The 66,319-nt window shown below is 38.6% G+C and overlaps 1 protein-coding gene and 1 long non-coding RNA gene across 2 annotated transcripts; one reads left to right on the top strand and one right to left on the bottom strand.

The window, feature by feature from the left end:
• Window positions 1–30,230: 30,230 nt before the first annotated feature.
• On the top strand, window positions 30,231–46,157 carry LOC122757506. Its single transcript, XR_006357566.1, has 3 exons — window positions 30,231–30,518; window positions 32,308–32,309; window positions 46,146–46,157. It is a non-coding gene; the product is annotated as an uncharacterized LOC122757506 (long non-coding RNA).
• Window positions 46,158–61,118: 14,961 nt separating this feature from the next.
• On the bottom strand, window positions 61,119–61,610 carry LOC122757846. The gene has a single exon (XM_044011412.1). It carries the CDS (start codon window positions 61,608–61,610, stop codon window positions 61,119–61,121), a length of 492 nt encoding a protein of 163 aa, XP_043867347.1.
• Between the last annotated feature and the right edge of the window lie 4,709 nt (window positions 61,611–66,319).

The following is a 66,319-nucleotide window of genomic DNA, read 5'->3' as shown; positions in this document are numbered from 1 at the left end:
CCAAAAATATATTTGCTTTTTATACCCTGAACCCATTTTCAATGGGAAATCAGGGTATAATGGTTTTGTTGAAATGTATGTAACAGGCAGAAGGAGGCGTGGCAGACCCCACAAAGTATATATATTCTTGATCAGGGCGACGAGCTGAGTTGATTTGGCCCTGTCCGTCTGTCTGTCCGTCTGTCCGTCTGTCCGTCTGTCCGTCCGTCCGTCTGTCCGTCTGTCCGTCTGTCCGTATGTATGAACGCGTCGATTTCAGAAGATATAAGAGCTAGAGACTTAAAATTTTTTTTAAATGTCCGTAATTACAGCGCGCATATCAAGTTTATCATTAAAAATCGATAACTCATCTCGATATTTTTTTATCGATAAAAAACCTTATCGAAAACCAGTTATAAAATTATATCTTCTACACCTTTATTGCTAGAGTCTCCAAATTTTTAATGTATGCCTATATGCAATTTATACAATTTCGGTTTTTCTTAAAATTTACCCCCCACCCTTAAATTCACCCCCTCACCCTCACTTTTGTAAAAAGCGTATTTCAAATACTAGAGACTTGTGCTTTGGCAATTACATGCATATCCATGTCATAATCATAATCTGAAAGTTTCATGAAGATCGTACGTCCACAAAAAAGTTATTAAGCAATTAAGTTCTCATAGTAAGCGCTCACTGCCGCCCATGCGTGTTTATGCTTGTGTGTGTATATGTATGTAATTGTTTGTGTATGTGTGTGTGTGTGTGTGTATGTGTGTATGTATGTGTGTGTGTGTGTATGTATGCCTGTGTGTGCGTGCGTGCGTGTGTGTGTGTGTGTGTGTGTGTGTTTTTTGTGTAAGCTGAAAGACGCGAAAAATTATTGAAATAGCTATTACTCCAAGGGTTCAGGGGATCTCGTAGTCGAGTAGTCTCAACTAGAGCTTTCTTACTTGTTTGTTTTAATTTTAATATTAGTTTGATAACGCGCAGGCTATCGAGTATTTTTCAGTATATTTTTTTTTTTTTTCATATTATATGGGACCAGGAAATGTTATAGCTTTTAATCGCCTCTTTACATTACATTTTCTTATTGTATATATGATTAATATTAATGCAATCAAAATACTTATTAACATAGAAGCATGACCTGATATGTGATGAAAATGGAGCCCATTTAATTCTATATGGCTCTCCTTCATTTGCTGTATTGCTATTTGTAAATGCTCAATTTCTTTAGTATGATTTATTCTTGATAGTTCTAATGGGTTCCAAACTATTTTTGGAACGTCAACAATCTTTCCTACGTATGAGGGTGCGATTTTGTCGTATCTTTCAGTGTGAATATCATTATTATGAGCTATTATGGTCTTATCTCCTGATCGAGCTGTGCAATCTGATTTCATTTTCAACACACCCTGTTCTGGTAATTCTATTAGTTCTTGCTGTGCTCCTTTGCAGCGTACGCTTAGCTTTTCATTAATCGGTTCTTTAAATAACCACCTACTTTTACCTTCCAATTCAACCCAGTATGTTTTTGAATGAACTAATGTTTGATAGATACAGTTCGCCGGTGGGTTTGGCTTGAATGGTGATATTTCGCAGCTGTTATCGTTGGCATTATCCCAGGGCCAGTTACCTTCACATATGAGCTTGTTTGGTTGCCATTTTTTGCATTTATTTAATGTGGCTTCAGCCATTAAGTGGTAAGAATCGATTTCGAAGTTATACACTAAATATTCTGTTCTTTGGTGTACCATTATCATTTGGTCGTCATTGTAGACTGGTATTGGGATAACCTTATATAAATGAGATGGGTATCTGCTGAATAGCGGAATCTTGGCGTTAACTATTATTTTGTTGTCTATAAAGGTTCCTTTCGTTGTAAGTAATTGATATATTTCTTTTAGTTCCGTACCTGTCCGTTTCCCTGGTAAGACTAAATTCTCGGACAAACTTTCTTTTATCTTGGCTATTTCTTCCCCAAATTGGTAAGGCTTCAATATAACCGGACTTAATCTGCTATGATTTATATCAATTAGCATATTTATTACCCCTGTTTGAATCTTGTCACATTCTTCAATTAAAGCATTTAATTGATTTGTTATCATAAAGAAATTAATTGCTTCCTTATACACATAATACGATTCTTTTAGCAATTCTGTCATATTGTCTATACGTATATTCATGTCATTGAAATGAATATTGATTTCCTCAGTGGTTCTTTTGAGTATATTTGCTGTGGAATCTATTATTGATGTCTGTTTCTTACTCAATTTTTTAATGTTATGTTGGTTGTCTAATAAACTGACCATGTTTTCTTCCATTTGTTCTCGATCGTCTGCATCCATTATCCCAAATAGCAAGTGATATAATGAGCCCATGAATCCAAAGGTGCACGTTTAGTTCTTGGTTTATTTTGTAGTATAAATAGTTTGTTATTATCTTCTAATTCTGCTATTCGTCTTTTTGTATTATTTAGTATTATATTACATTGGTCCTCGAAACTCTGTAGTTTCGTAGTCAGACTACTATCTCTTAACACTGCCTGATGTGGTAAATAATATTTTCCTTCTTTATTTTGTAATGGTTGCGAATCTCTAAGATTGCAAATTGCAGCGCATATCGTTTGCGACAACATTGTCGCTTGCGCTGCAATGCAAGAGAGAGAGAGAGAGAGAGCGGAGCTTTAGCGATCGAGCTTTCGCTAAGCTTACGCTTTGCTTGCTCGTCGGAGACAGTGGGAGAAATACGCTCACTAGCATCCCGCTGTCCGAAGCTTCGCTGAGAGCGAAACGCCGAAACAAAGAACACTGGAATGTGGGCGTATAAAAAGCGGCCACATTGCCAGCTCCATCTTTTTCCGGCCCACATTTCCCATAAGACACCCTCAGCGTAGAGTTCTGCCCAACTCCAATTTTTGTTAATCTCTATATATATATATATATCTCCATATATATATAGTTAACAAAAAAAAAAAAAACAAAAAAAAAAAAAAAAAGATTATTTATTGGCATTCATAAAAGAATCTGGCCCACCGTAACCAGCTGAGCTGGTCAGTCAATGACTTTGGTGTGCGCAGCCGCACGCGTTTTATTCGTGGGAAAAAATAAGTGCGCGAGCAGACACAAAAAACCAGGTATTTAGAGAAAAATTAATTTAAATTAAAACTTAGTTGCAGGAGACTAAGTTCTGTTTTATTTGCAGTCTATATTATACCCCTAACCTCTCGGCCAGCAGAAGGCCACATGCACATATGCGCTGCGCAGAGGTTAGGGCTATATGAAAAATAGCCACCGAAGAAAAAAAAGTCCCAATAAAAAAAAAAAAATGTATAGCAGATCGCAGAACGGCGAGGGATTATCGACGACCTAATAGTGGGAAAATAAAATGAACTAAAAATTATTATCTGTGCGGTTTAAAAAGAAAAAAAAAATAGATATATATATATATATATATATATATATATATATATATATATATATATATATATATATATATATATATATTTGCATGTGTGCTCAAAAATGTGTATGTGAAAAAAAATTAAAAAGACAATTCGATAAAAGTGAACGTGCATTCATAACCTTGCAAGTCCACTGGAAAAAAAAAGCTCTAGCTGATTAGTGTCTAAATAAATACTTGTTTTTATAAGAGATAATTACACATATATAGAAGAATTATATATATATTATAAAAAAAAAAATTTTTTTAAGAAAAAAAAAACCTAAAAGCATGATAACTCACCACTTAAGATAATACACAATAATACACACATCCTCCATATGGCAGCAGCATCAGTCACCAAAAGAAAGGCCTTTCAGCGGTGGACACACAAAAAAAACTGTGAGTGCTTACATAACCCTTGCCTTCCCCTCCCTATCATAACGAAATAAACCTAATAAAATAAATAAAGAAAAAAAAAAAAAAAAAAAAAAAAAAAAAACAATAGAAAAATTGAAAAACAAATTTGAATAAAGAATGAAGTAAAAACTATGAATTAAAACTATATTGTAAATTTATAAATATTAATTAATATTCCCCAAATGTCTAAAATATGATATAAACATTTTTTATTATTTTATTATACTATTATATTATCATATTATTATATTATTGTTCCACCTTTTTATTTACTTATCTTATATTAGTTCTTTTCATATTATGTAGTTTATTTTTTTCTTTTTGATACATGCAACCTAAATACCAAACACATGCACATACATATATATAAATAAAAGTAAACACGTACAAAAAAAAAAAAAAAAAAAAACATGAAGCAACAGTAGTTAAGAACAAATAAAAATGTAAAATAATAACAACATTGTTAGTATAAGAAAAATAATAGGTTGTAATCTTAGTATCCCAATGTCTAGTTATTATTTAAATGAATGAAAATGAATATTATGAATAATAGGAATGAAACCAAGAACAATATGAGTCGTTAATCTGGAAGAAGGGTTGAAATAATGGGGTAGGCTAGTTAGTGTTGGAGCTTCTTTGGGGTTTTTCTGTTAAAATTGTTTGTGAAAAACCATGGTTGGGTGGGTAAAGAGCGCGTGTGCCGAATGCCATCTAGGGCCACGCTTAGTTGTGTCGGTGTTCTTGCTGTAAATTTGTGCCAGTTCTTCCCCTATTCCCCCAGTATAATTTGTTTTTTTTTTTTTTTTCGTGGAGTATAGCTCCACCTCGAGTTTAAGGGATCTTAAAAATTAAAATTTATGAACTCTGATCGCAAGGCAGAAAAGAACCCCCCCACACTCCCGACGAGCGACGGTACAAGAAGGTCCCGCTTATCTGCCTTGCGACCGAAAAACAAAGCCAAGTCAGTGCTTTGTAGAGAGAGTCTCTCTGCTGAATGAAGGTTTGTTTACATAAATTTTTGGCGCCCAACGTGGGGCCTGGAAGTATGTAGCTTTATAGGCATCACGCTTTCAGAGTCCCAATTTTTTATTGTTCAAATAGTCAATACTGTCCTTTCTCTATTCGCAGAAAAAGAGTTGGTTGTTTGAAACACCCATGTTGGTGATGGTTGAAAAACTCAATGTCCAGAGTGCTGAAATAGATTGGACTTGCTTGGTCGATCTATCGCAACTGTGACAGATGAGTCAAATCAATTCTTTATAGGGACAACGAAGCTGAAAGATTCGAGCTGAATCTCAGACCGAGAAACCCGAATAAGATAAATTCAACTTATAATAACATCTGTATCACCATGTTTGCTCCTTTGTCTTCGTATAGTTGTTATTTCATCTAGATATTATTAGACTCATTCACGAAAGTGAAATGAGTATATTGGTTTTGTGCAATGTCCGTCTTGCTGTCCGTCCGTCTGTCCGTCTGTCCGTATGAACGCAATCTATTTCGGCGCTATTGAAGCTAGAGACTTGAAATTTGGAACACATACTCGTGTATATCTCCGATTTATAAAGTGTTAAAATTTTCCCGATCCGCCCACTAGGGGCGTGGCAAATCGGAAAATGCATTTTCCGATATACCAGAAATCATGTTTGTTGAAGAGCTAGAAAGCTGAAATTTGGTATGTAGGTCCGCGCCGACCACCCAAGATCACAAGCTATGGCGGATATATCTCCGCCCATTAGGGGCGTGGCAAATCGGATAAAACTGTATCTCCTAAAGTTATAAACCTAGAATGCTGAAATTTTGCACGTAAGCTGATGTTTTAATTCTATGAAGATAGGTGAAAAAATTATATATCTACGCCCACTAGGGGCGTGGCAAATCGGACCTGAAGATATAGTGATTTTTCGAATTCTGCTATATTTTAGGCACTATTAATGCTAGAGACCTGAAATTTTGTATATATACGCAGGTTGACCACCCACGTCCAACGAGCTATGGTAGATATTTGTCCGCCTATAGGGGGCGTGGCAAACCGCAAAAGTTTATATCTCCTACAGTTTAAGAGCTAGAAGCTTCAAATTTGGATAGTTAAGTTACTGGTTGCCTCCTCTATCGATGCCCCAAAAATAATTTTTAAGCCTCTTTAGGGGCGTGGCATATCGAAAAATACCCTGTAATTTTCACATTTTTTTAGCGTAAGAATTCAAATTTTGCATTTAGGTAACCGGTTGCTCGTTCTAAGAACTGGCTAAAATTGAGGAGTCTACGGCCACTAGGGGCGTGGCAATCGGCATTTACAGTGCCCGAATAGCGACATTTATATGCGTCAGCCATCTATTTATGTATATGTACACATAAGTAGGCTTAATAGGCATTGATAGCACGGAAGGAAACATTTTTATAAAATTAATAAAATATAAAAAAGCTAAAATAACAAAAATTTGCAATTTACAAAAAAGTGTTTTCAGCGGGATTTGAACTCGCACCCAACCCAAACAGCATGTTTGTCAAAATAGCGCTTCAGCCAACAGCACCACTGCGTCGTTTCGATCACTAGTCGTTAAAACGAAATCATATTATTGTTATGACGCCACATAGCAAAGAAAAGCCAGTGTAGCGGCTGGAAATTCAAAAACAATGCAAAGACAAATCAATCGCAACGGGATTCTTAGAATATGATAGAGCACGCATTTACGTGTACATACATACACACATACAAATGAGCGCGTGTATAAGGCTGGAGTGCTTGATGCTATGCGTGCAGGCTTACATATATAATTATATATACATATGTATGTATTTGCGTATATGTATTTGAGGGCTATTTAAGAAGAAACAAATTTAAAGTTATAAAATTATTCGACTAAGAAAAAGAAAAGTATTAAGTGCCATTCAGTCAAGCTTGCACCTTCCCAATTAAATATCTATTTTATAAAAAACGAAATATGTATGAAAAAAAAAAACAAAAATAATAACATAGTAGTGGTTCGAACCTCCCCCTACTCTAACATTACTCGCGTCGCCCTTAGCACCCGCGCCACTGCTTTGCTCGAGAGGTCAGTTGCTAAAATAGAATAGCTTAATAAGAGCTCTGGTTGATAGCGTTTGGGCTGTGAATGAGTCTTCTGCAATCGGTATCGCCCGACTGCAACGTTCTTACTTGTTTTAATTGTGTTTTGTAAAATTATCAGATACGATTCCAGAATATTGTATATTGGGCCCAGCTCGGATATCAATACTGATTGTTCTCTGGTAGTTGTTGCAGGGCCAAATGAGATGAATCTGGGTGCAATATAAACTCATACCCGTCTGGCCAGTAGATGTTGTTATGACAGAAGTTGCTAAATGTTGAGAGTGTTGTCTGGAACTTGTGTATATGCTGCATTGGCGTATCCTTGCCGAACACTCACACTTTAGTTAGCTTTTGCATAGCAATACTCTATAACCAGCTTTAGTAGCAATAGCCCAAAATCCATTATTTCCCCTAATTGTATAATATAGCAAGAACAGCACACAACAGTACAAAACCTAGCTAGAGGCATTAGTACCCGCCGACGAGGCCGACCCAATCGAGCCGGCCATACTCGTCAAGAATCAGCAGGCGTTGATTATAATATAATTCAGCAAATGATCGAGCAGTCAGTCACTCGTGTGATGTCGGCGCTCCGTATTGATTCACGGCCCAGCTCAAGTGAGCAGCTGCCGTCTATTCCGACTCCTATGGCATACTCGCCAGGAGGCTCGTCTGTCCAAAGCAGAAGAACAGCTGACATTATGCAGAAATGGAATCTCCATTTTGATGGGTCATCTGAAGGACTAGGAGTAGAAGAATTTATTTATCGTGTGAGAGTCCTTACTGACGAAACTCTCGATAGTGATTTTATGGGGCTTTGCAAACATTTGCACATTCTTTTCTCTTTGAGAGCTAGAGATTGGTTCTGGAGGCACCATAAACAGGTAGATAGAATCGTATGGAATGATTTATGTGCAGCACTTCGACAGCAATATAAAGATTATCGCTCAGAATTTATGAGTAAAGAGTTAGTGAGAGCTAGAAAGCAAAAGGTCGGTGAATCTTTTGTCGCTTTTCCCGATTTATTTAACAAATGACCTTATAAGTCAATCAGACAATTTCTCTCGACCAAAAACTGTTGCGTTTCGTCGTCAAATTAATGAAATCGAGAATACTGGTCTCGGAATTGAGGTTGAAGAAGAGACAGATTCAGCAGAGTTAGAAATTGCAGCGATGCAAAAAGCCCATTCCAACTTGACATGCTGGAACTGTGAAGAAAAGGGACATGTCTGGGAAAATTGCCTGAGGGATCGTAGAGTCTTTTGTTATGGTTGTGGCACACCACAGGTATACAAGCCACAATGTAAAATTTGTATCCGTAGGTTAGCGGAAAACCAGCAGAAGGGGACATCCCCCAAAAATCGGATGCCCCCGAATTAATAGACCCAATCAGCAACAATCTCGCGTCATCATTACAATCTTCAAATGAAATTGATGCACGGGTGCTTGATCTCCGTTTTCTCCCATACAAGGACAAGCTATCTAAATATCTTGAAATACGAAGAAGAATTTTTAATGAACCAAATTCGGTTATGAGTAAGCGTAGTGCCAGGTTGAGAAAATACTATAGAGAAATAAAAAGTAGACGTAAATTAGTAATCTCAAACATATTTAGCAATCAAAAAGATATGCGCAGTTATGCGAAAGTATCTTTTTTGAATTTTCAAGAATCAGGCTTACTAGATACTGGCGCAAATATCAGTTGCATTGGCGCTACTCTAGCGGAAAATGACTTTTCAAAAAGTCCTTGTTTCAAGTCGCTCAAATCTTTTGTAAAAACTGCAGGTGGTGAAAATCAAGCAGTCATAGGAGTTTTGAGTGTTGTCATGCAATATAAAGCAATATCAAAGCCCATGAAACTGTATGTTATCCCAAACATTAAACAGAATTTAATTCTCGGCCATGACTTTTGGAAAACATTTGCCCTTGCTCCAGATATTATCAGTGCTGTAGAAGCAGACCTCGATGTTGTTGACGAAGATGTTGAAGGTAAATATCCACTAACAAGCCTTCAGTTACAACAGCTCAATGCAGTTAAGCAGTTGTTTCCCAATGCAGCAGAAAAGTTAGGTCGCACATCACTTATCAAACATCACATTGACGTGGGAGAAGCAATGCCAGTAAAGCAACGCTTTTATCCTGTTAGTCCTGCAGTCGAGCAGTTGCTATATAAAGAAATCGATCGGATGATTAGCCTAGGTGTGATAGAGCCCTCAACCAGTGCATGGAGTTCCCCTATGAGATTAGTTGTAAAACCAAACAAAGTTCGTCTTTGCTTAGATGCCCGAAAGCTTAACGCGGTGACCAAAAAGGACGCATATCCATTGCCTAGTATAGATGGAATCTTTTCGAGATTGCCAAAAGCTAACATTATCTCCAAACTTGATTTAAAAGACGCCTATTGGCAAATAGAACTGACGGACGACTCAAAGCCACTGACAGCTTTCACAGTACCAGGTAGACCACTATATCAATTCAAGGTTATGCCGTTTGGTCTGTGCAATGCGCCATCAACGATGTGTAGGCTAATAGATGAAATCATTCCCCCTGATTTACGGAATTGTGTCTTTGGATATTTAGATGATTTATGCATTGTATCTGAAGATTTCAATTCTCACATCTCCGTGCTAGTACGAATTGCAGAGCAATTCCGGAAAGCCAATGTCACCTTAAATATTGAGAAAAGTCATTTTGCAGTCACAAAAGTTAACTATCTTGGGTACGTAATCGACAAGACAGGCATATGCACAGACCCTGACAAAATCTCTTGTATACAAAACTGGCCACCTCCGAAAAACTTAAAGCAAGTGAGAGGATTTTTAGGTGTATGTGGGTGGTATCGCCGTTTTATAAAAAACTTTTCAGACCTAGCCTGTCCCATAACGGAAGTCTTATCTTCTAAAAAGAAGTTTAACTGGACTCCAGAAGCCCAAACTGCTATGGAAAAACTAAAAGCTGTGTTAACTACGTCTCCAGTTTTGCAAAATCCAAAGTTTGATCAGAAATTCTTTTTGCATTGTGACGCTAGTGATTTTGGAATTGGTGCAGTGTTAGTACAACTTTCTGAAGATAATGAAGAAAAACCAGTAGCATTCATGTCTAAAAAACTCAGTCGATCTCAGCGTAACTATAGTGTTACAGAGCGTGAATGTCTTGCAGTTATTCTAGCTATAGAAAAGTTTCGTTGCTATTTAGAGCTTCAAGAATTCGAAGTCATTACTGACCACTCCAGCCTCTTGTGGCTGATGAGACAACAGAACGTTTCTGGACGATTAGCTAGATGGATTTTTCGCTTGCAACAGTATAAGTTCACTATGACGCACCGTAAGGGCAAAGATCACATTGTGCCCGACGCTTTATCGCGATTGCACGATTGCAATGAAATAGCTTCGTTAGACATGAGTCCCATCATAAATTTAGAATCAGACGCATTTCAGTCTGACGATTACAGTCAATTGAAATCTAATCTAGAGCAAAATAGTTCACGTTTTCCAGATACCAAAATTGTGGATCATAAAATCTATATCCGAACTGAACACTCGACCGGAGATGAAGTTCAAGATCAGTTTTTGTGGAAACTATGGGTGCCAGAGCCACTTAAAGGCGATGTATTAAAGCAAGCACATGATAGTGTAACGTCAGCACATTCAGGTATACAAAAAACAATCGAGAAATTGCGAAGAAATCTTTTTTGGCCTGGGTTAGCAAAAGATGTTCGCGATTATATTAAAAATTGCTCAGTATGCAAACAATCCAAAGCTCCGAATTATACTCTCCGTCCTCCAATGGGAGCTCAAAGTCCGACTTATCGACCTTTTCAGAGGTTGTATATAGATTTATTAGGGCCATATCCCAGGAGCAAAAGTGGACATGTAGGACTTTTAATAGTATTAGATCATTTCAGTAAATTTCATTGGCTTTGGCCTTTAAAAAAATTGACGTCATCTGTTATTCAAGAGTTTCTATTAAAACATATATTCCACAGTTTTGGCGTTCCAGAGACAATAGTAAGCGATAATGGAAAACAGTTCAAATCTAATGAGTTTAATGCTTTTCTAACTGAACTGGGAATACGTCATATATATACAGCTTTATACTCCCCTCAGAGCAATGCTGCTGAGCGAGTTAATCGCTCTTTATTAGCTGCTATTCGGTCGTATCTCGAAAGTGACCAGACTTATTGGGATCAACATATTTCTAGTATCTCATGCGCCTTACGATCAGCTTTGCATCAATCCATAGGATGCTCCCCTTATAGAGCTTTATTTGGGTTAGATATGATCACTCATGGTTCAGACTACAAGTTGATAAAGCAATTAACATTGCTTGAAGAACCATTAGTACCACTATCTCGATCAGATAACTTATCCCTAATTCGTAAAGATATACAGGCCAACATAAAACAAGCTTATGAACGAAATGTTCATGCCTGTTACATTTAGGGAAAAGCAGGAAGTGTATCGCCGAAATTTTTCACTTAGCAAATTTGCTCACAATTATAATGCGAAATTGGCACCCCAATTTTTGAAATGTAGAGTAAAAAAGAAACTGGGAAATTGCTTTTATCTTTTAGAGAATTTGCAAGGTCAAGAGATAGGTACCTTTCATGCCAAAGACATCAAGCAATAGACATCCGAACATATTCCCGCTAATATTCCGTCTAACGGTGGTATATTATCGGGTGGTGTAATGGTTGCGAATCTCTAAGATTGCAAATTGCAGCGCATATCGTTTGCGACAACATTGTCGCCTGCGCTGCAATGCAAGAGAGAGAGAGAGAGAGAGAGCGGAGCTTTAGCGATCGAGCTTTCGCTAATCTTACGCTTTGCTTGCTCGTCGGAGACAGTGGGAGAAATACGCTCACTAGCATCCCGCTGTCCGAAGCTTCGCTGAGAGCGAAACGCCGAATCAAAGAACACTGGAATGTGGGCGTATAAAAAGCGGCCACATTGCCAGCTCCATCTTTTTCCGGCCCACATTTCCCATAAGACACCCTCAGCGTAGAGTTCTGCCCAACTCAAATTTTTGTTAATCTCTATATATATATATATCTTCATATATATATAGTTAACAAAAAAAAAAAAAAGCATACAAAAAAAAAAAAAAGATTATTTATTGGCATTCATAAAAGAATCTGGCCCACCGTAACCAGCTGAGCTGGTCAGTCAATGACTTTGGTGTGCGCAGCCGCACGCGTTTTATTCGTGGGAAAAAATAAGTGCGCGAGCAGACACAAAAAAACCAGGTATTTAGAGAAAAATTAATTTAAATTAAAACTTAGTTGCAGGAGACTAAGTTCTGTTTTATTTCCAGTCTATATTATACCCCTAACCTCTCGGCCAGCAGAAGGCCACATGTACATATGCGCTGCGCAGAGGTTATATGAAAAATTGCCACCGAAGAAAAAAAAAGTCCAAAAAAAAAAAAAAAAAAATGTATAGCAGATCGCAGAACGGCGAGGGATTATCGACGACCTAATAGTGGGAAAATAAAATGAACTAAAAATTATTATCTGTGCGGTTTAAAAAGAAAAAAAAAATAGAGAAAGATATATATATATATATATTTGCATGTGTGCTCAAAAATGTGAATGTGAAAAAAAATTAAAAAGACAATTCGATAAAAGTGAACGTGCATTCATAACCTTGCAAGTCCACTGGAAAAAAAACTCTAGCTGATTAGTGTCTTAAATAAATACTTGTTTTTATAAGAGATAATATATGATATATATATATATATATATATATATATATATATATATATAAAAATTTAAGAAAAAAAAAACCTAAGAGCATGATAATTCACCACTTAAGATAATACACAATAATACACACATCCTCCATATAGCAGCAGCAGCAGTCACCAAAAGAAAGGCCTTTCAGCGGTGGACACACAAAAAAAACTGTGAGTGCTTACATAACCCATGCCTTCCCCTCCCTATCATAACGAAATAAACCTAATGAAATAAATAAAGAAAAAAAAAAAAAAAAAAAAAAAAAAAAAATAGAAAAATTGAACAACAAATTTGAATAAAGAATGAAGTAAAAACTATGAATTAAAACTATATTGTAAATTTATAAATATATAATATATAAACATTCTTTATTATTTTATTATACTATTATATTATCATATTATTATATTATTGTTCCACCTTTTTATTTACTTATCTTATATTAGTTCTTTTCATATTATGTAGTTTATTTTTTTCTTTTTGATACATGCAACCTAAATACCAAACACATGCACATACATATATATGTCGTGTCAGTGCGATAGTACACTGTTGAAATAGCAATTAGATATCTTGATATCTTGTTAATCGATTGATTTAGTATTGTGGTGCAATTAAAGGATGCACTGCCACTAAGAGAGAGACAACAATAGCTGTTGCTGAACGTAGTCCCGGGTGTCGCTGGGTGAGAGCGAGACGGCTAGTCATGTCGTTCGCAGCAGGGTCGCTGTGCTTTCGATGAACAAGAATATGCGACCGTGATTAGAACTTTCGAGAGGAGAAGAGAAGTCACACTTGGTCAATGACTATTGAACGAGAAAGAGCATTAAGAAGAGTTTAGCGACACACCGGGAATTCGTTATTACGCGCAGCTATGATGAACAATATGAGTCGTTAATCTGGAAGAAGGGTTGAAATAATGGGGTAGGCTAGTTAGTGTTGGAGCTTCTTTGGGGTTTTTCTGTTAAAATTGTTTGTGAAAAACCATGGTTGGGTGGGTAAAGAGCGCGTGTGCCGAATGCCATCTAGGGCCACGCTTAGTTGTGTCGGTGTTCTTGCTGTAAATTTGTGCCAGTTCTTCCCCTATTCCCCCAGTATAATTTGTTTTTTTTTTTTTTTTCGTGGAGTATAGCTCCACCTAGAGTTTAAGGGATCTTAAAAATTAAAATTTATGAACTCTGATCGCAAGGAAGAAAAGAACCCCCCCACACTCCCGACGAGCGACGGTACAAGAAGGTCCCGCTTATCTGCCTTGCCACCGAAAAACAAAGCCAAGTCAGTGCTTTGTAGAGAGAGTCTCTCTGCTGAATGAAGGTTTGTTTACAATTTGTAGATATCATATGTCCTAACTGCAAGTATTCGTTCATGAAATTTGTGTAGTCTGTTCTTAATTTTTCATTCTTTTGCAGCTTTTTCTCTAAGCTAAGAAATCGAGCTATAGCTTGTGGCTTTGATTCTCCTAATTCATTTTCTTCTTTGAACGGAATTGTTACAACATATCGACCCCTTGAATCATTTCTTGTTGTATTCAGAAAATTTTTCTCACAAAATTCTATCTCTTTGACATCTTCTTCTTCTTCGTTTTCTAATTCCCAGAACCGATCTAGGTCTTCTATTGCAATACTTGTCGCTACTATCGTTGTTTTACCTTTCGATTTTGTACAACCTGATACAATCCAACCAAATTCTGTATTTTGCCCAAGTAATCCATCTATTTTTACTATCCCATCTTTTAGTACGTGTGGATATGAGTCTGCACCTATTATTATGTCTACACGACCTGGTTTATAAAATTGTGGATCAGCTAAAGTGAAATTGTGCCATTGAGCCATGTCTATATTTGCTTTACTAACTGGGAGAGCTTTCATTAACTTTGATAATATGATGGCTTCAACCCTAAACTGTTCTTTATTTGGCTCTCTAGGTTTTATTATTAGCTTAATTTTGTGTTTCGATCTACAAGTATTTTCTGATGAGACACCACTTATTTCTGTCTCATTTCTGGTTCTGGGTAAATTTAGCAACTGTGCGTGCGGCCTCCTCAGATATAATTGTTTTTTGAGATCCACTATCTATTAAGGCTCTTAAGTTAATATAATTCCCCTTTATTGTTTTAACTTTAATTATGGCTGTGGCTAATAAGGCCTCTTCATTTGTTACTACTGTATTAACTTTTTCTGTATTTATATATAACATTGTATGATGAGGCTTCTTACAAAAGTAACAATTTATGTTACTTGTACACCTATTAGTATTCGTGTGTCTTAAACACCTCAAACATAACTGTATCTTTCTTGCAGCATCCAATCTTTCTCTTGGGACCATTGCCTTAAATTTCGTGCATTGCGTGGTACTATGACCTACTACTTTGCATATAGGACAATTGTGACCAGAGTGAAGTACTTTCTTTTCCTCCTTATTTGAAGCGGATAATGAACAATGTCGCTGATCTAAGTAGTCCATTACGTCAGTCAGTAATTGTATTTCTTTTGTCTTTTTTATTTGGCTTTCGTATAATTGAAGTGCCTCTTTACTAAATTTCCTTAGTATTATGTGTGCAAAGATTTTATCAACTTCTTCTGAAAGTTGAGCCTTACTTTTAATTATATGTATTGACTCATTAAATGTATCAATAAAATAATTAATACTTTTGGATGAGTCAATATTTAAATTTGGAAGGTCCATTATTCGGTTCAATTGTTCCGAAAAAATTTTCCTTTTATTTTCATATCGCTTGGTAAGTAATTCCCAAGTGGTAGAATAATTATCTGCGGACCCCGTTAACAAATGAGCAACCATGCTCTTTGCTTCTCCTCGTAATGAGGATTTTAAGTAACTGAATTTGATAGAAGGAGTTAAATCTTCTCTTCTATCAATAAGGTCGCCAAATAATTCATTTTTGGCTTCTAACGCACTGATAGCATTTTGCACATCAAAATTTAACTCAATAACCTCTTCGTCAAACATTTTGTTTGACACATATTTATTTCTTAGCTCCTGAACTAGCTTTGAAACTTTATTCCATAAATATTTAATTTTATTCTTTCGAATCTCGAAGATTCCTAAGTTTCCTTTTGCAATGTCCTCATATACTTCTACCAAATATAGTTTTAACTGTTCGACTTTGCTTTCAAACTCTACTTCTTCTTCAGAGCATTTGTGAACTGTGACTGCTCTAACATGCCTCACATCTTCTTTTTCTTTCTCAGCCCTCATAATTTCTAATTTCAAATCTTTTATGCTTTTCATTGCTTTATCAAATTCCTTATTGTTAAAGTATGCATGGTCTATTACCCCCACTTTTAACAATAAGATATGATTATTTTCTAACTCTTCTTTTATTTTTTCTAACTCTCCTAAAATTTCGCTCGGTGGCCTAATTTCTTCAGATGAGTCTAATTTTTTCAATCTGGACACTAAGTCCGATTGCATTTTTAAAAGCTTTATAACTTTTTCTGACAGCATTTTTATACCCTGAACCCATTTTCAATGGGAAATCAGGGTATAATGGTTTTGTTGAAATGTATGTAACAGGCAGAAGGAGGCGTGGCAGACCCCACAAAGTATATATATTCTTGATCAGGGCGACGATCTGAGTTGATTTGGCCCTTTCCGTCTGTCTGTCCGTCCGTCCGTCTGTCCGTCTGTCCGTATGTATGAACGCGTCGATTTCAGAAGATATAAGAGCTAGAGACTTCAAAATTTTTTTTAAATGTTCGTAATTACAGCGCGCATATCAAGTTTATCATTAAAAATCGATAACTCATCCTGATCTTTTTTTTATCGATAAAAAACCTTATCGAAAACCAGTTATAAAATTATATCTTCTACACCTTTATTGCTAGAGTCTCCAAATTTTTAATGTATGCCTATATGCAATTTATACAATTTCGGTTTTTGTTAAAATTTACCCCCACCCTTAAATTCACCCCCTCACCATCACTTTTGTAAAAAGCGTATTTCAAATACTAGAGACTTGTGCTTTAGCAATTACATGCATATTCATGTTATAATCATAATCTAAAAGTTTCATGAAGATCGTAAGTCCACAAAAAAAGTTATTAAGCAATTAAGTTCTCATAGTAAGCGCTCACTGCCGCCCATGCGTGTTTATGCTTGTGTGTGTATATGTATGTAATTGCTTGTGTATGTGTGTGTGTGTGTGTGTGTGTGTGTGTGTGTGTGTGTGTGTGTATGTGTATGTATGTGTGTGTGTGTATGTATGCCTGTGTGTGCGTGCGTGCGTGCGTGTGTGTGTGTGTGTGTGTGCGTGTTTCTTGTGTAAGCTGAAAGACGCGAAAAATTATTGAAATAGCTATTACTCCAAGGGTTCAGGGGATCTCGTAGTCGAGTAGTCTCAACTAGAGCTTTCTTACTTGTTTTTTAAATTTTTTTTTTTTATTTATTTAAAACAAAAATTAAACTACGACTTATCTTTATCTTATCCGCGCTGTCCTCCTATTGATCCAGTCTTCTCTGAAGGGGGCGCCTGATGATCTTGGTGAGACTCGTCTTCCCGTTGGCCACTGACGGTTCTGATGAGTCGCTCTCTTTCGTCGTATTTTGCTGTTTATTGATGTAGTTTTACTCTGTCTCTCTTTTTAGATAGAGAACAGAAACCCTTTGGTAGTATTCTGCCTCTCCGCACTTTGCGCGAGAGAACAGAATTACTTCTATTTTTTGTTTTTTTTTTTTTTTGAACCGAACTTTTCAGATTTATATTTATTATTTTTTTCGTCTCTCCGCACTTCACGCGAGAGAACCGAATCACTTCAATTTTTGTTTTTGTTTTTTGTTTTTCTCTCTCCGCACTTCACGCGAAAGAACCGAACTTTTCGGATTTTTAATTTTTTATTTTTTCCGTCTCTCCGCACTTCACGCGAGAGAACAGAATCACTTCAACTTTTGTTTATTGTTTTTCTCTCTCCTCACTTCACGCGAGAGAACCGAACTTTTCGGATTTTTGGGAATGCAGACCCACCAGCACTACAAATTTTCTTTTTTTAAATTTGAGCACCACTTTTCAGTTTATATATGTATATACTCTGTCTCTTACCACTGGCGGGGGAAAACAGAGTAATATACTATATTTTTTTTAAACTATCAGCACAATAAAACAACTCCACATTTGCCGAATTCAAGATGGAAACTGAACTGTTTATTGCTTAAAATCCTAGTTCTTATATACCTAACAGAGACTCTTAAAACTACTTCCAGTCACTGGAAGGGTGCATTTTCTCACACAAACAAGTGCACAGATGCTTACTTAAGTGTCCCTTTTTTTGAATCGTTGGGCCCAGGCTCACGTTACATTTACATATATTAGACGCTGCATTGGTCGCTGCAACTAAGGGATGACATATTTATTACTTTGTGTCGGATAACGCGCAGATTATTCGAGTACTGTCTCTATTTTTATACTCATTCACGAAAGTGAATCAGTATATTGGTTTTGTGCAATGTCCGTCTTGCTGTCCGTCCGTCTGTCCGTCTGTCCGTCCGTCCGTCTGTCCGTCTGTCCGTCTGTCCGTATGAACGCAATCTATTTCGGCGCTATTGAAGCTAGAGACTTGAAATTTGGAGCACATACTCGTGTATATCTCCGATTTATAAAGTGTTAAAATTTTCCCGATCCGCCCACTAGGGGCGTGGCAAGTCGGAAAATGCATTTTCCGATATACCAGAAATCATATAAGTTGAAGAGCTAGAAAGCTGAAATTTGGTATGTAGGTCCGCGTCGACAACCCAAGATCACAAGCTATGGCGGATATATCTCCGCCCATTAGGGGCGTGGCAAATCGGATAAAACTGTATCTCCTAAAGTTGTAAACCTAGAATGCTGAAATTTTGCATGTCAGCTAATGTTATGATTCTATGAAGTCTAAAAATAAAATTATAAGTCTACACCCATTAGGGGCGTGGCAAATCGGACCTGAAGATATAGTGATTTTTCAAATTCTGCTATTTTTTGGACACTATTGATGCCAGAGATCTCAAATTTTGTATATATACTCGGGCTGATCACCCAAGACCAAAAAGTTTTGTCGGATATATGTCCGCCCACAGGGGGCGTGGAAAACCGCAAAAGTTTATATCTCCTAAAGTATAATAGCTAGAAGCTTCAAATTTGGATAGTTGAGTTACTGGTAGCCTCCTCTATCGATTCGCCAAAAAAAATTTTTAACCCCCCTTTTGGGGCGTGGCATATCGAAAAATACCCTGTAAATTTCACTTTTTTTGAGAATAAGCATTCAAGCTTTGCAGTTAGGGTACTGTTATCTCATTCTAGAAACTGACCAAAAATGAGGTGTCTACGCCCAGTAGGGGCGTGGCAAATCGGAAAAGCCTGTATATTCTACAGTATTAGAGCGAAACTTAACTACTAAATTGTTTATGGGATGTGAATGAGTATTCCGCAGTCGGTAACGCCCGACTGCAACGTTCTTACTTGTTATTATTATGCATGTTCATGTTTGAACATTCTGCCAGGGGCTCAAAAATGTTGTGGCTGTAAAAGCTGTGGAAGCTCCGTGGTTCGACCATGGTATACTTTTGTTTCGGTTGCCCCTTAATACTGATAGTGAAACACTTATCAGCATTAAGGGTTTGCCCCACGATTGATAGAAACACAACCGTAGTGTCCAAGAGCTCCTGAAGGCCCTTAGGGGTGGAAGCAAACAGCACCAAATCATCTGCGAAGGCTGCAGCATTAGTTTTGGCATTTCCGACACTGACACCGATGTCGTTGGATAGAGACCTGAGCAACCGGTCAATGACCAAATTGAACAGTACGGGGGCTTATGAAGATCCCTCAAGACTAAATCGACTTTGGTCGCGTTATCGGCACATCCGTCCGTGGGTAGAAAGCCTCGCTGTCTTGGGTCCTAGTTAACGGAGTCCGCTATCCTTGACGCCAATATAGCATTCAGTTGTCTAACCACGACCAAAGGCACCGATATCGGACGAAAGTCTTGCGGTCTTGTCACTCTAACTGTTTTCGGAATGAAAATAGTTCGAGCCATTCGGAAGTGGACGGGCAAATCTCCGCACCAAAGAATCAAGTTCATAATGCGAAGCATTATGCCGACGGGAACACTCCTGGCAGTTTTTGGAGTTATACCATCCGGCCCCGGAGACGAAGTCGACACTTTGTGTACTTGGAGGTCCCGTGACGTAATCGGGCCCCATACCCCCTCTCGTATGCACCCTATATGGGGTACGGTGTTACTGCAAGAGGCTAGGCTCGGCTGTGTCATGACTCGCTTCCAGTAAGGCTCCATGACCCTCTGACTTGGCATTGCCGACTCGTTGGTTCCTGCTAGCTAGGATTTTATGCATCGACCTCTGTGTTTGTCCCAGTTACGCTGAACCCTGGCGTACTGCTGCCTTCTACTAATATCGTTCGAATGAATCAGTGGCGAAGTGGCTGGAAATGAAGATGATATTGAGGGAGTTACATCAAGCTCACTTAAACTAGGGCGGCGCTGTATGGTCGGCGGTTCATTCGCTTGTGAGATATGAGCTGCTTGCCCTCTTAGCTGCTCTATTTTTGCCTTATAAATATATCTCTGTCGACACTTTTTAATGGCATCGACGCTGCGGCTTTAAAATATCTTTGCTAGCTTTTTATTAATGAGCCTCTCACTATTTGCTGTGAGCTCTAGTTCCTTCCTCGCCACCATCAACAATTCTTCATCACTCCACCTTGTATTGACATCGACACGGATGCGCACTGCATCTTGCAGATCTCTGTGACAATGTCTCATGTGAACACCCAAGCCGATCTTCGTTTTAAACGACCGTTCACATTCTGTAGATGGAAACATAGCTTCTACCAAAGCGTCTACGTTCCGCTCCTGATGGTCCCCTAGGCGACGAGCCGCAGAGGTAAAATTCACTGAGTTATGTCAGCTATCCGAGGCTCGTTGTAATTATTTGTACCATCAGTTGTCGATCCTTAGGGCTTAGGTCAGGACCCTTTCGTCGCTCAAATTAGCTTATTGCCCAGCTGTTACACTGGTCCAGTAGCCCGGAGGATACCACGAGGAGGCCACATTCAACTGGTGGGGCACTTTGTGCCTTTGAGTCGACTGAAAATTTACAAGTAAATTAACTGCCCATTTATCCTACTGTCCAGAACCGCCCCAACTACCAGGATATTTCTGATAGATGGAAGCGATTGAATGCGTCTGAACCAGTCGGTATTGCTTTGTATTTTTTTAAGATGTTATGCCAAGGTAGCAGGCTTATGATACGGAATCGTAAAATAGAGCTAAGTTATGCCACTATGGTACCCTGCCCAAAACATAAACGTTTTAAAACAGCATACTCCGTCAGACACCACCCTAGAGCTGATAACATTGCTGTCACCAGCATTGAGGACACCCAGAGCTCTTAACCGTTTTACGGATTGATGGCTGCAAATGCCCCGCCAGTTTAATGTAGCGGAGACGACCTCGATGTCACCTCTCGCCTGATAGATAGACCGCAAAATAATCCGTAAGTCCTGTCTGTCGTAGATCTCAACTTTGTCACAACCTGAGCGTCGAGCACAATGGTGCTATCGTGTCGGAATGCTAACAGATCGGGTTTATAAACCCTGTCTTAGCCGTGCAGGCTCTGTTCTGAATAGACGAAGTAACCTCTTTTCTCAAGCCCCGTCTTGAGATAGGAAGCCACTCCATTGTGCCTATACACACGAGCACCGTAAGTTCTATGACATTTCTGCAGAACGTGAATTAATGACTCAGGAGAATCACATCCTGCTCGGCACTGTCTATTCAGTTCGAGCCTTCCCCGCGTGGTCCGAGGCCTCGTGGGAAGAGCATTTATGCGCAATTTGATCCCAGACCGATAAGCTTTACCGCTCATAAGCCTTGTGGGTTGACATACCCATCCGGGTTGCGGAACATAACGTCCAGCTTCACGGAGACCATTGCCATCAACAGATATGTACAATCCAGTCGCCCAGTACGAATCGATCTTTGAACGTGATAACAGCTCATCAATTCCTGCCTTTACTCTATCTCGGGCCCTGCAGAGCTCGTCACTGAGAAAGCTACTGGCCGCCCCTGATTGTTCGAATTGAGGCCATTTGACATTGAGCAATCTCTTAGTGCGTAGCATAGGAGCTAACCAGCGTACCGAGGGAATTCCGAGACCCCCACAACTGGGGGGCAGGAACGCAACTGACACGTCCAACGGAAGATCGACTACCTTCCTGACGAAAGACCGTACCAGCTTGTCAGTGAAAAAGTCTCAGAACGCCCAATGCAACACTACCAAGTGTAAGCATATGATAAAGCTGAAGAATAAGGACAGTTCTGAGGGCGAACAACTTCTGTTGTGGTTTGAGGGGGGCTCGTATCAATCTCTCCATCTTTGGAATTAAGTCCTCCGAAGGATTGTATCGAGCCCTCCCACCGGCAGTAAATTTGATGCCAAGATACTTCCATTCCTCTGAACGCTTCAGGCTTGGGCACGAACTAGGACCTACACGGAAGCTCCGTGGTTCGACCACGGTATACTTTTGTTTCGGTTGCCCCTTAATACTGATAGTGAAACACTTATCAGCATTAAGGGTTAGCCCCACGATTGATAGAAACACAACCGTAGTGTCCAAGAGCTCCTGAAGGCCCTTAGGGGTGGAAGCAAACAGCACCAAATCATCTGCGAAGGCTGCAGCATTAGTTTTGGCATTTCCGACACTGACACCGATGTCGTTGGATAGAGACCTGAGCAACCGGTCAATGACCAAATTGAACAGTACGGGGGCTTATGAAGATCCCTCAAGACTAAATCGACTTTGGTCGCGTTATCGGCACATCCGTCCGTGGGTAGAAAGCCTCGATGCATATTTGTGTTATAATCATAATCTGAAAGTTTCATGAAGATCGTAAGTCCACAAAAAAAGTTATTAAGCAATTAAGTTCTCATAGTAAGCGCTCACTGCCGCCCATGCGTGTTTATGCTTGTGTGTGTATATGTATGTAATTGTTTGTGTATGTGTGTGTGTGTGTGTGTGTGTGTGTGTATATGTGTATGTATGTGTGTGTGTGTATGTATGCCTGTGTGTGCGTGCGTGCGTGTGTGTGTGTGTGTGCGTGTTTCTTGTGTAAGCTGAAAGACGCGAAAAATTATTGAAATAGCTATTACTCCAAGGGTTCAGGGGATCTCGTAGTCGAGTAGTCTCAACTAGAGCTTTCTTACTTGTTTTTTAAATTTTTTTTTTTTTTTTATTTATTTAAAACAAAAATTAAACTTCGACTTATCTTTATCTTATCCGCGCTGTCCTCCTATTGATCCAGTCTTCTCTGAAGGGGGCGCCTGATGATCTTGGTGAGACTCGTCTTCCCGTTGGCCACTGACGGTTCTGATGATGCTGTTTATTGATGTAGTTTTACTCTGTCTCTCTTTTTAGATAGAGAACAGAAACCCTTTGGTAGTATTCTGCCTCTCCGCACTTTGCGCGAGAGAACAGAATTACTTCGATTTTTTGTTTTTTTTTGAACCGAACTTTTCGGATTTATATTTATTATTTTTTTCGTCTCTCCGCACTTCACGCGAGAGAACCGAATCACTTCAATTTTTGTTTTTGTTTTTTGTTTTTCTCTCTCCGCACTTCACGCGAAAGAACCGAACTTTTCGGATTTTTAATTTTTTATTTTTTCCGTCTCTCCGCACTTCACGCGAGAGAACAGAATCACTTCAACTTTTGTTTATTGTTTTTCTCTCTCCTCACTTCACGCGAGAGAACCGAACTTTTCGGATTTTTGGGAATGCAGACCCACCAGCACTACAAATTTTCTTTTTTTAAATTTGAGCACCACTTTTCAGTTTATATATGTATGTACTCTGTCTCTTACCACTGGCGGGGGAAAACAGAGTAATATACTATATTTTTTTTAAACTATCAGCATTAAGACGCTGGTTCCTTTCTCTGTGTAATATACTATATTTTTTTTAAACTATCAGCATTAAGACGCTGGTTCCGTTCTCTGTGTCTCTTACCACGGGTGGGGGAAAACACAGAAAACGCCGAAGGAACAAAATGTTAGAGCGTTAAAACTGGAAACTGAACTGTTTATTGCTTAAAATCCTAGTTCTTATATACCTAACAGAGACTCTTAGAACTACTTCCAGTCACTGGAAGGGTGCATTTTCTCACACAAACAAGTGCACAGATGCTTACTTAAGTGTCCCTTTTTTTGAATCGTTGGGCCCAGGCTCACGTTACATTTACATATATTAGACGCTGCATTGGTCGCTGCAACTAAGGGATGACATATTTATTACTTTGTGTCGGATAACGCGCAGATTATTCGAGTACTGTCTCTATTTTTATTATTATGCATGTTCATGTTTGAACATTCTGCCAGGGGCTCAAAAATGTTGTGGCTGTAAAAATTTTTTTGACTCGCAGGTCATCCAGTATTGACATGTTTTCAAACAAGCCAATTTAACTAAAAATCTATTTTCATTTGTTATATAAATCTTGTGAGGCGGTGATTGGCGAGCCGCCTCACAACCTCGTGGGAAGAGCATTTATGCGCAATTTGATCCCAGACCGATAAGCTTTACCGCTCATCAGCCTTGTGGGTTGACATACCCATCCGTGTTGCGGAACATAACGTCCAGCTTCACGGAGACCATTGCCATCAACAGATATGTACAATCCAGTCGCCCAGTACGAATCGATCTTTGAACGTGATAACAGCTCATCAATTCCTGCCTTTACTCTATCTCGGGCCCTGCAGAGCTCGTCACTGAGAAAACTACTGGCCGCCCCTGATTGTTCGAGTTGAGGCCATTTGACATTGAGCAATCTCTTAGTGCGTAGCATAGGAGCTAACCAGCGTACCGAGGGAATTCCGAGACCCCCACAACTGGGGGGCAGGAACGCAACTGACACGTCCAACGGAAGATCGACTACCTTCCTGACGAAAGACCGTACCAGCTTGTCAGTGAAAAAGTCTCAGAACGCCCAATGCAACACTACCAAGTGTAAGCATATGATAAAGCTGAGGAATAAGGACAGTTCTGAGGGCGAACAACTTCTGTTGTGGTGGTTTGAGGGGGCTCGTATCAATCTCTCCATCTTTGGAATTAAGTCCTCCGAAGGATTGTATCGAGCCCTCCCACCGGCAGTAAATTTGATGCCAAGATACTTCCATTCCTCTGAACGCTTCAGGCTTGGGCACGAACTAGGACCTACACGGAAGCTCCGTGGTTCGACCACGGTATACTTTTGTTTCGGTTGCCCCTTAATACTGATAGTGAAACACTTATCAGCATTAAGGGTTAGCCCCACGATTGATAGAAACACAACCGTAGTGTCCAAGAGCTCCTGAAGGCCCTTAGGGGTGGAAGCAAACAGCACCAAATCATCTGCGAAGGCTGCAGCATTAGTTTTGGCATTTCCGACACTGACACCGATGTCGTTGGATAGAGACCTGAGCAACCGGTCAATGACCAAATTGAACAGTACGGGGGCTTATGAAGATCCCTCAAGACTAAATCGACTTTGGTCGCGTTATCGGCACATCCGTCCGTGAGTAGAAAGCCTCGCTGTCTTGGGTCCTAGTTAACGGAGTACTGCAGCTTTTGCAAATGCACAGTTACCGCCAAACTGTACGATATTCGGCAACATGCGGCAACAAAAAAGCACTTGTCCGCAATTGGAGGCATTGCCCAAAAAAATAAAATAGATTTAAAAAAAAAAAAAACACAAAAACTGAGGAGCAGGAGGCGGCATTATGCTTATATATTGCTGAGCACTCTGCCATTGCTCCAATAGACCATTTGTCCACTATGTGTGTGCAACAATTTAACGACTGTAAAGCTGCAGTTAACTTTATTAACTTTATTAAAGAGATCAAAATGCACACAAATCATTAACAATGTTCTAGCGCTTCACTTTCGTGAAGATCTTATCGCGGACATCGGTTCATCCAAATTTAGCCTAATGTTGGATGAATCCACGGATATAAGTGTAACAAAATTACTTGGTAAATATACATAACTAAAGTTATATGCATTAGTGAGGGCAGTAATTTATACTACAAATCTATAGGTGTCGCAATTATTTATTACAGCGTAAAAATGCAACCATGGTTACTACATTTTTATGTTTAATTCCTATCATCTCTGGAGACGCGATCACTATTGCAGAAGCGATCAAGCTTGAGTTGCTCAATTTAAATCTCAGTATTTCAAATATGATTGGAATTGGCACCGACAACGCAAGCGTCATGACAGGGGCCAATATGAGCGTGTACACTGAATTAAAAAATAGTGTACCTTCATTGATGTTAATAAAGTGTGTTTGCCATTCTATTCAATTGACAGTCAACCACTCCTGCAAAAAAAATTTTTTTTTTTTGAGGCAAATAACATATAGAAAATTATATGAATGTATAAATGATGGGCAGGTATACATATATATTTGTGTGTAGTTTGTGCAATTGTGTTCGTTAAAACAATGTATGTTATAATTCCCTGTTCGTCTCAAATTTTTGTAAGTCTACTTACCGTGTAATCCGTGTAATTTATATAATGTCCCTTGATTTCGCCATACTGATTTTATATATACATATGTATACATAGGCACCATTGAAAATTTCTAAAGTCTCGGATACGAGATGGTTATCTATAGAAACAGCAGTATGCAGAATCGAAGAGCAGTGGGATGAACTTAAATTGCACTTCGCATTAGCTGCAACCACTGAGAGATGCCACAAGGCAAAAATTTTGCATGAACTTTTTTCTGACGATACAAAAAAGCTTTACCTCTTATTTTTAAAACCGATACTTAAGAGTATGCAACAATTAAATAAGCTTTTTCAAAGTGAGCAAGTAGAGTCCCCAAAACTACTATCTGAGATAGTGACGAGTATCGATTTGCTCAAAACTAAAATAATACCACCTAATGCAAAAATAGATATCCTGAAAGATGATTTGGATGAATGTGCTGTGTCTTCATTATATATGGGATATGCATTTGAAACAGAAATTAAAGAGACAAAATATAATAATGAAGCCACCAAAATCAGAGAGAGGTGCAAAGATTTTATAAAGGAGTTGATTATCCAACTGAGAGAAAGGTAAGCCTTAAACAATTTCGATATAAAAAAAACAAAAAAAAAACTGCATAATAACCTGCTTTTTAATTTCAGACTTCCAGATAACATAGCTTGCAAAAAACTGTTAACACTTTTTCGTTGTCTGCAAAAAAGTGTCTTTCAGTGACACAGTCAAAAAAACTCAGACAGACAAAGTGTTTTTGTCGCGTCTGGCTTAGCTCTCTCGCGCTCTGAGGGAGATAGTTGTTTCTGTTTTCGTTTCCTCAAGTCAAACACTGATCGTTTGCTTGAGTTAAATGAAGTAACGGTAAGTTGCGTTTGTATGGGTAATCACGCGCGATTGCTGCGTTCTTTTTGTATGTATGTATGCGTGTATTTACATGCACACGAAGGCAAAAACATTTTCTGCTGAGTTTTTTAGTCAAAGTGTTTTTTGCTGAGAGGCTTTGTGTGAGGGAAAATCGTGTTAGTTTTACGCGACACTCATGTGAGAGCGTCACACGAATGAGTGATCGCATTGCGTCTGAGCGAAACAGATGCTAAAGAAAACAGAGAGTGACGCTCAGAGAGAGACGTGTCTACACAATTTTTTTTGGTTATGATGCGAGGAAGAGAATAAACGAAAAAACGCTCAACTCTCATTTGCAGGCTCTGCTTTAAATATAAGAATATCGATGATTCTTGCCCAATATGGTAAAATCCATATACAGTTTGACACGAAAGTGTTTTCACTTGGGAAAAATATAGCAATTTTGTTCTTTGACATTAAAAAAAAAACTACTAAATGTGATATTTCTAATTTTTTTTTAATTACATTTTGTTTTTATACTCATTCACGAAAGTGAATCAGTATATTGGTTTTGTGCAATGTCCGTCTTGCTGTCCGTCCGTCTGTCCGTCTGTCCGTCTGTCCGTCCGTCCGTCTGTCCGTCTGTCCGTATGAACGCAATCTATTTCGGCGCTATTGAAGCTAGAGACTTGAAATTTGGAACACATATTCGTGTATATCTCCGATTTATAAAGTGTTAAAATTTTCCCGATCCGCCCACTAGGGGCGTGGCAAATCGGAAAATTCATTTTCCGATATACCAGAAATCATGTTAGTTAAAGAGCTAGAAAGCTGAAATTTGGTATGTAGGTCCGCGTTGACCACCCAAGATCACGAGCTATGGCGGATATATCTACGCCCATTGGGGGCGTGGCAAATCGGATAAAACTGTATCTCCTAAAGTTGTAAACCTAGAATGCTGAAATTTTGCACGTCAGCTAATGGTATGACTCTATAAAGTCTAAAGATAAAATTATAAGTCTATGCCCATTGGGGGCGTGGCAAATCGGACCTGAAGATATAGTGATTTTTTAAATTCTCCTATATTTTGGACACTACTGATGGCAGAGACCTCAAATTTTGTATATATACTCGGACTGATCACCCAAGACCAAAAAGTTTTGTCGGATATATGTCCGCCCACAGGGGGGCGTGGCAAACCACAAAAGTTTATATCTCCTAAAGTATAATAGCTAGAAGCTTTAAATTTGGATAGTTGAGTTACTGGTAGCCTCCTCTATCGATTCGCCAAAAATAATTTTTACGCCTCTTTAGGGGCGTGGCATATCGAAAAATACCCTGTAATTTTCACATTTTTTGAGGTTAAGCATTCAAACTTTGCAGTTAGGGTACCGTTATCTCTTTCTAAAAACTGACCAAAAATGAGGTGTCTACGCCCAGTTGGGGCGTGGCAAATCGGAAAAACCTGTATAATCTACAGTATTAGAGCGAAACTTAACTACTAAATTGTTGATGGGATGTGAATGAGTATTCCGCAGTCGGTAACGCCCGACTGCAACGTTCTTACTTGTTCAATTTGTTGTCATTGTCCTTTTTTTTAGATCAGCCCACAGATTCTCTATGGGATTAAGGTCGGGACTTTGTGCAGGAGTATCCAACACCTTTGCACAATTGTAGAGAAGCCAGCACATGACTATGTTAGCTTTGTGTTTGGGGTCATTATCTTGGTAAAACCTAAATGTTGGTTTACCATCCCTAAAAAATCCAAACTTGCGGGCACTGGACACTAGATTCGTGCGTAAAATCTCCAAATACTGTTTCGCATCCATTGTACTCTCGATAAAGCACAATTCTCCAACTCCTTTACTAGAAATACACCCCCCAGACCATCACTGAAAGTTTTCCGAACTTAATAGTGGGAATTATATTTTTCCGTTCAAGGGCTTTCAACGGCTTTCGCCAAACACGGCTGGGTCCATCGTTGTAATACAACATCATCTTCGTCTCGTCACAAAATATGGTTTCATCCCAATATGAATCCACATGTCCCACATGCATCCTGGCGAATGTTAGACGTCTTTTCTCATGATTCGACGACAACAATGGTTTTTTCCGCGCAACTCGGGATGCAAACTCGTTCCTTTTTAGGGCTCTGCGGACACTTTCGCGGGATATGTCAATACGACATTCTTCCTGCAGCTCACTGGCAAGCGTTCTGGTCGAAATTGTTGGGTTATCATTAACTTTCCTGGCCAGAATACGCTCGGCCCTATCTGTTAACGCCCGAGGTCGTCCAGTTGAATGCCTTGGCTCCAGTGTTTCGTTGTTTTCTGCGCGGCTTAAAATATTGTAAATGTAATGTCAAAGAACAAAAATTCTTTTTTTTTTCCCCATGTGAAAACACTTTCGTGTCAAACTGTATGTATATTTATCTTAAAAGTTCCAGCGAGAAATACGCAAGTCCTTCAGAATGTGAACTAGATAATAAATTACACAATTAAACATTTAAAATGTATGTTTTGTTTAATTTTTTGCCTTTTTTTAAGCCAGTTTTTTTTTCGAATTTTTCGCCTATTCAAGCTAATATTTTTGTGAAATTTGGCCTATTTTGTCGTTCGAAATCTGGCATTACTGCTTCCGTATTCACGGTTGCAACAATTATTACAGTGCAACCTATTCGGTTCGAAGCCAGAATTACGTTGCGTCACTTATGTTGCCTTGTTCACCAAATTGGCTTCCCACGATTATACTTGACTGACAAACACGCTTGGTTTGACGTCGTGTGTATCTGGGTTGTGGTTTGCAGTGTTGCCGAAACTTTTTCAGCAAAAGTAGCAAAACCGAAGGTTGAAAGTAGCTAGAAGTAGCCAACTTTCTTCTAAAATAGCTGAAAAAGTAGCAAAAAAGAAAACAGTGCTGTTTTTTTCATAAAAAGTCAACTTTATTAATTTAATTCTGATAATATCTCATCTATGACCACCAGCTCGTCATTTTCACCATTGTCGCTTTTATAATTTGCCTTTTTAAGGTAGTTGGGTGGAACGCTATACTCATAGCAACATTTGCCATATCGGCGTAATCCATATGTTTTGTGGACATACAATCTTAATGAAACTTTCAAAACGTGATCATATGGCTAAAATGTGTGTACATTCCAAAGCACAAGTCTCTAGTACTTGAAATGCGTTTTTTACAAAATGATGGCGTCAATGGGTCAGGGTATAAAAATTGATAAGAAATGAATTTTGCATAGCATATTAGAAAGCTTACCTATTCTTCAGTTGTAGTATTAATTCTACACAAAGCTCAGTACATTTAAATCATTTACATTTAAAAAGTATCGAAGCGAATTTTGTTATAAGTTCGCTTGCATTTTAGCTAAATTTAATATTTGAAAATAGCCAGATTTGTAGCTAATAGCTGTTTGAAAATTTTTGTAGCAATCGGCCTTAAAAAGTAGCCAGATCTAGCTACAAAATAGCTGATTCGGCAACACTGGTGGTTTGCCCGACGTTGCCCATTGAACCTCCACTAGTCTCAGTGACCACTTCAACAATTCTATTTGAATTGTTGCGTCCAACATGTTTTGGTTCAAAGTCTGTTCGCCGCCGTACAAACGCATGAAAACCAGTGTTGCCAAATCAGCTTTTTTCCCGTCAAATCGGACTTTTTTGAAAATCTAATTGCGGGAAAAATTACAAAACAGCGGGCAGCGGGAATTCTGGATTTTTAAAAAACTAATTTGCTTTTTTTTCAGCTTTTTTCTTTACTAATCAATTTATCATCATTTATAGCGATTTATCGTATGTAGAAGTGTTTGTCATTGCAGTTTAATTAAAACTAAATAGTTAATTAGGTCAATTTTCTATGAATGAACCAACCGATAATAGAGTGGAACTAACTGAACTAAAATATGATTTATATTTTATTCAATATAACTTATTTAAGCAAGAATATCGAACTTGAAATTCTCTGATAGATCTTATAAAGCAATTAAAAAGAATGTATGCAACTCATTTGATATCATGTAGTAGTAGTAGTAGTTTGTGTTAACTAAATATGTTTTAATAAATAGGCTGCCGCCAAATTTTCAAATGGTGTAAAATTCTGTTTCTTGCATATGTATATATTTTGCGAGTAAATATAAATAGTATCGTTCCAATACTAGAGTTATTCTATTCAAAGAATTTTGAAAGTATTGAACACCAATATAAGAATATTCTCCCAGTTCAATGGGGAAATTCTTAAGACTCTACATAGCTTAGGGTAAGAGGTGTGCTTATAAGAATTCGGAATAAAAAATGTAGAGACTTGGCAACTTTTGCAATGACATTGCTTTCCTTGCCATGGTCGAACGCGCAAGTGGCGAAAAGTTTTAGTCAGGTCAATACTGTAAAAACATAACAACGCAATAAAATGAATATTGATATGCTTACTCAATTTTAAGCATCAGGTAAAACCTATATAGCGTAAAACTTTACAGATACGGCTTGTCACGGTTGAAGATATGCAGCCATGACTTCTAGTTACTAATCAGCTTTTTTGTCCGACTTTTTTCCACAAAATTTCAGCTTTTTTTTAAGTATCTTCTCACGAAAAACAGCTTTTTTTGCTGAACAAAAGTTGGCAACACTGATGAAAACACACATCAGTGACCAGTTCGATCATGTTCGATCGCGTCCAGTGTGTTAATGTTTGGCATGTCGCGACAACTTGTATTAGGCCGATATGTCAACCGTGGTGTGAACTACTGGTTGGACCCAACGTGTTGGCTCAGCCGTCTACGTCGCTGTCGCTAATACATGTCGTTTTGATATGCTCGTCTCTAGCTTGCGTGTGTGTTCAGAACTTTTCTTTCTTTTTCTCAATTTTATTATTTGTCTTTTTTTTTTTTTTACAAATACAACACTTAACAGCAGTTGAACTATCTTTCCTCACTCTCTTTTTTTTTTTTTTTTTATATCATAGTGGATTTACATATATGTATAAATTTTGTATTTGCTTTCTTTTTTTACTTTTTTTTATATCATTTTATATTTCTTTCATTTCACTTAACTTACAGTAAAACCAAGATTTTAGAATCTATAGGTTCGTCCGGAGTAAAAACTTTCCAGAAATCGGCTGCGCCAGTGGGTAGTCCTGTTATTATGGAGAAATGCCTGAAATCTTGTAGTAACTCCTCTTTAATAAATTGTCGGCTTATGTTTAATTGTGTATATCTTTATTAATAGCTTCCGCTCATTTGAGTTAGTGTTGGGTTGCTCATGAGTGAGTGAACGAAAAAGAGTTGTTCACTAAACTGAGCAACTGAACATGTTCCTCTCGAATTGTTCTTTATTACTCACTTGCTCTTTTTTGCTCACTTGTTCTTTATTGCTCAATTGTTCTTTTTTGCTCACTTGTTCTTTTTTGCTCACTTGCTCACTATTGTTAACTTGCTCTTTTTGTTCACATGCTCTTTTGCTCATCTGCACTCTTTTTGTTGGCTTTGCTCATTTTTACGTACTGTTAGCTCATTTTGCGTTCTTCCGTTTTTTATTGTCTTCAAACTCACATTTCCGTGTTAGCGCCAATTTTTGTTTCGCTTTTAAAAATTCATTATGTCGCTAATCCGGAAACACAGTGAGATTTGGAATCATTTTGAGGACATAGGGAGTCAACAGGCCAAATTCAAAGATTTAAAATGGAACATAACGTATTTCATTGTCTGTTGTGTGAAGAATTCAGTAGCTTTGAGCTGTTCATGAACAGTGAGCAACTGAGCAATGTGAATGAGCAACTGAGCAAAGTGAGCGAGTCGACTCACTTCGAAAAAAAGAACAAATTGAGCAACGTTTACCTAACACTAATTTGAGTGATCAGAATAGAACTGACTGCAAAGCTCTGCTTTGCCAAATCTTATAGCTAATGCTGTCTGCGTCGCTGCTGCCAGAATTCCGAGGATTGCTGCTGTGTTAATTCGCGGACGACGATCCATTGGTTTGTTGCAGCAACATTCTGTAACGCTGCCGACGCCTCGCCTTTGCGTCGTCGGCTTTTGTTGCTGATGTTTGGTATTGCAACATAGTTGCCAAGTTGCTTACAGAACAAAGCGTGGTGACTTAGCGGGGGCATGTCGGGGGTGCCGGGACGGTAACTCGCGCCCTCCTCATTTTCTGAAATAAAGGCACTGTTAATGAAACCAACCGCTTCAAAACACAAAACACACACAACCATACAACTTATAGACTGGAAAAGTACAGCAAATTTTGTCGATGGCCGAAAAACTGTCTCGAAGAGACTAACATACATACATATATATGTATGTATATGCTCGGCTCGGTCGCTCGAGGCTCGAGCAGCGAAATTATAGAACGACAAAGTCAGTGCGCTGCAAGTTCTCGGACGAAGTGGGCGCGTTCTTATATGAATAATTGCGCTATTTGCCTTACTCTCCACTGTTAAAAGACACACTATCACTCAATCGTGCTTACTCTCTCTCTCTCTGTGCTCTCATACACATGCACATAAATGTATATATGTATGCACACAAACGCTAGCAGCTCACAAAAATTGAGCAGTGCAGGACAGTACGTGGGATATATGTATTGTTAAATTACTTTGTAAAAATGGTCAACTTAAGATATTGGTTTTTATAGTGTACATTTTTCTTGAGTATCAAATACTCAGCAAAACAGTGCATTTTGTCCGATGATTTTAAATGATCTATAAGAGCTTCACGACAATTTTATGCAACAGTTTGTGCTGAAGATACCCAGCAATGCCTTTGTATTAAAATCACTTTGAATATTGGTAATGGTTGTATCTAATGACAATTCTACTTTCAAATCATCATCTAAAGATTCAATCCCTGTAGGAGTGTGACATCAATTATGATCAATTATGTTTATGAAAACTAGATAGTTGGGACCCGCTATCTTTTATGATATTGACGAACATCATATCTTCATCTGGAATACAATTTCACACAGATCTCAACATTTTCATGCTAGCACTTTTGATAATATTGTATTGGATTTCTTACTCCCCGATATCTAATCAAATAAAATAAATTTTCCAACGAGTCCTGATTTAATTTGGATGTGGCAACAAGGAAGACAACATATTTTCCGTTAATGAAATTACCGATGAGATTGTAATAATCATACCATCAATGCAATATATTTTTTACTGATAATGCAGACTAGGAAATAATCACGTACATATTTTCAGAAAGACCTCATGGACATTATTATTCATTCTAAGCGCACAGTAAAAGATTATTCATTTTGTGCGTTTCGCAGCAGCTACACTGTGGCTAAAGACTTGTGTGGAAAATTTAACTTTCATTTGTTCATAACAATTTGAACTGACATTTTTTAACGTCAACTTCTGACATAGGCGCGCTAAATTCTAGTTTCAATTCCATATAATTTTCTTATTATATTCCATGAAACTGTGCCCTGTGGTGTGGAAATATTATCATTTAAAAGAATATTTCTTAGCAATTTAACAAGATGTGGTGAATCGAATATCGCGAATATTTCTTCATCATTAACACATGCCTCATATGCCTGATCTACTAAAAAGGAACTACCATTGCACTATGGGTGAAAACTCCGATTTTTTTGAATTAATTAATAACTTCTGAAACAGTCAAACTAATTAAATTTGGTTTTTTCATTTGACTTTTGTTCGCAACACGTGTTTGTGATGAAAAAATGGGCGTGGTACCGCCCCTCTTTCATATTATTAGCTGTCATAACTTTTTTTGGTTTTTAAGTTATTTAGACACATATTTTATATTACTCACATAAAAAATGATCAACATCGGTTGACTGTATCATAAAATTTTAATAGTGGGAGTTGGTAAAAAACCTATTTCATGGAATAAAAGGCTATATTTTATGATTTTAAGCACCAATAACGTTTGAATATATCTCTTTTTTTTTTTTTTTGTTAACTATCCTTTTCCTCATTATCTGAAGCATTATTTCCTCTTCCTCATCTGAGTTCAGAATTTTGCATAGTAGAACTGGATATCTTCAGACATAAGCGTTTATGTTTTTGTATGCGACGATTTAAATAATTGACGATATTAATGGATCTGAGGTATGTGGGGTATTAATGGTATCCATAGCACGATGGAAAACTTCGGTAAAATTATTCATCTACTATTGTTTCTGGCATGATGCAGCCTATCCGATTTGTGAAATTTGTTGCGGTTTTCTGCAGCTTGAAAGCTTGAAATGACTTGGTTTTAGTTAATACGCTTAACGCCTTGCTTGTGGCAGACTAAACTTTACATATATTTTTTTACTATTTTATTTATTTATATTAATTTTACACGGGATAATTCGTCAACCTTATTTTGTACATCTTCGTTTTCCTTTAGTATTGCCTCAGCGGTCTCTCTTAAAAATTCCGGCTTTAGCGGGCGGCGAAACCTTATGGATTGTGGAGTGCTGTTGTTCCATAATATGTTGCCGGAAGAGTCAAGCATTCTTAGAGGGTTGACAAATAGAGACGAGTCCGTATTAGACGGCTGTGCTCCAAAATATGGTTAGCTACAATTTGACTGGCCAGTACTGCTATCGAATCCGTAGCTGAGAATAGGCTCTGTACTTCAAAATTTAGTTCTTCGCTCGTTCATTACATTTCGAGCTATTCGAGCTGCTGTATGGGAAACTTGGTTCTGCAGGCTGACTGGTCTACAATCCTCTTTACTATTACTTACATCTTTATAGTGCGGATAGACATTGCAGTTTCTTTTCCGGAAGCCGTAATTCTGATCCAATACTAAGGATTGTGCTTCATTTAAAGAGGAGCGCACAGGTTCAGTTTGGGGTCGCAGCAATCATTTTTGCAAAACTTTAGCTTTTTCTGGACTTATTGCTAACTTTTAAAAAGTTTAATGTTTCTTCTACAATTCGTCCCCCTTATGGACACATTATAGCAAAAATTACAGCAGCATGCTTCTAAATGTGCTTCAAACTCGCTAGATATATGCTGAACCACGCACTTTTAATATACATCCAAACAGCTACTTCCTTCTCTTGCTTAGTTTTGTGCATCCGCTAAACTTTAAAAAGGTTAGTTGCTGAAAAATGAAATTGCGCAAAAGTACACGTTGAATACACTATAAAATGTGTATAAATGCATTGCTACAAAATGCTACAAACACAAATTTTCTCTTATCAAAGACCATTTCTTTTTTAAATTATGTCACAGATAGCTTTTTGATTTACACAAAACTTCACATCACTTAAAGATCTTGGACAACACAAACACTTAAACACAAAGAAAAAACCCGATTCGATATATTCGACCAAAAATTTAAAGAAATTTTTAATTTTAATCTAACTGTAATTATTTTTACTTTAATTGGCGATTCAAATTCACATAAAGTTTGTTTACAAAATTTGTTATGTGCGCGCCATGCATAACAGCCCTGTTTAACAGCTGTGTTGTTAGCAGAGCGCGCCTCTACATAGCACTCTTAAATTAAGAACATCCTTAATATAATGCGATGTCCTAGCTGAATAAATGTGAATATTTGGGAAATTACCCATTCAGCGCTATTATAATATATTTTTGCTTTTCAAAAGCATTTTATATCAGACTCTTGATTGGCCTGAAACATGTGGAAAATTGTTAATTGTGCACTTTCCACGGATAAATTATTAATTTTACGCAATACTGTTACATTTTCTGGCAATCTGCAGACATAAAAAAAAAACAGTTAAGATAACTTAGATAAAAGACTTCCATATAAACCTTTTCCTTAGTTGATTTATCAACTCAATTATGAAGTTGGCACATACATTTCTTATTACACTTTTTTTTTACATACTCCTCAAAACCCTCTTCCAATACGTTTATATCAATATCGGGTAGAATTACTTTAGATTTAAGTGTCTCGGTTGCCAAAATGATGCTGTTTATAAGTTTTGTTGGATTGGCATCGTTGGCCTGAAAGCTTTTGTTTAATCGCCGCATTTCGCCAAATATGGGTGTGAAAAATACCAGATACAGCTAGTTAACGCCGTTACAATAAAACTCGTAAAGCAATCTTTCATTTGTGCACTTTTCTCAACAAACTTTACACCAAAATGAACTTTCAGTTCCATCCAGTGATCTAATATCCGTGACACAGCGGTTTCCCCAGATAGACATTCGCTATCGCATGCTCTCTGAGGGTGCAATAAATATTTAATTAAGTCAATAAAAATGTTAATTTGTCATTTAAGTCATGGAATAACATTCTTAGTACGTTGTTAGTTTGAAGAAAAAAAAAATCTTTTATATTCTTGTCAATATAAAACAATACTACATTGCACACATCTTTTTGAAATGACAAAATTATTGAATTTCTGCCAACCTGCATGCTCAATATAAAGCTGCTCATTTTTTGCAAAATATTATTTTGGGTTTCAAGTCCAAGGCCGTAAGCGTGCATTCGCTCCTTGCTATCTGCTTTTGGCACTCGAACCTTGAGAGCATCGAACCAGTCATGCGTCTAGAAAGAAAAGAGAATTTATTTTGATGCTTTTACAATAATAAGCATAATCTATATATGTGACGTCACGACATAGCTGTTATTTAACATTAAAAGTAACGAAACTGCTCTTTGCGCAACCTACTGTGTCTTTTAACAGTATAACCATGCAATACACAGACTGGACAAGTACAGCAAGTTTTTTGCACGGCCGAAAATCTGTCTCGAAGGGACAGAAAAAGCAGCGAGCAGCGAAAATATGGAGCGACAAAGTCAGTGCGATACAAGCGCTCGAACGACACTTCGACCCGTTCTTATATGCATATGTGCGGTATTCGCCTTACTCTCTCTCTCTCTCTTTTTATCGCTGTGCTCTCATACACATATGTACATATAAATGTATGTACGCACGCACAAGCTAGCAGGACACAAAAATTAAAATTCTCTTCTGAGTATGTGTGCACGTGCATCGAGAATAATCGAAAAATTGATTTTGTTTTTTAGCCTAATTTGAACACTTTTAGACCTGGAGTCTTCAAATTTGCGTTGTATATAAAGTTGATGGATACAAAGATTTTGTAATTTACAGATTTTGGATACCAGGCCCCCTTCTCCACCAATTTGTAAAAAACGCATTTCAAATACTAGAGAGTTGTGCGTATTAGACTTTGCATATTAACCATATGATTACGCTCTAAAAGTTTCATTAAGATTGTATGTCTACAAATGAAATTATTCAACAAATAAATTCTCATAATATTGCCCACACTGCAGCGCCGCCCAAGCGCAGTCGCTGCTTACTGCACAGTTAGCAGAGCGCAGGCTTATGCGTGCGTGTGGATGGATGAAGAGAAATATAAACATTATATCGCAAACAACAAAATATTCTGTTTTTTTTTCAGTCAAGCTTAAAATAAAAATTAAATTACAAATTATTATTTTTTAAAAAGAGTGTAAGAAGAGCAAATTGTCTACCGTTTTTGGACCTAATCTATTTCTTTTTTCTGTTATTATGTTGCCCGCTAAAGAAAATACTCTTTCAGCTGCTGCACTACTTGAAGGTATTGCAAGAAGTTGCAATGCTAACTTAGATAATAACGGATAGCAATTTTCTTTGGTTTTCCACCACTCAATGGGTTCGAAATCCTCAGTTAAAGTAACTCTTTCACCAGAATAACTTTCAAATTCTTCTGGGGGCGATTTTAAATTGTTATTGGCCTGAGCTACCAGTTGGGAGAAGAAAAAAGTTGTTTTTGGCACAAACATATCTCTTTTAGGAAGTACTTCAAGTGGACAATTTGGACTTGCTGGGTTTGATTCTAATGTACAAGAATTATTTTGCGAAGGTTGATTTGAAAAACGAACATAATTGTTCAATGCAAAAGTTTTTAATTTCTAATAAATCTTCATGTTCCATTTTTGCTGCTGGAGGATATAAAAAAAAAGCGCCTTGTGCCAAATACTTAAATTTTCTTTCCAAATCGTGTTCACATTTACTAATATTCTTGATTTAAGAACAGATATCGACGAAACATCTTCAGCATTTGGCTCACAAAGAAGCTTTATTTTGGCTATTGAGGGTAAAACATAGCACAATGAAGGAGAGCTACACGTTTGTAATTCCTTAAATATTCTCTCAAAATCTTCAAGAAGTAATAATATTATTTTTAAAGTGGATATATTTACGACTATAAGTTTTTGACCTCCCTCTGTCTCACTTAATATATTATTAATTGTTGACCAGTTATTTACTATTGAATTGACCATATTGTAATTGGAATTCCATCGAGTAGGGCATGGGCTTTTTAATGTTGTGCTTAACTTGTGCTGCAAACTTGCTTTTTTAAAATACTTAACTATTTTTTTGCAGGCGTGTAATATGTCTTTAAGCTCACATGCTTCGTCAAACGATTTTTCTAAAACATTTGAAAATAAATGACTACTACAATTTAATCTAATATTGTTTTCCAAAGCTTTTTTTACATTGGTGCCCCTATCTGTCACGAATTTAATGTTGTTTATGTTTTCGACATTAAATTGTGTAAAAATAGATTTCAATTTTTTTAAAATATTTTCCCCTGTCGACTTTTCAAAATCCATCGATTTTAGGCCCAAAATGATGTCATTCAGTTTAAAATCTTTTAAATAATGCAGAGTGACGCCTAAAAAATTTCTATTTACATATTGGTCAGTCCACATATCAATGGTAGCTCAATGTTGTAGCGTCGGGCAGTAGGTCGTCAATGTCGACGTTTGCTCCATAAGTAGCACCGATTTTTACAAAAAATTCCACCAGGCTGCGAAAACCAATCCCGTTCACTGCAGAAAAAGGCCGACAATCTTGAACTACCCATTCCAGACACTTCTTTGTTGCCGTGATTTTGTCCAAGTTTGAAACTTTTTTTGCTTCAGTTGGCTGTCGTAATGACAGACAACATTTGTGCCGCGACAAATTTGATGTTTGGTTGGCAACAAATTTTAAGACTTTTCCGCATTTGTTGCAAAAAACCCAACCTTCGAGGACGCTTTCATCTTCTTTATATATATCATACAAAATTGACCAGATTATGCTTTTGCCTTTATGTTTTGCGGCTATTTTATAAACACCACGATTTATTTTAATTTTAATTTCCTCAGATGTCATTTCGATGCCAAAATCAAACACGAAGTAAACTAGGAAGCTAAGAAAGGAGCTAAAGCAAAATCAAAACAACCGTTACTTTGACACTTACACCATGGTGCCTGTAAAACACTTGGGTGTCATACATGTGTTTTGTCTACTTGTGTTTGTTACTCATTGCTCTTTTCACACTCTCGCTTTTTTTCTACGTTCGCTGTAAGTGTAAGTGGGACCGGCAAGTGTTGACGAAAAATACTTGGGTGACAAGCTAAAAGAAAACGGTACATTGTTGTGTGTTACAGCAAGATATTGCCTGCATGAGCAGCACAATTTTTTACAAGTATGTGTTTATGATTTGCTGAACCAGTATTTAGTAAGGTGGCAAAAATTGACACACTTGCAGTTCTCTGATACACACAGTAAATCTGAAGTCTCCAGGTCTACAAGTGTTCAAAATAGGCTGAAACAGCAATTTCGATTTTTCGATTGTTATCGATAAAAAACTATCGGCTGAGTTATCAAAAAATAAGATAAACTTTTACTGTGTATGGTATATACGAGCATGCCAAATTTCAGCTCTCTAGCTCTTCTGAGATCTAGGCGTTTATACGGACGGACGGACGGGGCTATATCGACTCAGCTCGCCGTCCTGATCAAGAATATATATACTTTATGGGGTCTGCCACGCCTCCTTCAGCCTGTTATATACTTTTCACAAAACCATTATACCCTGATTTCCCGTTTTCAAAGGGTTCAGGTATATTCAGTAGCGTACTTCTCACTTCCTGTAATTTGAGTTGTTTTAGTAATATGGCCGGGAATAAGGAAAGAGGGGAAATTAATAAGAAACCACCACTCACGTGCACCTTTACGCAATCGAATCCTCCGCTCGCTGTCGTCCGCCCGCCGTCAGATCCTGTATCAATCTTCCGTATCTGCCTCCGCCGCTTTCCTCAATAGATCAACTTCTTCTATTTCTGTTGCCAAATTGTCTTTATTTTCACAAGTCACTTAATCTAGCTACTCTTTTAAGAAACTGCTCGCGCAATTTCATTTCACCACTCTTCGGCGTCCGACGGCCTTTGCTGCTCAACGCCGACTAACTCTTGCCTTTTCTCTCGCTCGCCCAAAGCGCTCGGCGTCGGCGACGCAACTCTCCGCTCAAAACTCTCCACGCAGGGTTGTGCCGCCGATCGCCGATAAATCATCAGCGCTTTGGGCGGCCCTTTCAAATACAAGTTTAAACAAACACTAGTGCTGCTTAATTGATTAACTTAAACTCTAATTACTACACTTAAATCTTAGCCTTAACCTTAACGAACTAAACTTAAAAAATCTATAAATCCAATTCAACATTTAATGAATTCAACACAAATTCCAAATCTATTTTCGCTTATTGACTAACTTCATATAAATCCAACTTATACTTCATATTTCGTGTTCATTAATTCAACTTAAAAAACCTATTTCTACTTATCGACTAATCTTGTGAGGCGGTGATCGGCGAGCCGCCTCACAACTTCTCTCAAATTTCTCCAATATTACAAAAGATTGAGATTGTCCTTGCTCTTGGAAGGTCTCAACAGATTTACATGTTGCATTATTTCACTGTTTTTCAATTTCAATGGTTTGCAATCCAGAAATAAAGAAGTAAGATAAATCTAGCCACGAGTGCTGCTCCTGAACCAAAAATTAAAAAATACATTTATACTTCTATATATCAAAAAAAAAAAAAAATTATATTCATTCAATAAATAATATTAATTACAATAAATAAAAAACTAATTTACATATTTCAAAATATTTAAACTAATCTTATAATAAATGTCCCTATCCCGAATACTTACTGAAATACCATTGTGGTAACTATGTACTGCTTCAAAATTCCTAGCTCTAATATATTCATTAGATAGATTTGAAAACTCAAAATCAATGAGCAAATCACAATTGCTTGTAGGCGTTTTCAAATCCAATAACCTAAAGCTTCTGCTAACTAACTCTTCATACAAAGTCCTAGCCGTTTCAAATGTGCTCAAACACAAATTAAAATCTCCCAATGAGAGATATAATGAGAGGATAATGCTTGAAAACTGGAGATGATTAGTAAGTCTTCTGTTTTAAATTTAAAGATCTGACAATGTCTTTGATCCTATCGGACGAAAACAAAGTTGGAGCATTGGTATTTTCCAAGTCCTGATTCTTATCCTTTCCATTGATGTTTCAGACATTCAATCTTGGATCTATTTCTGGTAAACCTAACACTGTAAAGCTATCATCTGTTACCTTTCTATTTTTATGCTGCCCTCATTCTCTTCATGCACTGCTTCGTTTGGAACATTTTGAAGCTCACTATCATTTAAGCTATTATATTTCCTACGGTTTGATTCGACTAACTCCTGATTATGGCTACAAAACGATTCGCAGTCTCTCTTAACCAGTTCTGTCTCTTCGTCTGTCTATTTTAGATACAACGTAACTAATTCTCTAAAGTATTGATTGCTCTCAGTATTAATATTAAATCTCCCATACCTAAAACTACTCGGAGCTAAAACAGCCAGACATAAACTATCTAAAGCGTCTGGGCGCTGAACATATGGCTCTAAGAGCCCTAATAAAAATATATCTATAGAGCCATCGAGTAAATTTTCTAACTGTAGTCTAGACTTAAGCATTATAACTCGATGCTCTGGCAATGAAGTATTAATATATACTCCAGAGTTATTGCTTTCGGATTATTGCATACCTAAACAGCAGTAAACGGCTTCCTGGGCAAATGTTTCAGTGCCCGAAATGCATTTGTGGCTTATATGTTGTAACTTTTGTTTGATTGTTACGTTACCCCTATTAATCTTTCTAATTTTGAACTTCCTCTCTGGGACTCTTAATATAATTAACAACGTAACTGCAGCAAGCATAGGGACCTAATATGACTGTATATGTGTGTTGGTTTACTGCAGTTGGAGTAGATGTTAATTGTAAGCGTTAAGCTTAATTTCAGCGAATGAACTCTTTAAATATATCTTCGGCTTCTCATAACTAACGTTAAGTTGATCGTTGGACAAAAAACTATTGAAATTATGCAGGGACCCTGAATTTTTGTATTTAAATTTCGAGCATCCTCTTCAAAGGGAAACAGAATTTTAGTTTGGTGCATATGAGGGTATGGAATACCGAATCTAAAAATTTGTTGTGCCCTATTTTCTCGCCTACATGAGTGGCCGTGATTGTGGTATTTGTGTATTTGGTACTCCTAGAATAAAATATCTAAAATATCTAGCACAAGTTACAGGATCGGCTCTAATAAGACAGGCTTCCTGAAAACTTAAGATATTGCTGTTTCTTCGGAAATTTTTGCTTTGTCTACATTACTAGAAAGAATTACTCATACCTTCGTCCATCGAGTTTCCGAAAATGTGATAAAAAAAGTTTGGAAGACCAAATAGTCATAGCCATCATCTTCTTTTTGTCTGCTTCCCAGTGAGCAGGGAAGTCCTAATTCCTTTTAAAATTCTATAGCCACCATCAGGGCGAACTAATTGATCTATTTGCACTTTATTTAGACCGCTTGGGCAGTGATAACGTGAGTGGTGCTGTGCTTACGTAAGCAATAGAGGTATGTTCCTAATATCAATCATTTCTAACTTCTTGTAGTAATGTAAGCTCTATTTTAACTATGGTTGTAAATTCTCCTTAAACTTTAATTTTATAGTTAGCTAGTTGGGAAGGCCAGCTCCTCTGAATCGCAAACTTCCATCATATCTTATGGTCGCTGATCTTCCCCAGCGGATATAACTATTCTTTGCATCGCAATATTTTCTACAAGGACATTTTTTTAAATTTGCATCAGTCATGAAATCATGACTATATTCTATCCTGTGCTTCAAATGAGTCTGAATTACCTCAGCTTCGCTAAATGCCCTTGGAAGGGACGCTGCAACATTAGCCACAGGAATAGGTACATTGACAATAGCTCCCTTAATGGCATTTTGACGGCATTTTTCGCAGAAGTTATATTTGTCATTTTCGGATGGAAACCTAGATATAAGATATCTGAAGCAGCTTCTACACTACACCTGCTTTCAATAGCCTCTCGTGACATTATGTCTACTTGGTGGGGGAACCACAAACCTTTGCAATAAATGCAGACCCTGTTGCCTATCGGGAGAATTGGTTCGTCTTGTCGCATGATGCTCAGAGTTTTGTCACTGTTCGTTCGCCTCATAAACAGGATTTTTCCAGCGTCTCGACTGACACGAAGTGTCTTAGGCTCGCTCTACCTGTCCACTCTGAGAGGTAGTGCGTAAAGTAGCTCGAAGAAAGGTATTTGATCTGAAAGTCTTTTTAAGGTTTTGTTTCTACGAACTTGGTTTCACTGTCTATTTCTACGTCTTTCAGTCTGACTAAGCTCTTCATTTTCTCTATGCTCTCTTATAAATTCCAAATCATTCAATCGATTTTGCTCAGAATTTTCAACATTTGACCTATTTAACATATTCCTATTTTGTTGTCTTTGAGACATATTAGACGCTGAAATTATTTAGTTCTAGGCATTATAATATTTTGATGATATTTATAAAATGAATATAAATATAAGTTAAATTTATAAATCTCCTATATATAATAAATATTCAGTTAGTATTAAAACGCATATATTAATTAATATATGTATTTTATTATTTATTATATTAGATTAAAATTTTTTTATGAAAATATACATACATAGGTATCTATAGATATATGCACAAATAAATTCAAATATTTTTTTCAGTCTTGAAAAACACATATTTATGAATAATTAATTAAACAACTTGCAGTTTGTGGTCCAGATGCACACAAGCACGTACCCTTCACGATCAGCGCAAAAGCTTCGTCTCTAAAGCAGCAGCTAAACGAAATTACACTAACACAACGTACCATTGTATATATGTACATACATATGAATATGTATATACATATGCCGTTACACATACACTACGTTCGGCTGTTACACTACGCGCTAAGCAGACGGCATTCCCAGAAACGATACCAACGATTTTCTCGCTTGCCACGAAATTTTTCTTTTTATACTCATTCACGAAAGTGAATCAGTATATTGGTTTTGTGCAATGTCCGTCTTGCTGTCCGTCCGTCTGTCCGTCCGTCCGTCTGTCCGTCTGTCCGTATGAACGCAATCTATTTCGGCGCTATTGAAGCTAGAGACTTGAAATTTGGAACACATACTCGTGTATATCTCCGATTTATAAAGTGTTAAAATTTTCCCGATCCGCCCACTAGGGGCGTGGCAAATCGGAAAGTGCATTTTCCGATATACCAGAAATCATGTTAGTTAAAGAGCTAGAAAGCTGAAATTTGGAATATAGATCCGCATCGACCACTAAGGATCACGAGCTATGATATATCTATGATATATAGCTATGATATATCTCCGCCTATTGGGGGCGTGGCAAATCGGATAAAACTGTATCTCCAGGGGGCGTGGCAAACCGCAAAAGTTTATATCTCCTAAAGTATAATAGCTAGAAGCTTTAAATTTGGATAGTTGAGTTACTGGTAGCCTCCTCTATCGATTCTCCAAAAATAATTTTTACGCCTCTTTAGGGGCGTGGCATATCGAAAAATACCCTGTAATTTTCACATTTTTTGAGCGTAAGAATTCAAAATTTGCATTTAGGTTACCGGTTTCTCGTTCTTAGAACTGGGTAAAAATGAGGAGCCTACGCCTAGTAGGGGCGTGGCAAATCGGAAAAACCTGTATATTCTATAGTATTAGAGCGAAACTTAACTACTAAATTGTTGATGGGATGTGAATGAGTATTCCGCAGTCGGTAACGCCCGACTGCAACGTTCTTACTTGTTTAATTTAATTTTATTTTTTTGTATATATCTTTATTTACAATCTGTTCTTTGTTGAACATTCAATAAATGGGATAGTACACATTCAGGGCGCTACTTAATTAGTTATGTGGTGGGGGTGTAGGGAGGGTTGAATTGGTTAAATAGCATGATCTGTTCTAAAAGGTAAATCAAGTGGATGTAGTCTCCTCAAGCGACGCAAGTGTTGACTGTTGTCGAGGAGGTTAATGGCGAGTGGATTGGCGTGGTCATCCAACCTTGTTGTGTATTTTCCTGAGGTTTCACGAATGGCTTGATGGATTGTCTGGATGTTGAGGTCGCGATGCAGGTACCTGTTCCTCATGTAGAATGGAGCCTTGGTGATTATTCTTAGTGCTCTGTTCTGGAATCTTTGTATTATTCGCACGTTGGAATTGCTGGCCGTTCCCCACATTTGTAGACAATATGTCCATATTGGTTTCAGCATAACCTTGTATATTAGAATTTTGTTTTTAAGGGAGAGCTTGGACTTATTGCCTATAAGCCAGTACAGCCGTCCAAGTCTGTGGTTCAGCTGCTGGCGTTTATTTTTGATATGCTGGCGCCATGTAAGCCTTCTATCCAGCGTAAGACCCAAATATTTCACGCATTTACTAGTAGGTATGAGTTCTCCACCTAGCGAGACTTGTGGGCATGCACCTCTTCTCATAGTGAATGTTGTGTGTGCTGATTTGCTGGTGTTAATTGTTATGCACCATCTTTTCAGCCAAGGGCACAGTAAGTCCAGTTGATGTTGCAAGATCCTAGATGCAGTCACAGGTGACTTCGATGTGGCCAAGAAAGCGGTATCGTCAACATAGGTCGCGATCATCAGTGAGGGACTCCGAACCACTGGAATATCTGAGGTGTATAGTGTGTATAGCACCGGTCCAAGCACGCTGCCCTGAGGTACTCCTGCGCAAACCTGAATAATGTTAGACTCCTCTTGGCCAACTCTAACAAAGAATCTACGGTCTGTGAGATAGCTCTTCAGGAAGAGTTAGTACGGCGCAGGCAATTGGTTTTTTAATTTAAAAAGCAGGCCTCGGTGACAGACTCTGTAAAAGGCTTGTTTCACATCCAGAAACGCGGCAGAACAGTACCTTTTCCTTTCCAACACCTCTAGGATACGGTCAACCACTCTATGGCACTGCTCAGGAGTTACATGTTTCACCCTGAATCCAAATTGATGATCCGGTATGAGTTCCTTTTCAGCCAGTATAGGGAGCACTCTACGTAAAACTACTCTTTCAAGTAGCTTAGAGAGTATCGGCAACAGGCTAATTGGCCTATAGGAACTCAATTGTTGTTCTGGCTTACCGGGCTTTGGGATAAGCACAACTACAGCACGTTTTCATTAGGTAGGAAAGTGGCCTAGTTGTAAACACCAAAGCTACGAAATTATTCAACTATTTTGTTTAGCGCCATGAACGAAGTCGAGCTATTTAACAAAATATATAAATTAATTTGGACACGTGAAATTAGAGTTATTTACTAAAATTCACATACACAATAGCAAAAGTCCACGAATAAATTTGTATGTTTATAGAAACACGATTTTTGTAATATAATTGTATCTCTAAGATCAATAAAGTTAATTTACTAGAATCAATATATTAAATTAGTAAAAAATTATTGACTTCACTTAAGCTGAAATTGAAAATCGAGACCAAGCTAAAATCTGCAGTGTGATAACAGTCAGGCAATTTGACTTTTAACAAATTGTATCTTTAGATTGTCCACATATATTTAGCCTATGTATAACCATTTACATTTTTCTTTAAATGCGCGCTTACTAAATGTGTTTAGTGTTAAAAAAGTTAACTTGAATAGTGATGATTCTTTGCATATTGTTCATACATATTGATAAATAAGAACATGTATATGTAAAGATTTACATTTGTGGGCAACGCTCGAAATTACGTTATGAGGTCTGTCACGCCTCCTTCTGCCTGTTACTTAAATTTAAACAAAACCATTATACCCTGATTTCCCATTTTCAATAGGTTTAGGGTAGACCCAACATAGTATATATATTCTTGATCAGGGCAACGAGCTGAGTCGATTTGGCCCTGTCCGTGTGTCTGTCCCTCCGTCCGTCCTTCTGTCCGTATTTTTGAACGCGTCGATTTCAGCAGATATAGGAGCTAGAGACTTTAAATGTATTTTAAATGTCCGTATATACAGCGCGGATATCGAGTTTATCACCAAAAATCGAAAACTCATCCCGGTTTTTTTTTTTATCAATAAAAACCTAATCGAAAAACAGTTATAAATTGATACCTCCTACATCTTTAAAGCTAGAGTCTCTAAATTTTTTACGTATACCTATATGCATTTTATACAATTTCGGTTTTTGTCGAAATTTACCCCCCACCTCTAATTCACCCCCTCACCTTCACATTTGTAAAAGACGTATTTCAAATACTAAAGACTTGTGCTTTGTCAAATACATGCATATTCATGTTATAATCATTATCTAAAAGTTTCATGAAGAAAGTACATCCACAAGAAAAGTTATTGTTCATGCACATGCATGAACATAGAAATATGATAAGTATGGGAACATACCCTCTACGCACTTAACAGCTAGCATACAAAAAATAGACAATATATGTGGCAAGTGTGAACTGTCAGACTAGAATAAATATGACTCTGACCCTTAGCGACAATAATATGTAAGAGACGAACGCTGAGCCTTACAGCCTCAGCGATAGGATAAGAATAGCTAATAGACCCACGCGGAGCCTTACAAACTCAGCGATAAGATAAGAATATGTAATAGACCAATGCTGAGCCTTACACACTCAGCAATAGACGCACTAGATTTAAGGTTTGAAATTATGCTTGAGTTTGGGTATATAACGTGACGTGTACCCCGATGGGGGTTTACAACCACGGTACTCGCATGTGCCACATATGTGACACATAGTACAGCGGGTGAAAACAATGCGTCCACCAACGCCCCTAAAAGAACGCTTTTAGCTACCAACTCGAATTGTGTTGTCGGACACAATTCCCTCTTGGGTCGAGGCGAGGCCTATCATAACCTCTGCTGACTACGGGTACAGCTTCCGGCTGTGGTCCAAATACACATTGGACCCAGCAGCTGTGCTCCAACTATAGTGGAGACACAGCGGGTAACACCACAGCCACCACGATACTCCCACTAAAGGGGGCCAACCTCACTGGGCTAGCCTCGGACACTAGCCCATCCCGTGGTTCAAATTTCAAATCTGTTACAATTTGCAGCTTTGATCGGCTGAATGCAGTCCGCGACTACTGCCCATTTTGGTTTCCGACAACCTGGAACTGGGTAAACACCGGCGGCACCTCCGAAGAGATAACCTCCAGATTAAGGCTCTGGTCCGCCCTTCGACGCCTCCAGAATTGGATTTGTCTTCCAGATTGAGGCTCTGGTCAGCCCTTCGACGCCTCCAAGTTGGATTTGTCTTCCAGATTAAGGCTCTGGTCAGCCCTTCGACTCTCTCCGAGAAGAGAGTCTGCCAGATTGAGGCTCTGGTCGGCCTTTCGACTGATCCCGAAGGACTTCGTCTCCCAAATTTGGTCCGACCCTCGCAGATAATTCTACTACCAGTTTTGACTAACGTCAGTCCGGCACTGGCCTGCCAGGTCCCACGCCATCGATCAGCATGCGTCGCCTGCTGAAGACTGTGCGAGCATAGTCTTCAAGCAGTTGCATGCTCTCCGCCTCCATTAAGGTCCTCTCCATGGTCCAGTCACCGGATGCCGACTGCTGGATCCTAAGTCCTTGCAGATCCCGCACATCCGCATAGAGGGGGCAGGCACACAATACGTGTAGCCAGTCCTCCAGGGGATGGCCACATAGGCATCCAGCAGTCTCGCTAAGACCGCGCGCATGCAGAAAAGCATTCAGCGAGCCGTGACCAGTTATGAGGAAACTGGTCGGCATCGTGAAACTGAAGTCGGGGCGGCTGTATACGAAGCTAACATCCGGGATGAACCTATGCGTAACACGGCCGTGTTCGCTGTCATCCCACCGGATCTGCCATTCACGCAACAAGCGTTCGTCCAGCAAGGCTCTCCTCATAGTACGATCAAGGGTCAAAACATCTTGATCGTAGAGCCAATCGCCCTCTACCATCGGGTAGCTCCTCTTAAGCTTGAACTGCATAGCGTTGCGCGTCGCAACAAGGTCCAGCGGCGGGGCTCCAGCCAGCACTTCAAGGGCATCAGTAGATACCGTTCGACACGTAGGCAAACATCCAATCAGGATGATGCGATGGCAGGACTTGAGCGACCTCCTGGCGCCGACTAGTCTCATCACCACCGTGTACCACACCGAAGCACCAAATAATGCACAAGGCACCATGAGTCCGGCATATATCCTTCGCCGTGCGCGCGGACTGAGTCCCCAGTCAACGCGTAGCACACGGGTCAAGGCTCCGACGACTCCGGCCAGCCGATCGCGTAAAGATGCGATATGCGGGAGGAAACTCAACCGCTCGCCAGCCGTGATGCCAAGGTAACGATATTGCGTCACATACCGTAGATTTGCTCCTGCAAATCTAACGGCGGGATTTCTGCCAGCTGACAGCTTTCCCTTAAGGAGCATCGTCACAGTCTTCGTTGCCGAGACTGAGACGCCTACCTCTATGCCCCATCCTCCAACTATCTCCATTAGCTGGGCGCCTGTGAGCTCCAGTTGGGATCTGGAATTCCCTTCGACGAGCAGCAGCAAATCGTCAGCGTATGCACTGAAAGTGCAATGCGCTTCAAGGCGGCGCAGGAGCACATCCATAAAGATGTTCCATATGAATGGACCACTGATGGACCCCTGCGGGCAGCCACGTGAAACATTCACATTAGCTTCGCCAAAGCTGCTGACGATGCTAGCTTTTCGGTCCGAAAAGAAGCTGCGCCAGATCCCAATTTCCCTGCATCCTAGATCCGATAGTCGGCGTAACGCTGCATCCCATTCGACATGGTCGAATGCTCCTTTGAAGTCGATGAAGACTCCGAGCACATATCGGGCCGAGCTGGCCTCGACACTGCTCAGAACATGCCTCCAGGCGTCCTCCACGCAGCGTCCGGGGCGAAAGCCGAATTGCCATCGGCTCTCGTCCGTGAGCACCTCCTTCACACGGTTCACCATGTGTGTCTTGAGTAAGCAGAAAGACGCGAAAAATGATGGAAACAGCTATTGCTTGAAGGGTTCAGGGGATCTTGTAGTCGGGCAGTCTCGACTAGATCTTTCTTACTTGTTGAAAATGTTCTTTGGCAGTATACATGTGCCTGGTGACACTTTTTCGCAGTACATGCTAATTGAAAATGGAGCTTTAGCTCTGACCACTGCTTCACTATACGAGAAAGCGCGCTCTCTATCGACAACAATCCAATGTTACTTACTCTCGGAATTTTTAACGGATTCTAAATGAAATTATTTAAAAAATTGATCAGTTTAAATTTAGACACAAATGGACAAATAACAGTTATACACTCAAAATAAAAAAACTATACAAATTTTTAATTCATTATAGCCAATCACATTTCGGATTCTTTTTCGTTTATGCACATATTTGTATGTATACCTGCTCATCATTTATACATTGATACATTATTCTATAATTCAATTGAAGATTACAACACTTTGAAAATCACGAGTATGTTTCATGCTCGATAAATTCCAAGTCGTGCGATAACATTTTTGTGCAATTTGGTATCTGAACTCAACTCGGTGTAAGCACTCTTTTTTGATCCAGTCATAACTGTAGCGTTGTCGAATTTATTTAATATCTTCTTTTATAACAAATTTTTAACAGCATCTACTATGGGAATAGCATCTCAAGCAATGAGTTGCTCAAGGCCTAAGAAAGTTGGCACTGTTTCCCTTTAGATTTACCAAAGTATTTAATAGCAATCCATAAAGAGTAAGGAATTCTTGCAATCACAGACTTATTGTCATGTTAAAAAAAAATGTCTTTCGTTTATTTACTTAATTATAATCTGTCGACTTGACGATAAATCATTTTTATAACATAAAAAAGATTTGCAATGCAAAAAAAAAAAAACAAGAAAGAAGCTCTAGTCGAGACTGCCCGACTACGAGATCCCTTGAACCCTTCGAGCAACTGATATTTCAATAATTAATCGCATATGCACACACACACAGACATGCGCACGCACGAGTTACCAGTTCCAACGTTCCGGTGTACAGGAAAAGGGGGGTGTATCTGGATGCCCAGGAAGTCGCTGGTTAAAGATGGGTAGTAATAATACACAGAGTTGGTGTTCGTTTTATGTTTGGTTTACTTAAATATACTTCTTGGTTCTGCGGCACGGCTAGCAAGCCATAGTTTGTTCGCTAGCTCGCTGTGTCGCACACACACGTCCGTTTCGTTGAGAAGTCACGTACCGACTAACTGACAAAGTGCCGACACATCGTTATTTGACGTTGCAATGGAGATCATTGTTTATGTCAAGTCTTTTCATTGTAAACACCAAGTAGAGTTATTGATATCCAAGTGGATCGGAAATGCTGGCCGACATCGCCCACACGATAGGCAAGTGCCGACTCGGCTTCTGGGGTGACATCTCGAGGGGAGATGAGATGGTAGCTCACGCATAAACACGCATTGGCTGCAGTGTTGGCTTACTAAGGGAACTTAATTGTTTAATAACTTTTCTTTTGGATGGACTATCATCATGAAATATGATATAGAATCATAGATATGCATGTATTTGCCAAAGCACAATTCCCTAGTATTTGAAAAACGCCTTTTACAAATGTGATGGTGAGGGGGTGAGTTAGGGGTGGGGGTAAATTTTGATAAAAACCGAAGTTGTATAAAATACATATAAGTATACATGGATTTATTTATTTTTACTTCATAAATTCTCTATTTTATCTTCACTTCACAAATGTTCTACTCTTGTCTTTGCTTCGCTGATTTTCTATTTATCTCTATTTCATTAATTTTCCCCTTCTCGCTATCGTAACCGACTCTCTGTCTAAAAACTAAGCGTCCGATCGGCACGGCACTCTCCAATCGACTGATTCAATCCGCCATTCGCGCTTACGTTTTTATACCGTGAACCCATTTTCAATGGGAAATCAGGGTATAATGGTTTTGTTGAAATGTATGTAACAGGCAGAAGGAGGCGTGGCAGACACCACAAAGTGTATATAGTCTTGATCAGGGTGACGAGCTGAGTCGATTTGGCCCTGTCCGTCTGTCTGTCCGTCCGTCTGTCCGTATGTATGAACGCGTCGATTTCAGAAGATATAAGAGCTAGAGACTTCAAATTTTTTTTCAAATGTCCGTAATTACAGCGCGGATATCAAGTTTATCATTAAAAATCGATAACTCATCCCGATCTTTTTTTTATCGACTAAAGACCTTATCGAAAACCAGTTATACAATTATGTCTTCTACACCTTTATTGCTAGAGTCTCCAAATTTTTAATGTATGCTTATATGCAATTTATACAATTTCGGTTTTTGTTAAAATTTACCCCCCACCCTTAAATTCACCCCCTCACCATCACTTTTGTAAAAGGTGTATTTCAAATACTAGAGACTTGTGCTTTGGCAAATACATGCATATCCATGTTATAATCATAATCTGAAAGTTTCATGTATGTTTCGTACGCTCACAAAAAAAGTTATTAAACAATTAAGTTCTCATAGTAAGCGCACACTGCAGCCCATGCGCGTTTATGCGTGGGTGCTTGTGAGTGTATGTGTTAGTGTATTTGTGTGTATGTGTTTGTGTGTATGCGTGTGTGTGTGTATGTGTGTATGTGTGTGTGTGTGTGTGTGTGTGTGTGTGTGTGTGTGTGTGTTTCTTGTGTAAGCTCAAAGACGTGAAAAATTATTGAAATAGCTATTGCTCCAAGGGTTCAGGGGATCTCATAGTCGAGCAGTCTCGACTATAGCTTTCTTACTTGTTGAATTCTATTCATTATGAGATTTTTAGAACAAATTCGAGAAAGCGGACTGAGTAATGGACTGATTCCAAAATGAAGGGCGTGTGATTTAGGTATGAAAAGCTCTAAGTTCATATCTTTGATGTCCCGCAATTGTTTTAGCTTCGCTTCAAAGATTGACATTAGTTAGTTCCTGACAGTACATTTAGAACTTTTCCATCTATCAGTGTCATGTGTCCAGTATACTGCACATATATACATTTTTCTTTAGATTTATACAAAAACAACTAAGAAAGCTCTAGTTGAGACTGCTCGACTACGAAATCCCCTGAACCTTTCGAAGAATTGATATATCACAAAAATTCTTCGAGTCTTTCTTTCTTTCGACTCAGCTTGTCGCCCTGATCAAAAATATATATACTTTATGGGGTCTGCCACGCCTCCTTCTGCCTGTTACATAACATTAACTGATTTCCCATTTTCAATGGGCTCAGGGTATAATAATTGCATGTTGAGAATCTGGGCATCTAAATTGTCTTTTTCTGGTTCCTTGGTGAATTCAATTTTTAAGGGTCGACAAAATCTAACCGATTGCGGAGCCCTATTAAGTCAAATTATTTGCTACATGTCATTTATTATTTTTAATGGAACAATTGTGGTAATAAACAGAGAACTGTCAATCGATTCACTATCGCGGTTTTGAAAATGCTGTTTGTATACACTCTCGGACGAACCATCAAATCCATAGCTGAAAATTACTGTGCAAAGTACCAAGTTAGGAGGTGTTTCCAGGACTTCATGTTGCATTTCCAGAATGCGAGAATGCGATGTAAAAGTCCAAAAGATTTTGCAATGAAACATACGCTTTGTTCTCATAATAGTGAATTCCTTTTAGCCGGAGTTTTAATTTCGAATTAAGTACCGCCGGATATGTTGGGTACATATCACAACCCTGCCTTTTTGCATTTCATTATATATTTATTTACTGACTTTTTGTGAATCCATTTTCCAATTAAAAGGCAAGTGCACTGTCAGCTGACATGTGCTTTGGCTCGTCTCTAAAAAGTTTACTTTTTATCTCATTTAGATTCTTAGAACTCCCAGCAGCTTTCAAAACAGCTAAATCTTTTTCTTTTGATTTTTAGCAGAAACTGTAGCAGCATGTATAAGTAAAGGAGATGAGTTGTTATTCTCATCGAAAAGCTCAGCAGCTAATTTTCTTATTAAGCGAGGACCAGCGATCTCGTAAACACTCTTTGGACGACCCATTTTTTTTTTTTCTGTTGTACAGTGACTGGAGATTTCAATGGACATGTTTTTTTTTTTTTTCCAAGCCATTTTGCATGCTTTCCTTTCTTGCCAAAGTTGAGTTACACTTTGGCGAGTGTTTATTAATATAATTAACGAAAGCTTTCACGCTTTCATTTATTGGTCTATGTTTTGCATTATGTAATGTTGTATTGCGTCACGTGAACGATTGTCGTTGTTCTAAACGTCAACCAGCTCCGCCCGCTTAAACACATGTTGTACTACAAAATGTTGATTTTATTAAAATTGTGTGGATTCGGACAAAAATGGTTATTTTCTTATTAATCTGCACACTTCTGTTAATACCTTCGCATATTAAATTTGCTGCAAAGCTTTGCCATGCATAAGTACTGATCCACGAAACACAAATACACTTGTTAAGCTCAATCTAAAACAGGTAACAAAGCTCTAGTCGAGACTGCTCGACTACGAGATCCCCTGAACCCTTCGAGCAATAGCTACACTTGCTTGCAGAACTCTGCGTACGCTTGCAAACAAACCTCTACTTTTAAGTTTACATGTATATTGTATTTAATATAGAAGACTTAAGTCAATACTTTTTTTTGTATAACAATTTTCATTTATTCATTAACATAATTATGTTTTAATTTTATTATTAAAACTAACCCTAATATTAAATAAGTAAGAAGGCTCCAGTCGAGACTGCTCGACTAGGAGATACCCTGAACCCTCCAAACTGATATTCTAATCATTCTGGACTTCTTTTATGCACACATACATACACATGTACGTATAAGCACGCGCTCTGCAAACTGCGCAGCTAGTAGCGGCTGCGCTTGGGCTGCACTGCAGTGTGGGCAATATTATAAGAATTTATTTGTTGAATAATTTCTTTTGTAGACATACGATCCTAATGAAACTTTTAGAGCGTAATCATATGGCTAAAATGTGTGTACATTCCAAAGCACAAGTCTCTAGTACTTGAAATGCGTTTTTTACAAATTGGGAGCGAAGGGGGCGTGGTATCCAAAATCTGTAAATTACAAAATCTTTGAATCTATTAACTTTATATACAACGCAAATTTGAAGACAACAGTTCTAAAAATGTTCAAATTAGGCTAAAAAAAAAAAAAAAAAAAACAAAATCAAATTTCCGATTATTCTCGAAAAAAAAGTTATCGGACGATTTATCGAAAAAATAAAGCAAACTTGTACTGCGTATGGTACACATGAGTATGCATGCCAAATTTCAGCTCTCTAGCTCTTATAACTTTTGAGATCGACGCACTCATACGGACGGACGGACGGACGGACGGACGGACGGACGGACGGACAGGGATATATCGACTCAGCTCGTCGCGCTGATCAAGAATATATATACTTTGTGGGGTCTGCCACGCCTCCTTCTGCCCGTTACATACTTTTTCACAAAACCATTATACCCTGATTTCCCATTTTCAATGGGTTCAGGGTATAAAAATGACACCTCAAAAGTCTTCGTACAGTTTAAGTTTGTTGCGTACAGCGCGCAGTGGTCGGTACAGTATGAAATTAGCGGCCAAAAATGTTTCCACTGACTATATCAAAGTGAAATTTTTATATTAGCTTTATAAAATTATAATAAGTAGTAAACAATTGTAATAATTAATTTTTAGAAAGTGTCTTTTTTTTATATATATATTTATTAAAGCATCAAAACTAAATAGAAAAATATAATAGTTTAATAATAATTAATTTTATTATGAAATTACAAAAATAGTAAATAAAAGAATAATGAATTAAGCCAAAAAAAAATTATTGCGGACTATTCGAGTAAATCAAACACTGATTTTTGGTAAAAATTAATTTTTTTTTGCTTGGTAATTTTTTTTGACCAGAAATCAGAGGATCAGAGGTCAAAAGCAATCTATTTATTAAGTCCTGATTTGTGGCTACCCGTGAAATTGTCCTTGTATGGTTTAGTCGATACTTCTTAACGTCCTTATTTCTTGCCTCAGCAGCTTCGTCTGAGAGCTCTCCAATAGATACTAATGCGTGCTCAATAATATCTGGCGCATGAATTAAAATTTTGTGAACCGAGGGAGGAATATAGTACCAGGAATATTTAGTTGTTAGCTCTCGAGCAGTAGCTAGAGCCAATTCTCGAAATTTTTCTACATTAATTTTATAACCTGATGATAAGGTTTGTAGTAAAATTGCACAATTTTCAATAAGGTGTTTTTCTATGCCAGTTATTTCAGCAGACACTTGGGCTTCATTGAAAAATCTTCTTGCAGTGTTCCCATCATTTGAGGATCCACTTCCACCTGTTCTTGGTTTGTCGACAATTAAACCCATTTTGTTACGAAATTCACACTGAATAATTTGTTTCCTACGTAGAAATTGTTTATTTTCTGCGCCCCTTACTTGCCACTGTTTTATTTCGAGTCTATATGAAACGTGAAGCATATATTCAAAAAATCGAATGTAGGCATGTAATGGAGACAATCCAAATTCGTAGCGATGTGTTTAAACTTGTTTTTGTAAGCAGTTGTCGATATCATTCATCTCTGTCGGCTTAGCTAGGCATATGTAGCATTTTGCAGATGAGGTTTCAGTAAGGGCATTGCACACTTTGCCATCTACCATAGTTAGCATAAGAATGTGATCGACAACAAATTTGCGGTTGGTAACTGTTTGGAATTCAGTAGGAGCCAGTTCGTGAATTTTATTTTTAATGTAAAGTTCTTCATTTTGTGTTAGAAGAACTGATTCCTCTTGAAATTGAATCCGTACAGGGCGGCAATAGCGGGTGGCGGAAGGTCGAGGGTTTTTCCAAATTATTTTGTGCTCCTCATCATCCTTTGATTTGGTAATTAATTGAAAAGGGACATATGATCAGTGTTGCCAGGTTTTGAGACATAAAAATAGCAAAATCGTCTCTAAAAAATAGCTGAAAATAGCTAAACAAATTTTAAAATAGCTTACAAAATAGCTGAAACCTTTATGCATTATGCATTTACTTTAAATTTTATTTTTAAATGTTATTTAATAATGTTACAATTTGGTCCACATCCAAATCATCATCAGAATTATATTTTTGATTAACTGGAATCATTTTTAAATATTTGGAAGGCACGGTATAATCATGGCAGCATTTGCTATTGCTGCGCAAGAAGAATTAGCGATGGTATAAATTCACAACTAGTGATGGTATAAGTACGACAAAGTCGTGGTGGTAGTATCGCGCAGATCATTACGTACAATTTGGGACTTAATCGAAAAATGTTTTTTTTTTTTTTTGCTTTAAATACTAAAATCAAATTCAAAATATTCGTTTGTAAAATAGCTAAATTTATAGCTAATAGCATTTTCAAAATTTTCATAGCATTTAGGGTTCAAAAATAGCTAAAAATGCTATTAAATAGCTAATCTGGCAACACTGCATATGATGTGATAAACAAATTGCTGTCTTCTGCATTATTATTTTCGAATGTTTGTTCATATTCGCTCTGCACAGAGCTGCCATCAAAGCCCCATTTTCCTATTAGTTTAAGATTATTTGAGCAATCACTGAGTTCATTAATAACCTCACTCTGCAATTCTAAAATCCGAGATGCAGTGTGGTCCAATAATTTTTGCAATTCAGCTTCAGCAACAGATTCTGAAACTGTTATTTCCTCCGGATAGCGTTTCTGTTTTTCCTTCAAAATACTATCATAACAGGGAAAGAATATCCAGTTTATTATTAACAAAGCTTCTAATAAGCAGATACTGATGTTTTGTTAAATTTGCATTAGTTATAAGTGATATTGCTTACGCGTCTTTGCAGGAAAGATCGTGTAAAGTAGTAAATTACGGATGCTGGGATAGACTCAGTCTACCCAGGGTGTACTCACAAGAAATTTATTTTTATGTAATAGTGAGACACCAGGGGGGGGGAATATTTAACGTTATTGGTCGGGAAATGGGAGAGGGGGGAAATCTAATATGGGGACCGCCACTCACGTGTACCTTTTCTTCTCCAGTGTCTTCTCACCCCTTTTCTTTTGCCTCGTCGCCGTCAAACTTTGCTCCAGTTGCCGTTTAATTTAATAAAAGTTGCCAATCCGTTCTCCAGTTTCTTTCCTTTTTATTTGAGATGCCGCTTAATCTAACCGCGTTTCACAATTCAATTTCGCGCTTAACCACTTGACTATTGCTCGCTCACCACTCGACTAATCGTTTCTTTTCTGCGCTCGCCCAAAGCGCTCGGCGTCGGCGACGCAACTCTCCGCTCACAACTCTCCACGCAGGGTTGCGCCGCCGATCGCCGATAAATTGTCAGCGCTTTGGGCGGCATTTTCAAATATCAATTCAATTCTCTGTGTACCAAATATCAACTTCTGCTTAACCTACTTGTTTAACTATTAATTATAAATCTAAGAACTATTAATTATCAATTCAAAACCAATACTACTTACTTTACTAACTTAATTTCTACTTGCTAAATCTAAACCCTAATTAAGCCTACTTAATTTATTAATTTAACTCTACATCTTAGCGAATACAAAACAAACTAAACATTTCATCAATTCTGATACCAACTGAACATTTCATTAATTCAAATTCGTAAATAAACACTTCTTCAATTCTCTTACAAACTAGATATTTCATCGGCTCAAACTCAAAATAAACATTAAACATTTCTTCATTCTCTTATGATCGTGAGGCGGTAACTGGGGCGCCGCCTCACACCCCCCCCTTACTTAATCAAGGAGACGACCACGGCTCCTGTGGCCGCCACCGTGACATTATAGGCTCCGGCGTCCGACGTCACTTTGAAGCGCGTGCGGCGATGTCGGCGACTGCAAACCTCCGCTTCCCTCCTCACCAGCTCTACTACTTCTTCGGCTAGAACCGTGCCCTCCGGGCGCACTGTCCAGTCCCGCGGGATGGACACGAAGCCCTCTCGTCCCGCACTATCCTCTGCTCTTGACTGGGACGCCTCGTCTGCTTGCCATCCATCGAGGACATCATCTAGCTCCCTCCGATGGCTCGACCCCGCCAGACGGGGATCATCTAGTTTCCGCCATTTTGGCCGCGGCTCGGCGTCGCTTGCTGGTCGTCTCCGTCGGTCTGCCCTGCCACTGCTCGACGCTCCATCGGCGTTCGGGGATCTGGCATCTCGATCCCGGCGGCCTGCACCCGACTGTCGGCTCGTGCGCTCCGGACGATAGACCGGCTGGGCCAATCCACGCCTGTTCTCGACAGCCCCCGGAACATAGCGAAACGCGACCCGCGCGGAGTCGCGGCGTCGGTTATCGCCCCGGTCGTCCTCTAATCGGCGTCGTGGAGTCGGCATCGGCTCCGCCTCCTCTCGTCGCTCGCCCCTCCTCGTCCAAAGCTTTTCTGGCTCTCCGGCTTCCGCTCGCGACGCCACCCTCGAGGCAGGATTTGGGGCGGAGGGACAGTGCTCCCTGCCGCCTCCTACCTCGCGTGGCGGGAGCTGGTCGGGGACCTCTTCCGCGTAGCTCTCCTCTTCGCGTTCATCTGCAGCCCACGGTATCGGGCTGGCCCAACACTCTAACTCCTCGTCTGTTGAGATACTGCGGCCCTCCACCTGGGACGGAGTCGGCGAAGTGGGAGTAGACGCCGGCTCTTCCACGTGCGGTGGAGTCCGCTGCACTCCAGGCGCTGGTACATATATTGTGGTGAAACTTCCCTTCAGCACCATAATTGTGTCCTCCAAAGCCACCGATAAATCAATCGTGGAGTGATGGATGGAAGGGACAGGACCGGTGCGTGGCTGCCTCTCCCACGACGACCCTTGAGGAAATGCCTCCTCCCATTCCTCGTCACTACTGACAGTGATCACGTCGTCTTCCATTTCGCTTATCTGTGGGAATTAGAACATTAATATTCACTCTCTCTCGGGTCTCTTCTTGACCAAAACAGTTAATGCGTTAGTGTGAGATTAGTGAGGTTTTTTCAAAGAGGTGGTAGAGGGGATAGCGGGGTTTCATGCAATGGAGTCTCTTTCATTCGAGCGGCGTGCCAATGCTCGATGGCCCTGTAGGGGCCCTCGAACTTGGGCGCCAATTTCGCCTCGAAGCCCTCCGCTGCGCTGGACAGCTGGTGCTGCCGCAGCAGAACCATCGACCCTAGCGCGGGTCTCCACTCTCGTCGGCGCAGATTGTAATACCTGCCTTGGTCCTTCGACGCCTTTTGCAAATTATTACGGGCCACTTCGAAGATTTGTTTCATCGTCTCTTTCCTTGTCTCTAAGTCGACTTCCCTCGTTGCCGACCCGGGAGTGACCTCGTCGTAAAGGGTAGACGGGAGGCGAGGCTCTCTACCCATCATCAGGAACGCAGGCGTGAATCCAGTAGAATCCGCGACACTAGAGTTGATCGCTAACGATATCTCTGGTAGCAGCACATCCCACGAACTCTGATGTCCCTCGATGTACTGGGCTATCATCGTTTTTACGGACGGACAGACGGACAGGGCTATATCGACTCAGCTCGTCGTCCTGATTAAGAATATATATACTGGGGTCTGCCACGCCTCCTTCTGCCTGTTACATTCTTTTAACAAAACCATTATACCCTGATTTCCCATTTTCAATGGGTTCAGGGTATAAAAATAAAGGTTTTCCCATTGCAAAAAATGTTTGTTGTTTATTTTATTTAAAAAAATTAATAATATTTCAGCCCAACATAAAACTAGAACAATATGCATTCGTATTCAATTCCATATTCCAATATACTATACTTAAAGTCTTAAAATTAATTAAATGCTTAAAATTCATTTTGTAACATTTTCTTAAAATAAAATAATAAAGGAACTTCTTTGTTCAGTCTTGTTAGTTTCTCTTAAGATCAGAATATTACATTTAATTATATTTACTAGCCTTCTTCGTCAGAGCAGCTTAAATTAAATTTGTTGAAATCTTTACATAACATTTGTTCATTGGGCTTAAAATGATTGCACCCATTTTCGCGCAATGATTGTTTTACATGTAATATATGTGATACATTTACATTTTTAAAGCGGTTTCGATTTTTCGTTTTGATTAAATTAATTTGAGAGAATACGCGTTCACACGACGCATTAGAAACGGGCAAAATTAACATAGATTGAGCAAATTTCGAAATATTCGAATATTTATAGCTATTATTTATATCTTTTAACTGACTCAATTCGTACCAAAATGTATCGCAATTGAGATTTTTAGTCAAAAGCATTTTAACCATGTCGTCAGTTTTCATTGTTCGATACTCATTGTCAATTATTTGTGGATCATTGACAAAATCGGGAAAGCGTTCATACAGCTTGAACAACGATTGACAAGCATTCGATTCATTAAGACTTAAAGTGTGACCAAACCGAAAATACCATATTGTTGAGTATCTATTAGACCTTGGTACAAAACCAAGACTAGGTAATTGTATTTGCGTTTGATTGTAAGCCTCTAGTACAGAACCAGTGACTACGGGCGTCGCAACAAGTACTTGAACCAGTTGGACAACGGAGATGAGTATCAAATAGTGAAAGACGAGACTCGTTGCTCTATTTTCAAGTGCTATTTTCTTACTAATTTATTTTATGAACGTAATGGCCTTATATACTATTTTTAGGTGGTAGGTATCAATACAAGATAGTGATTATGGAATTTTACTTAGTCAATAAACCTAAATAAATATATAAAAGGTTTTATTACGGTCAGAAAAGGCTATCTTATAACAGATAACCCAATACTTATACCTAGCGATAATGATGGGTTATTTGCTAATTGTCTGGTACTGCAGATAACCATTCTACCTACTATCTTAATTTGTTTAGGATGAGTTATGTAGATTGTTGATTGTAGATTGAACACAAAACTCAGACATACTCCCGGCCGTTAAACGATGGTTTAACTATCAGATACGTTGATCCGGAAGGCATCTTGTCCAATTGCTGGGGCCGATATACCGTCTTGTGTCCAGGGTGTTCTGAGCCGTTTCGCCTTTTGGTTAGCCGAGGGATCATTTTGTGATATGTCTTCGAGTGGATGTTTGTGTTGTGGCTCATCGATGGCTAGTAGTGGCGCCAATTTGTGTATAGGTCGTTTGAAGGTGCCATGTGCTGTCTTCACATCGACCACTCGTATATGGTTGTCGGGGCCGGTGTATACTCTTTGAATTCTTCCCATAGGCCATTGTCGACATGGTACATTGTCCTCTTTGATGAGCACCAACATTCCTTCTGATACGTTTGCCGTTGATCTCGTCCATTTTGTACGTTGCTGAAGTTCGTGGAGGTATTCCTGTGACCATCGAGTCCAGAACGTATGCTTCAGATGTTGAATTAACTCTAATCTTTGTCCAAGCGACCTTCCGTCTCCCCTTTCTGCGTCATGGGCTTGTGCTGTTAGCGGTTCTCCAATCAGAAAGTGTCCAGGTGTTAGTGCAGCAAGATCATTTGGATCGGTTGACATAGTAGTTATTGGCCGAGAGTTAAGTATTGCCTCTATCTCAATGACAACGGTTTCAAGCTCATCATACGATAATGAGGCGGTCGATACATTTTTCAATAGTAAGTGTTTTGCTGACTTAACTGCTGCTCAGTCTTGTTGTATCACTCAACGCGAGAGGTCGTACCTTAATCTGAGTCATCCGATTATCTTTTCACTTCTTCGTTTAAAACGTACGGTACTTTAAGCTAAAAATAGCGCGTGCTTATCTGTTTCTTGCATAGCAACAACCAAAAACAATCATTAAACGTCGTAATTTGTCATTTGGCGGTGCTACTGCACCTGCCAACGGTAAAATGCCTCGCACGAAAGATAAAACTTCGCCGCGTAAACACACTGAAAACTATTTTTCAAACTATTTTCGTCCACTGCAGACTCTTGAAAACGAAAATATCAATGAAAATATCAATGAACCAGAGCCTGAGGCTAGTGTAAAATTACCACCAATCACAGTCATCAAACAAACAGTGCAGTTTGTCCATAATTTGCTTTCAAAAAACAAAATCAGCGATTATTATGTCAAATCTATTTCAATTGGGCATAAAATATACGTAAAATCTGAATCTGACTTTAACCTGCTATGCATTAAGCTAAAGGAAAACAGTTGTGAATTTTTCTCTTACGAGACAAGAGATACTAAGCCATTCAAGGCAGTTCTCTCTGGACTAGACAAGCAGTCCAATGATGAAGTAAAAACCATGCTCTTGAATCTTGGTCTCAGCTGCACTGATGTTAAGTTAATTGAAAAAACTACAAGAAACGGTTATAAACTGATATTGTATGTTGTTTACTTCTCTCCAAAGAGTATAACTATAAGACAGTTAAGGAATGATTATCCACACATAAACCACACTAAAGTACGTTGGGAGTATAAAACCAAAACCCACAATAAATTGACGCAATGCTACAATTGCCAACTATATGATCATGGTGCTAATCAATGCGCAATTAAGACATCCTGCGCTCACTGTGCTGGCCATCATCTAACGACCGTCTGCCCTGACAAGACTGCAACAAAGTGTGCAAACTGCAAAGGAAACCACCCGTCTACAGATGTTAACTGCCCTTGCCGGCTCTCCTACCAGTCGCTATTACAAAAGCGTTCCAAATATAACAAAAGCAACTCAAACCAAAACAATTATGCTCCCCCATCAACGCCTAGGGCTGCTGCTGTATCCAACACCATCCAGAGTGTGCCCCAAACTACATCTCTGAGCTATAGCCAAGTCGTCACAAATGGTACAAACAACTCCACCAACCATGATCTTTTCACATTTGAGGAAATTACTACTCTTACTAGGGAATTGATAAACAAACTTAGTCTTTGTAAAACTAAAAGCGATCAATTTAATATTATTACTGAAATAGCTCTTAAATATGTGTACAAATAGTCAACCAAACGCTCTTAATATCATGGCATGGAACTCACGTGCCGTTTTCAATAAACGTCTAGAACTTATTAACTTTTTGAACAATTTACAAATCAATAATACTTCCAATGTTAATGTACGGATCTGAAATATGGAACTGCTCGGCAGTAACTCATTTGAAAAAACTCCAAGTTGCCCAAAATAAAATTTTAAAAATGATCCTCAACCTACCACGATATCACAGAACCACATCTCTACATAAAATAGCTGATATTAAAATGATTGATGAGCACATCAGTCACTCTAAAACCAAATTTACAATTAAAAAATCTCAGATAGCTCAGGTGTTGAGCTAATAGGGCCTTTTCCTTACTATTTATATATAGTTAATGCCTTAAGTGCCTTCTTTTGTAGTTTTAAGATTGTACCTAAGTTGCATTTAAAGGTTTTTTGTTTTCCTCCATTTTCCTTTATATTCTAAATTTATTAACAACTTATTTCTAACCATGTAAATAAAATATCTCAGCTGATCAGACATAAATTTAGTCTAAACTCTGTAAATAAAACAATAGGCTAGCTCTAAGCTAATATAATATTATGGAAATAAAGCAATGAAAAATAGAAATAGAAAATAGACTGAACTGCTGCTTCCCAGAGCCCGCCAAAGTGTGGTGCTCGAGGAGGAATAAAATGGAATTTTACATTTGTTTTGTGGCATTCAGCTAATATCCTGTCTTTTGCCTTGTCACTGTAGATTGCGTCTTCTAGCTCTTTCAATTTGTGGTTGGCGCCCACAAAGTTTGTAGCATTGTCGCAGTGTAGTGTTTGGCAATTTCCACGGCGTCCCATAAATCGTTTTAAGGCCGCAATGAATTTGTCAGTGGTTAAATCACTTACTGTTTCCATATGGATGGCCTTAGTCGCAAAACAACAGAATATCGCGATGTAAGCCTTGTCTGGGCGCTTTCCTCGCACTTTATGATGAATCCAGAATGGGCCACAGTAATCGACCCCAGCATTTTTAAATGGTCTTGCTGGGCTGACGCGTAGTTCCGGTAGATTGCCCATTAATTGTTGAAACATCTTTGGTTTTGCTCGAGTACATCGGACGCAGTTTTGAGTAATGCTCCGTGCTAATGTTTTCCCTTTAAGTATCCAGTAATTTTGCCTTGACCTTGCAAGTAGTGCTTGTGGTCCACAGTGCATGTTGTATGGTAACAATATAGGATGTTTTTCATCAAATGATAGAGCTGATTTTTCGATCCTACCGCCCACTCGTATGATGTTGTCCTTGTCTAGAA

The sequence above is a fragment of the Drosophila mojavensis genome, unplaced genomic scaffold (genome assembly GCF_018153725.1).
Source record: "Drosophila mojavensis isolate 15081-1352.22 unplaced genomic scaffold, ASM1815372v1 contig_136, whole genome shotgun sequence".
Classification (NCBI taxonomy): Eukaryota; Metazoa; Arthropoda; class Insecta; order Diptera; family Drosophilidae; genus Drosophila; species Drosophila mojavensis.
The sequence above is the reverse complement of the archived record's forward strand: the minus strand, read 5'-3'. Positions and strand labels throughout refer to the sequence as shown.

Bases quoted from the DNA above. Each gene is read 5' to 3' on its own strand.
- LOC122757846 (XM_044011412.1), bottom strand. From the start codon at position 61,610: ATGATAGCCCAGTACATCGAGGGACATCAGAGTTCGTGGGATGTGCTG.